The 72,089-nt window shown below is 45.2% G+C and overlaps 4 protein-coding genes across 4 annotated transcripts; 2 read left to right on the plus strand and 2 right to left on the minus strand.

The window, feature by feature from the left end:
* Positions 1-9,776: 9,776 nt before the first annotated feature.
* Positions 9,777-12,275, plus strand: LOC141164650 (E3 ubiquitin/ISG15 ligase TRIM25-like). The gene has a single exon (XM_073650131.1). The coding sequence runs from the start codon at positions 9,802-9,804 to the stop codon at positions 11,386-11,388; it is 1,587 nt and encodes a 528-aa protein (XP_073506232.1). The 5' UTR covers positions 9,777-9,801; the 3' UTR covers positions 11,389-12,275.
* A 198-nt stretch (positions 12,276-12,473) lies between these two features.
* Positions 12,474-35,150, minus strand: LOC141164645 (uncharacterized). Its single transcript, XM_073650127.1, has 12 exons — positions 35,058-35,150; positions 33,136-33,408; positions 26,642-26,968; positions 26,444-26,541; positions 24,746-24,911; positions 24,412-24,640; positions 20,555-21,027; positions 20,339-20,423; positions 18,078-18,244; positions 16,156-16,316; positions 14,412-14,661; positions 12,474-14,251 (listed from the first exon to the last, which is right to left on the minus strand). The coding sequence occupies exons 2-12, from the start codon at positions 33,334-33,336 to the stop codon at positions 14,027-14,029; spliced, it is 2,382 nt and encodes a 793-aa protein (XP_073506228.1). The 5' UTR covers positions 33,337-33,408; positions 35,058-35,150; the 3' UTR covers positions 12,474-14,026.
* Positions 35,151-35,493: 343 nt separating this feature from the next.
* On the plus strand, positions 35,494-41,448 carry NDUFB2 (NADH:ubiquinone oxidoreductase subunit B2). Its single transcript, XM_073650134.1, has 4 exons — positions 35,494-35,664; positions 36,925-37,069; positions 37,644-37,729; positions 41,380-41,448. Exons 1-3 carry the CDS (start codon positions 35,576-35,578, stop codon positions 37,716-37,718), a joined length of 309 nt encoding a protein of 102 aa, XP_073506235.1. The 5' UTR covers positions 35,494-35,575; the 3' UTR covers positions 37,719-37,729; positions 41,380-41,448.
* A 23,515-nt stretch (positions 41,449-64,963) lies between these two features.
* Positions 64,964-67,262, minus strand: LOC141164649 (E3 ubiquitin/ISG15 ligase TRIM25-like). The gene has a single exon (XM_073650130.1). It carries the CDS (start codon positions 67,110-67,112, stop codon positions 65,511-65,513), a length of 1,602 nt encoding a protein of 533 aa, XP_073506231.1. The 5' UTR covers positions 67,113-67,262; the 3' UTR covers positions 64,964-65,510.
* Positions 67,263-72,089: the final 4,827 nt, after the last annotated feature.

Consider the following 72,089-nt stretch of genomic DNA (forward strand, 5'->3'; position numbering starts at 1 on the left):
GGCACAAACCCGGCGACACGGAGGTCGCACGGGCAGAAACGGACTGGCCGTGTCAGCTTCGCACTTTTTTGGTTTTAAAAGAGCATGACGTGCCTATATCTGTGTCTCCCCCTCCTTTTACTCCTCCACCTCTTTTCTTTTCGCATGACTATATGTACTTGTCACTTTTCCATGTGTTAGTTGTGTCTTCTGAGCAGTTTGTCAGGTTTTGGACACCTTTGAAGGTGTTTTCTATGTGTTTCTATGTGTTTTTGTTTGCCTGCCATTGGTTTTAACGGTGTTCGACGAACAGTTTGGCGAACATACGGGTGTTCGACGAACCGAACCGAACTCGAACACTACGGGGGTGGCTCAACTCTAATCATGTCTCGCTCCATCCACCAACGTCACGTTGCACCACAGACTGTCCAGGAGTTGACGGATACTTTAGTCCAGGTCTGGGAGGAGATCCCGCAGGAGACCATCCGCGACCTCATCAGGAGCATGCCCAGGCATTGTAGGGAGGTCATACAGGCACGTGGAGGCCACACACAATACTCAGCCTCATCAGGAGCATGCCCAGGCGTTGTAGGGAGGTCATACAGGCACGTGGAGGCCACACACAATATTCAGCCTCATTTTGACTTGTTTTAAGGACATTACATCAAAGTTGGATCAGCCTGTAGTGTGTTTTTCCACTTTAATTTTGGGGGTGACTCCAAATCCAGGCCTCCATTGGTTAATAAATGTGATTTCCATTGATGATTTTTGTGTGATTTTCTTGTCAGCACATTCAACTTTGTACAGAACAAAGTATTCAATGAGAATATTTCATTCATTCAGATCTAGGATGTGTTATTTGAGTGTTCCCTTTATTTTTTTGATCAGTATATATATATATATATATATATATATATATATATATAGCGCCCCTGAGGGTTCAGTCGCCACAGAGGTACTGCACCTCAGATAGAGGTGTGGTATCTCCTCTTCCAGGTAAGGATGGAGCATCACACAGGACCCCACTTCACACTCAACACTACACCACTCCTGTCCTGTAGGGGGCCAGATAGCACCAGAGTGCTGCCCCGGGCCGGGATAGAGGAGATGGGGGGAATCAAAGAGAGGGGGAACCAAGTAGTGGGTGAGGGTGGAGGAAACACTTACAGGAAGCACTTGATGAATCATATATAATAGGTGGCCATCTTAAGTTCAAAGTCCTTTGATTGTGGTCTTCTGTCAGGGTCCAGCAACAGTCTGTAGCTGGCTGAAGATTCACGGTTCTCGCTCTCTGGCCTTGAGACGAGGAGCGGGTCAGAGTTAACCAGTGTCTCTGCCCGGTCAGGGTCCTGTTCAAAGAAGGCCGTTGGAGGGGAGCAGAGGAGATAGGCTCCACAGGCGAAAGGATCCCAGGAGGATACGGACGGAGCAGAGTCGCCACCTGTATTCTTCACTCTGGCCTAGCCAGAGGGACTCCTGCCGCAAGAGGGGTGACCGGCCCCCGATATCTGACTGTGTACTTCACGTCACTGTTGGAAAAGCCCGGCGGCTTAGTGGATCCCAGGGAGGAACACAAGCGGGAGGAGATAAGAAGGAGAGGAATACACCAACGGGGTCTTGACAGGTGCTCCTGATCTACCTGGGAAGTGCTGAACCCCTTCCTGGTGGCCGCAGTACGCCGTGTGTAGCAGAGAGAAGCTTTGCGGCTGAAAGTGCATCTAAAGTGAGTAAAGACCTGGATGACTTCATTTACTGCCTCCGCTTGTTTATTCCTGCGCGGCACTGCACCCACCATACCTCCACACAGTTCATCCAACACTGCCCTGAGGCCTACTCCGCCTGTGGGGAGTAGTACCAACCAAGCTGCCAGAGCATCAGCCTCAGGGAACTGTTGCAGCGCTGGTGGCCTTCACCGGGAACCACAGGTGGCGTAGTCGAACATTTCCACTCATCCAAAAGCCCATTTTTTCAATGTGACAGCCCTGGGCATGGAACAGGTCAAGGCCACGACTGCATCCCCACAACATCTGCAAGGCCCGGCTCCGAGTATTCCATCTCCCCCACCATCTGCTCAGGGAGGGCGTCACATATACAAATAATAGAAATAACTTTGCAGTATATTCACCACTGTGAACAAATCATCCAGACTGTGGTACAGGCTTGAGCAAGTGAAGGGGGTTACTGGGCCTGTTTGCTGTGGGCCGGAACTGAATTCTCTTTGCCCTGAAACCCTCTTTTAAACAGGAATTTGAGTGGAGTGTGTTGTGCTGTGGAGTGCTTTCTTTACTCACTTTTGATTCGGGAGTCCACGTTACCTCCCCATCCATGGGACCAGATCCGGCTACAAACAAGACAGGAGAACTTGGGTCCGGGTCCAGGTTCGGCTTTACTGTGCACTTCATTTACACACGGCTGCAGCATACAAATTAAGACAGTAACCTGGAACACATTTTCTATAAAAATTACACTAACCCCTCCCAAACTGTGGGCTAATCCTTACATTGTTAACTATTTACTGTGTACAGATTAAGACAGAGTCTCTTTTTAGTGATGTTCCCTTGGTTCTGTGTCCTAACAGTCCTTGTCCCCGTCCTGTCCTGAGACCCACCATCTTCCTCTTCCCCTGCGACCCAGCCGACATCTTCCTCATCAGGGAGACAGAGGTCTGCTTCTCAGTACCTCTTCCGGACCGTCTTCATCTCCCTTTCCACTCCACAAGCTTCCGACTTGCAGACAGATCCTGTGTGTGGGTGATCCCTGTGGAGACTTGCATTTCCATGGATTGAGCAGGAGAGCAGAGACACTGACTGACGATAATAAAAACACACCTGCGACGAAGTTTCGGGGGACCTCCCCCTTTCACAGGATAGGTGATAATTTGCTGATCGCTGGCGGTCCCACTGCTGGATATATGATAACTTGGATTTGAACTCCCAACCTACAAATTAGGAGGCAGCAGCAAAACTGATGAATCATAGGCTGCACTGACAAGTATTGGATAATTTTCTGTACTTGAATGTACATTGAATGCTACTTCAGTACAGGTTCAATGTGCTGCTACATAGAGACACATCTGTATAAACCAGTGCATTTCTATGTACCTGAATTCTAGGGGGTAAAATAAAAGTCAAGTTTTTTTATTCCTATAGCATTACTAAAAAATAATGAAAAGCAATTACAATAATGACATTTTAATTAAATAATCACAAATCAGCAAATGACAGACAGTTGGTGTCTCTGTAATCAATACAGTGAACAGATTAGTTACAGTGATAGATGGCGTAAAAAATGGAGTGATTGATTTTTTTTTAATATAAATGAGGCCGTGTTTACACGTACTGTAAATGCTGCATTTTCTCTGCTGCTTTTTATCTGCATATTTTCTGCACCATAAGACACAACAATAATCTTCTCTGAATAATATTATTTTTCTGCGTTATTTTTTAGAACTTTATTTCTTTATTTGATGACTTTTTGGTGCAGATAGATGTGAAGCAGCGTTTTTAATGTGTTTTTTTTACAGTACAGAAAAGCTTCCATTTTGCACTTAAAAATGCAGCTGTGTTTTTTTTCAGGTTCCATATAGAAGCTTATAGAGAAAAAATGCACCAAACCGCAGAGTTCAGACGCAAAGTGAGCAGAGTTTTAATGACATCACATCCACTTTGCTTGGACATTTAGACCGTGTTCACATGTAGCGCAAATCATAAATTTTTTCTCCTGCTTTTTGTTTTGCTCAAAAATTTACTGCATTTAACTGTCCAAGCAAAGTGGATGGGATTTTATGAAAACAACTACTCATTGTGCGTCTAAAGTCGCTGCTGAACTCTGCAGTTTTGGTGCTTTTTTTCTCTATAGGCTTCTATGTGGAGTCTGAAAAAAGCGCATGTAAAACACACGCAGCTGCTTTTCTAGGTGCAAAATCAACACTTTTCTGTACTATAAAAAAAACACATTAACCCATTTCTGGCCCAAGGCGTACTAATACGTATCTGTGCCCTAGGCCTTATGGCCCAGATACGTATTAGTATGCCTTGGCTATTTCTCCCGCACACAAGCGGTCCCGCACCGCTCCCTGCACATTAACCCCTGAAATGCTGCGATCGAAATCGATCGCAGCATTCTGGTGGCAAGAGGAGGTAAGTGCGATACTTACCTTCTCTGCCGGCTTCCAGCGGCGTCTGAGTCAGGTCCCGGATGTTGTCATGGTGACCCGATGTCATCAGGAGGCAGGAAGTTACTTTGGTCATGCGCAGTGCACGATCAAACTAACTTCTCCCTGTGCAGCGCTGACAGGCTGCATAGCACAGGGATGGTGCTGCATTCCTGTGCTATACAGACGATCAGGCTGCAAAAAGTGAAAGTCCCATAGTGGGATGTAGTGTAAAAGATCAAAAAGTGCCAGAAAGTGAAAAAAATATATATATATTGTAAAAATATTTTTGTAAAAATGAAAAAAATAATAAAAATATATTGTACCCATAAATAAATAATCTTATTAAAAAAATATATAAACCAATAAAAGTACACATATTTGGTATCACCGTGTCTGGAACGACCTGACCTATAAAACTGTCCCACTAGTTAACCCCTTTAGTGAACACGGTAAAAATAAAAAATAAAAAACTAAACAAAAAACGATGGTTTATCATCATACCGCCAAACAAAAAATGGAATAAAACGCGATCAAATAGACAAATGTAAATAAAAATGGTACCGCTGAAAACGTCATCTTGTCCCGCAAAAAAACAAGCCGCCATACAGCTCCATCAGCTGAAAAATAAAAAAGTTACAGCTCTCAAAATAAAACGATGCAAAAACAATTATTTTTTTTATAAAATAGTTTGTATTGTGTAAAAGCGCCAAAACATACAAAAATGATATAAATGTGGTACTGCTGTAAACATACTGACCCGAAGGATAACGCTGCCTTATCAATTTTACCACACAGAGAACAGCATAAAAAAAACAAAAAAAAAACTATTCCTGAATTGTTGGTTTTTACCTCCAAAAATTGGAATAGAAAGCAACCAAAAAATGTTAGGGTTAGGGTTGTGCTAGGGTTAGGGATGGGCTAGGGTTGTGCTAGGGTTAGGGTTGGGCTAGGATTGGGCTAAGGCTAGGGTTGGGCTAGAGTTAGGGTTGGGCTAGGGTTAGGGTTGAGCTAGGATAGGGTTAGGGTTGGGTTAGGGTTGGGGGTTGTATTAGGTTTGGGGTTAGGCTTGTGTTGGGATTTTTTCAAAAGTAAAGAAAAAAAAAATGACGATATGGTGACTAATCTTGAGTGCAAGTGCTCGCTACTTCAGTTTGTATCGGGTGCTCGGGTATGCACCGAGTATAGTGGGTGTTCGAGTGACATGCTCGAGTCTCCGCCCCATATGCTTTGCTCACGGGGATTGCCTGCCATGCATGAGCGATCCCCGCATGTTTTTTTTCTGGGGTATCTAATGACCATGAAACATGCGGGCGGGGACTCGAGCATGTTACTCGAGCACGAGCGATACATGGTACATACCCGAGTACTCGATGCAAACTCAAGTAGCGAGCACTTGCGCTCAAGACTAATGACAAAATATTCAATATGATGACCTAATGTTATCAAATTCTGTGTCGTACCTCTGGGTTCAAAATGTTCGCTACACCCCTTGATAAAATCCTTGAGGGGTGTAGTTTCCAAAATGGAGTCACTTTTTTTTGGGGGGGGGGGGGTTTCCACTGTTTAGGCACATCAGGGGCTCCCCAAACGCAACATGGCATCCCCTAATTATTCAAGCAAATTTTACATTCAAAAAGTCAAATGGAACTCCTTCCCTTCCGAACCCTGCCGTGCGCCCAAACAGTTGTTTTCCCCCACATATGGGGTATCAGCGTGCTCAAGAGGAATTGCACAACAAATTTTGGGGTTTATTTTTTAATGATACCCATGCGAAAATAAAAAATTAGGGTCTAAGGTAACATTTTTGTGAAAAAAAAGTAAATGTTAATTTTTTTCTTACACATTCCAAAAAATCCTGTGACGCACCTGAAGAGTTAATAAACTTCTTGAATGTGGTTTTGAGCACCTTGAGGGGTGCAGTTTTTAGAATGGTGTCACTTTTGGGTATTTTCTGTCATAAAGGCCCCTCAAAGTCACTTCAAATGTAATGTGGTCCCTAAAAAAATGGTTTTGTAAATTTTGTTGGAAAAATGAGAAATCGCTGGTCAACTTTTAACCCTTATAGCTCCCTAACAAAAAAAAATGTTGGTTCCAAAATTGTGCTGATGTAAAGTAGACATGTGGGAAATGTTATTTATTAACTATTTTGTGTGACATATCTCTCTGATTTAAGGGCATGGAAATTTAAATTTTGAAAATTGCGAAATGTTCAACATTTTCGCCAAATTTTTGTTTGTTTTTCACAAATAAACGCAAGTGATATCGAAGAAATTTTACCACAACCATGAAGTACAATATGTCACAAAAAATACAAACTCAGAATCAGGGGGATCCGTTGAAGCGTTCCAGAGTAATTACCTCATAAAGTGACAGTCGTCAGAATTGTAAAAATTGGCCCGGTCATTAACGTGCAAACCACCCTCGGGGGTAAAGAAGTTAAAAACGCTGCTTCAAATCTGTACCAAAAAGGCATCAAATAAAGGGGGAAAATACATTAAAAAGTGCAGCAACAGGCAATAAGCAGAGTAGATTATTACGTGGTTTGGAGCGGACCCTTCCAGAAAACGTGCTGAAAAATACACAATATTTACGCAACATGTGAACATGACCTTACAGACACAAAAAAAAGACCTCTTATAGTGAAGTTTACATAAAAATGAGAAAGTTCTGGCTGCTACAGCTGCAACTTAATGAGCAAAAAATAATCCTCAGGTCCCAACCATCCCAGATACAGCGGACAGTCCCGGATTTGGGTCTATGCACTGCTGTCCCGGGCGGTCTGCTGAATGTCGCCCAATGGCCCCTCTGACATCTCCTCCTGCCGGGGTAAAAAGAAATGGTAACTAACTGTGTCATGAATGTGCCTTGGCTCAGTATCCATGTACTGGTGTGTCCCAATAGTTTGTACATTGAACATGACCGTCACTGACTTACACACACACTAGGCCTAATTTTCACTAGGCCACAATGTCTATTGCCCATAGCAACCAATCAGAGCTCAGCTTTCATTTCTAAAACTGCTCAGGTAAACTGAAAGCTGCGCTGTGATTGGTTGCTATGGACAAGAGGGAGATTCACAGCACAAGGATCTCATATCAAATGTCAATCACAAATTACTGAGACGTAACTAAGATCCAAGAATGTCAGAAGTAGACGGTGCCCTCCCCGATGTGCGGTTCAGCTCGCTCTGTATAATGCCCGCATCCATTTTGTATACGGACAGCACACAGACCAATATATAGAAATGAAAATCTATACATGTATGGCGCATGGTAGGGGACTGATTGCAGAGAAAAGTAGTTTTATCATTTTGGTTTTCAACATGCTCGGCGTCCGGGGGACGCCAGGCAATTCCCGCCTATCTGATTATTATGCCCCTAAATCGTCGCCTATCAGCCTAGTTACCATTTTCCCTCCCTCCCCGCACATCACAGGGCGCTGTGACGTGCGCCTTCCTACCTCTCCTCCCGGCGCATTCGCAAAGTGCGGCTCTTATAGACCGCGCTTTGTTTCCTCCCGGCCGGGTTTGTACAGTGAGGAAAAATAGTATTTATTCAGCCATCAATTGTGCAAGTTCTCCCACTTATAAAGATGAGAGCGGCCTGTAATTGACATCATAGGTCGACCTCAACTATGAGAGACAAAATGAGAAAACAAATCCTGAAAATCACATCGTCTGATTGGGAAAGAATTTTCTTTCAAATTTTGGTAGGAAAATAATTATTTGGTCAATTACAAAAGTTCATCTCAATATATTATATATCCTTTGTTGGCAATGACAGAGGTCAAATGTTTTCTGTAAGTCTTCACAAGGTTGGCACACACTGTTGCTGGTATGTTGGCCCATTCCTCCATGCAGATCTCCTCTAGAGCAGTGATGTTTTGGGACTGTCGCTGGGCAGCACAGACTTTCAGCTCCCTCCAAAGGTTTTCTATAGGGTTTAGATCTGGAGACTGGCTAGGCCACTCCAGGACCTTGAAACTTGAAATGCTTCTTACGAAGCCACTCCTTCGTTGTCCTGGTGGTGTGCTTGGGATCACTGTCATGCTGAAAGACCCATCCATGTTTAATCTTCAATGCCCTTGCTGATGGAAGGAGGTTTGCACTCAAAATCTTACGATACATGGCCCAATTCATTCTTTCATGTACACGGATCAGTCGGTATGTAGGTGTGGTGTTCTTTGGATGCAAATCAGCATTATTTCTCCTCCAAACATGACGAGTTGTGTTTCTACCAAAAAGTTCTACTTTGGTTTCATCTGACCATATGACATTCTCCCAATACTCTTCTCGATCATCCAAATGCTCTCTAGCAAACTTCAGAAGGGCCCGGACATGTAATGGCTTAAGCAGGAGGACACGTCTGGCACAGCAGGATCTGAGTCCCTGGCGGCGTAGTGTGTTACTGATGGTAACCTGTGTAACTTTGGTCTCAGCTCTCTGCAGGTCATTCACTAGGTCACCCCGTGTGGTTCTGGGATTTTTGCTCACCGTTCTTGAGATCATTTTGACCCCACGGGGTGAGATCTTGTGTAGAGCCCCAGATCGAGGGATTTCTTCACACCAAGCTGCTTGCCTGTTGCAAATTCAGTCTTCCCAGCCTGGTGCAGGGCTACAATTTTGTTTCTGGTGTCCTTCGACAGCTCTTTGGTCTTCACTATAGTGGAGTTTGGAGTGTGACTGTTTGAGGTTGCGGACAGGTGTCTTTTATACTGCTAAGTTCAAACAGGTGCCAGCACTACGGATAATGAGTGGAGAACAGAGGAGCCTCTTAAAGAAGAAGTTACAGGTCTGTGAGAGCCAGAAATCTTGCTTGTTTGTAATTGACCAAATACTTAGTTTCCACTAAAATTTGAAAATAATTTCTTTCCAAATCAGACGATGTGATTTTCAGGATTTGTTTTCTCATTTTGTCTCTCATAGTTGAGGTCTACCTATGATGTCAATTACAGGCCTCTCTCATCTTTTTAAGTGGCAGAACTTGCACAATTCGTGGCTGACTAAATACTTTTTTTCTCCACTGTATGAGCACAGTGCCGCAAAAACCTTCTTGTTATACGCCGAGAATCATTGGAGCGGAAGTCACTGTGCAATAGAGCACTGCGGCACTGTGCTCATACAAACCCGGCCAGGAAGAAACAAAGCGCGCTCTGTAAGAGCCGCGCTTTGCGCATTCGTCGGGGGGTGAGGAAGGAAAGCGCACGTCATGGCGCCCTGTGATGTGCAGGGAGAGAGGGAAAATGGTAACTAGGCGGCGATTTAGGGGAATAATAATCAGATAGGCGGGCATTGCTTGGCATCCCCCGGACGCCGAGCCTGTTGAAAACCAAAATGATAAAACTACTTTTCTCTGCAATCAGACCTTTACCATGCGCCATACATGTATAGATTTACATTTCTATACCCTGTATGCCCATAGTAGCGGTTTGATAACTCCCAGGGGGGTGACAGATTCCCTTTAAGTCACTTTCTTGGGGTATTTGCTGATTTATTGTGTCAAATTCATGCAAATCGTTGATGAATTTTGTTCAAAGCCAAAAATGAGAAAATGCATCAAAAACGCTACATGTGCACTAAACCTTAAGGAGTAAAGTGAATGGGTGTAACTACAACATTGCTAAGTATTGAGTAATAGACACATTCAGTTTCATTTCTTCCATCAGCCATGGCGTCTGCTGATCTGAGAGACGAGCTGCTCTGCTCCATCTGTCTGAGCACTTATACAGATCCTGTAATGCTGAGATGTGGACACAACTTCTGCCGGATGTGTATAGATCAGGCGCTGGATACACAGGACGAGTCTGGAGTTTATTCCTGTCCTGAATGCAGAGAAGAGTTTCAGGAGCGGCCGGCACTGATGAGGAACATAGCTCTGCGTAATGTCGCAGAACGTTTCCTGATTACTCAGCAAGAACAAGAGGAGATCACCGGGATCTGCTGCACTTACTGTGTGGACTCTCCTGTACCTGCTGTTAGATCCTGTCTACACTGTGAGGCTTCTCTGTGTGATAAACACCTGAGGTCTCACAGCAAATCACCAGAACACGTCTTATCTGATCCCAGCACTTCTCTGGAGAAAAGGAAATGTTCTGTCCATAAGAAGATCCTGGAATATTACTGCGCTGAGGACGCGGCTTGTATCTGTGTCTATTGTTCAGCAGGAGAACATCGGGGACATCAGGTGGAGATGCTGGATGAGGCCTCTGAGAAGGAGAACTTGAGTAATATTCTGCAGAAACTGACGACAAAGAGAAAGGAGACTGAGGAAAGAGTCCGGAGTCTGGAGGAGAGCAGGAGAAAAGCTCCAGAAAAAGCAGCTGGAGAAGCCGAGAGAGTCACTGCCCTGTGTACAGACATCAGGAGACGGGTGGACGACCTGGAGAAGAAGGTCCTGAGTGAGATCTCCAGGCAGGAAAAGGAAGAGTCACTGTCACTGTCTGCTCGGATCCATCAGCTGGAGATAAAGAAGGACGAGCTGTCCAGGAAGATGAGACACATTGAGGAGCTGTGTAACATGACGGATCCACTGACTGTCTTACAGGAACCAGACACCGGTGACTTGTGTGATCCTGAGGAGGAGGGAGGTGATGAGGACACAGGGGGACATGATAAACAGCCCCATGATGGAGATGACCTGGATGTGGCTGTGATCTCACACACATTATGTGACGTAATATCAGGTATAAGGAGCGGGATCTATGTGGAGGGTCCTGCAGACATATTACTAGATGTAAACACAGCTGGTAATAATCTCCTTATATCAGACGACCTGAAAACTGCAACCGGAACACGAGAGAAGCAGAAACGTCCAGAAACAGCAGAGAGGTTCCAGAATAATCAGGTGATGAGCAGGAGGGGATTTACCTCAGGACGACATTACTGGGATGTGGAGAGCAGTAGATCAGGAGTGTGGAGGGTGGGGATGTGTTATCCCAGTATAGACAGGAGGGGGCAGCAGTCACTGATTGGAGATAATAACAAGTCCTGGGGTTTGTGGAGATGTAATAATCAGTATTCAGTGAAACATGACGGTAAAGAGATCCGGTTACCTGACAAGATCTCCAGTAATAGATTCAGGATATGTCTGGATTATGGGGCCGGGCAGCTGTCCTTTTATGAGCTGTGTGACCCCATCAGACACTTACACACCTTCACTGCCACCTTCACCGAGCCTCTTCATCCTGCAATGTGTATATTTTGGCTAAAGATTGATGAGTGCTACATACACACCTTATTGAAGATTAGATCTTAAAAGAAATCTATCATGAGAAAGTGAAGTTTTTATATTAAACATTTTTCTAATTTTTTACACATTGTCTAAATACAAAAAAACAGGGTTTACACTTTGGCCGTTGAACCTCGGTGAGGCTGACGCTTCCTGTTCTGCAGAAATCACATCTTAGCAGTCATTAAAATCCTCACAGATAGGACTATAATAAAGGTAACAGTCAATACAGGATTCATGTTTGAGAATAGGTGATGGACAGCTCTAGACTTCTCTGCACAATGACCTCTGCACAGGGCACAGAGCGCGATCACAATGCTCTCCTATAAAAGTCAATTCATCACCTCTAGACCACAATTTCCAGTATCCAATATGCATTAATATTGCGTTTTAATTAGCAGTAAATTATAGGCTAAAATGATACATTCCCTTTAAATAATAACACAACAATCAACTGATAAATACATCGAATTTCATTTAGAAAAGGGTTTTCTTGCAGGAGTATTTTCTATTATAATAACAACACTAATTTATATTAATTGGTTTAATTTTGGTGGTATTGATTTCGCTATATTAAAAAAAATGCCAAAAAATAAGAAACAGCTATTTAATTCACAATATACACATTGATGCTACAGGTGGAATTTCACTTAAAATTACTATATTGGGTTTTTTGCTTTTTTTTTTGCACATTTTCCACTTAAATACTTGGTTTTGGTTGACGACGGCTTTTACAGCTGCCGCAGGTGTTGTCGCACAGCTTTGCTGGTGATTTGAGAGTCTCCAATACCTGAGCACCAGGGTCCAGGACCCCAGAATGACTGTAACTTCCGCACCCCCTGCAGATACACCTCTGCTTATAATATCTAATGTAACAGTCTACAGTATGTGTAATAAACAGATATTTTCTTGTATATTGTTTTTTCTCGTGTGTGTCCAATCATATACTCTCTGATAATTACAAATTGAAAGAGCACTCGAGACTTATGATGTCAGTCATGCCACAAAGTCCAGCTATTTCTTGAAGCTACCCCACTCAGATGACGACTCAGGGTAGATAGCTTAAAGGGGTATTCCCATCTCCAAGATCCTATCCCAATATGTAGTAGGTGTAGTAATAATAATAATATTATCAAATCCTTCAAATTAGAAATTTAGTATAGTTCTCCTGATAAGCTATGTCGCTTACCTCATTACTTCAGTTTTGCAAAACCAGACATTTTTTTTTTCAAGACAAGCAGAACCCTTTTTCAAATGTTATACAACCCCTTTAAAGAAGACCTGTCACTTGCCATAAATGTGTGTTTTTCTTACCTGGTGTAAGGCTGTGTGCCCACGTAGCGTTTTTCAAGCGTATATGCTGCGGAATTTCCGCAGCGTAAATGCTTGAAAAACGCATGTATATCCGCACCCCATGGTCCCCAATGGCATTCCGCAATGTCAATGCCCATGCTGCGGATTTTTCCGCAGCGTATATGTTGCGGTCAAAAATCCGCAGCATGTTCATTAATTTTGCGGAAGCGCTGCGGAATCAATGTGCGGATGGTACCCAAGTCTGGATGAGAGGAGACTCTCATCCAGACCTGGGTACCAAAGAACCTGTTAAAAAAAGAATAAAATAAAGTTTATACTTATCTTCTGATGTTTTCCCTCCGTCGCGCTGTTGTCTGAAGGACTTGCCACGTCATTGAGTCATGTGACCCACCACATGACTCAATGACGTCACCGCAGGTCCTGCACACAACAGCGTGAGCCGCTCAAGCCTCCGGACGGGGCAGAGAATGCATCAGAAGGTGAGTATAAAGTTTATTTTTTTATTTTTTACCATTCTGAACAAGTTGTCAAGCACTTTTCCAAGTGATGCTTGGAGAAGTGCTTGATAACCCGCATGCGGAAATGCATGCAAAGACGCCTCACAAACGCTTCTACCTGGCGGGAAAACTGCATGTAATATCCGCATGCGATTTTCCCGCCAGGGAGAAGCGTAAAAAATATGCTTCAGGTCCGCAACGTGGGCACATAGCCTGAATGCCGCTGTTCTCCTGAATCCGGTGATGTTTTTCTTTTCTTTCTATGCCTCTCCCCTTCTTCTCTGTATATAAATCGAAGTTTTTTTTAGCCAAATGCTCGCAATCTTCAAGAATACACCCACACAGAAGAAAATGAAAGACCACACCCACTTGGATAAAAATATTAGATTTATATGCAGGCAAAAGGAGGCCATATCTCAGGAATGGAGAGGCGCAGGAACGTAAGAGAAACATCGCCGGATTCAGGAGAACAGCGGCATTTACGCCAGGTAAGAATTACACCTTTAGGGCCAATAACAACCTATTAGGGCTTGTCACGTTATCATACTAAGGGCTCTGCTCATGGCTGTCAGTAGCATTTTGTGTATTATTTATTATGCTAGTGCCATCATATTCCGCAGCACTTTACAGACATCGTCATCACTTATAATCTAAGTTCCCTATCAGTATGTCTTTGGAGTGTGGGAGGAAACCAGAGAACCTGGAGGAAACCCATGGAAACACGGGAGAACATACAAACCCCTTGCAGATGTTCTCCATGGTTGGATTTGAACCCAGGACCCCAGAGCTGCAAAGCAACAGTGCTAACCACTGAGCCAACTTGTTCCCCTTTAACAAAACACAAGCAAATGTTGTCAAAGAACCATGGCTGATCGAAGCGCCTGCAGATTCTGCTCCTTGAGATATTGCTGTAAATCCTTGTCCTTCTGGGACTCGCGCTCAGCCTGCTGGTAGAAGTCCTCCAGTCTCTTGGAGACTCTGCTCTTGGATCCTTCCTGCTTTTGCTGGTGTCTTCTCTGGTCCTGGAGAGCAGCTTCTTGTTGCCTTTGTTGTGTAATCACCTGTTTCTGGAGAAGATCCTGGAAGAAAAATTACATTGGGAAAATATATCAGAGAAATGTTTAAAACTGAAATTCCACAAATTATGAATAATTCAGGGGAAATTACAAATTCTTAGTAATGCATTAGATAGGCAATTATCTAATGACAACTAATCCCACACTCGTCATATATTCTCACCTTATACTTCTCATCTTTCTCCTGCTGCTTATTGACCATCTCCAGATCTAGACTCTCTCGCTGCTTCCGAAGGTCCCTCCAGAACTGGACTTTCTGATCCTCCCTCTTCCATTCCTTTCTCAAGTCTTCATCTTTCTTGCGGCTCCTCTCTTCAGCCGTGGCTCTGCGGGATTCTGCTTGCTGAACCTCCAATCCCTCCTGGTCTTGTCTCTTCTCCAAGTCAAGCAAGATTCTTTGCTGTGAACGAAGCCTGAAACAATAATGTGATCAGTTATCTTATACATAGCAGCAGTATTATAGGAGTTATATTCTTGTACATAGGGGGCAGTATTATAGTAGTTATATTCTTGTACATAGGGGGCAGCATTATAGTAGTTATATTCTTGTACATAGGGGGCAGTATTATAGTAGTTATATTCTTGTACATAGGGGCAGTATTATAGTAGTTATATTCTTGTACATACGGGCAGTATTATAGTAGTTATATTCTTGTACATAGGAGCAGTATTATAGGAGTTATATTCCTGTACATAGGGGCAGTATTATAGTAGTTATATTCTTGTACATAGGGGGCAGTATTATAGTAGTTATATTCTTGTACATAGGGGCAGTATTATAGCAGTCATATTCTTGTACATAGGAGCAGTATTATAGTAGTTATATTCTTGTACATAGGGAGCAGTATTATAGTAGTTATATTCTTGTACATAGGGGCAGTATTATAGTAGTTATATTCTTGTACATAGGAGCAGTATTATAGTAGTGATATTCTTGTATATAGGGGGCAGTATTATAGTAGTTATATTCTTGTACATAGGGGGCAGTATTATAGTAGTTATATTCTTGTACATAGGAGCAGTATTATAGTAGTTATATTCTTGTACATAGGAGCAGTATTATAGTAGTTATATTCTTGTACATAGGGGGCAGTATTATAGTAGTTATATTCTTGTACATAGGGGCAGTATTATAGCAGTTATATTCTTGTACATAGGGCACAGTATTATAGTAGTTATATTCTTGTACACAGGGGCAGTATTATAGTAGTTATATTCCTGTACATAGGGGCAGTATTATAGTAGTTGTATTCTTGTACATAGGGGACAGTATTATAGTAGTTATATTCCTGTACATAGGGACAGTATTATAGTAGTTATATTCTTGTACATAGGGGCAGTATTATAGTAGTTATATTCTTGTACATAGGGGGCAGTATTATAGTAGTTATATTCTTGTACATAGGGGCAGTATTATAGTAGTTATATTCTTGTACATAGGGGGCAGTATTATAGTAGTTATATTCTTGTACATAGGGGGCAGTATTATAGTAGTTATATTCTTGTACATAGGGGGCAGTATTATAGTAGTTATATTCTTGTACATAGGGGGCAGTATTATAGTAGTTATATTCTTGTACATAGGGGCAGTATTATAGTAGTTATATTCTTGTACATAGGGGGCAGAATTATAGCAGTTATATTCTTGTACATAGGGGCAGTATTATAGCAGTTATATTCTTGTACATAGGAGCAGTATTATAGTAGTTGTAATCTTGTACATGGGGGCAGTATTATAGTAGTTATATTCTTGTACATAGGAGCAGTATTATAGTAGTTATATTCTTGTACATAGGGGGCAGTATTATATAGATGTATTTTTGTATATGAAAGGCAGTATTACAGCAATTTGAGAATCCATAACATTGACAGAATTGATTGTAATCACTGATATACAAAGTCTATACCGTCTGTTATCCTGAAGCATGAGTTCTCTCTGTTCCAGTTCCCGCATCCTCTCGCCCTTCCTCCTCTGTCTTTCCTCCACTCGCGTCCTCTGTAGTTCTGCTGTTTCCTCTTCCTTTTGTTCTCTCAGCTCCTGATTTCTCCTGAATTTAGCTTCATAATTCTGGAGAAATAAAACACATTCAGTGTTGAGATTTAAAGGTTTGGGGGTGAACCCCAACCTAAAGCTCAACCCCCTATTTCTCACACAACAAAAGGGTCAAAGAATGCTTAGATTTGTGTTGTTTGCAGGTTTCTAGAATTTAAAAGGGTTGTCCACTAATAATAATAAATAATAATCTTTTTATTTATATAGCGCCAACATATTCCTCAGCGCTTTACAATTCAGACAATTTACAGACATTATGGGCACTGTCCCCATTGGGGCTCACGATCTAAGTTCCCTATCAGTACGTCTTTGGAGTGTTGGAGGAAACCGGAGAACCTGGAGGAAACCCCCGCAAACACAGGGAGAACATACAAACTCCTTGCAGATGTTGTCCTTGGTGGGATTTGAACCCAGGACCCCAGCGCTGCAAGGCAGCAGTGCCCACTACTTTTACATTGATGGCCTATCCATGGCATAGATCATCAATGTCTGATCGGTGGGGGTGCGGCACCCGGCACCCCAGCCGATCAGCTGTTCCCGGTGTCGGCAGTGGCTGTAAGTGCTCAGTGGCGGAGCTACACAGCGCAGCTCCATCAACTCTATAGTGGCCGCTGCGGGGTGTGGAACATCCAACCCTTATTTAAATCATTAGGGGGGATGGGATGTGCAGTACCCGGCCGCGGCCACTATTCCGTCGAGGGAGCTGTGCAGCACAATGTGCAGCAAAATTAAAGGTTTATGATGACAATATCTGACTACAGAGGGTTTGTTTGTAGTCTGTAACCGTGTTAAGTAGCAGTAAGGGTAGTTCTAAAACATAAGTTTTAATCAAACAATTATAAATGGAACACTTAATAAAAACATTTAGACCTGTGGGGTCAATAGAGCAGTACAATAGTGTTTAAAGAAGATGTGTAATCATCAATAACATCCACACTTGTACTGTTGTATACACAGCAGGATGAAGATGAAAGCTTGTGGAGATATATCCTTATCCCGAATATCACTGGTATGGACCACAAAACAAGAGCCAAAGGGCACTAATTATCAATCATCAATATGCATAAAATTATGAGAGGCAAAATGAGTCTATTAAGCACTCCATCAATACTCCAAAAATGACATATGCACATCAGATGATAGATAAATGTATAGAAAACATATATAGATAATGTGTTAGGTAAGGTACGCATAGGGAATCACCCCAATGGTGAATGAAAAACACAAAACAGAATGTCCTCACCCGTCGTTGAATTCTCAAGGAGTGACTTCAGGGAGGGAAACAATCATCAGTGGTGAAAACGGAGCACGGCGGCACGTCAGTGAAGGCATCTGGTTCTGCCCCTATTACATCCTAAAGAGGGGATACTGCACTGCCCTGTTGCCCCTTTGCTCCCGCCCTGACAAGGGCAGTCCACAGCTACCACTATGATAAACAGCCCCTCCACTTGCCCTTTAAAAATGCCTTTCATGCATCCCATCCGGCAGAACCAGATGCCTTCACTGATGGGCCGCCGTGCTCCGTTTGTATTGTGGTCTATACTAGTGATATTCGGGTCAAGGATACATTTACTAGGGGGTCTTGAGACTTTTGGGTATCCCTACCCTTTGCTGTATTTTAGTCTGTACCAGTGGCAACACATAGGGCTATATAGAGAAGAGTATAGTCATAAGTGGCTGTAAGTGAAGGTGATGGAGGAAAAAGCTGATGAAGGAACCCATGTTTATCGTCCTATAGGTGACTCTGTCTTCGGTAAACCTGTCACCTTAACTTACTAGTTTTAGAGGGTTAGAACGTGGTCTCCGATCAAGAATCACAGACTCCATAGTCCTGCGATCTTCTTTCATTGCCCTTTCAATACGCATCAAAGTTTCCTGGAGATGAGTCACGTTGCCGAGTCTTGATAATGAGGGTTTATATGATGAATCCATTGTACCACCATCTATGAGATTTAAAAAAAATTAAAACCCTTTATATAGTCGATATTTCATATTTAGGGTACTATTATAGCATAAAAAAAGATTTTCTCATTCAATGCCTCCATGACGTACCCTGGAGGACCTAGCACGTCCAAGCATTAGATGGACAACTCACTGATTTCAATAAGCAGTGTGTAATACTTTACTTCCCCAGTGGGGGTGCTGCAGGAAAACGGAACATTAGCTGTTGATTTCCTGCACAGATGATCAACAGCGCTCTTAGCAGTAGACACCCTGTCATCAACTTATTTTAAGAGAACCATTCTTAACAAAATGCAGAGAACCTGTTTTTAACCTTTTAACCTAAACAATTTTGGCCTTGAGGACGGAAATGAACTTTTTATTATTTTATCATTCGTTCCGGTGGTCATAATTGTTTTCCTTGTTAGATGTAGAAGTCTCCGTCTCAGGCTTTGTTTTTAATTTGAAGACATTGGAATAACAAAAAGTGTAATAGGGTTTTACCTGCGTACAAAAGGGGAGACCAAAGGCAATGGTACTCACCTGGTGTGGTTGTGTACCCACAACCACCAAAAGGCTCAAAGCTGTTGCAGACCCACAGTTTGGAGAGAAACTAAATGGAATAAAAGGGTTAATTCTGCGCTGCCGGTATAGAAGGATAAAGAGAAGAAAAATGTCCAGAAATGCGGTTTTAATAGTCAACGCATTTCGAAGTTTCAAACTTCTTCATCAGGACAAAACCACAGTCTGTTGGTTTGTCCTGATGAAGGAGTTTGAAACTTTGAAACGCGTTGACTATTAAAGCCGAATCCCTCGACATTTTGCTCCTCTTTATCGTTCCATACCGGCAGTGCAGAATTAACCCTTTTATTCCATTTAGGCTTTGTTTTTTTGCAAAAAAGTAAAAATTATTTTATTGCGTCATACATCGATGATGTTCTATATTTAGTGTACAGATTGCTACATAAAAGAGGAAGGGATATCAGCATATCCACTGGTAAAATATTTCATCTTTATTGCAAAAATATTAAAAAGGTGACCCCATAGGGAGAAAAAAAAATCTGACGCGTTTCTGGCATTGAGAACGTCCTTAGTCTTAAATTAATATTCAGTGCTCCCCACGCCCACTGTACTAATACCGGGATGGGGGATATTAGTACAGAATTGGAGGACATTACCCCTATAACAGTGTTAGCAGCAGACCCCCTCCCCCATAACAGGGCATCATGACCACATTTTTTGTTTAATTTTTTTTTCAAATATTCCTCCTCTAAAACCCAGGTGCGTTTTATGGTCCGGTGCGTCTTATAGTCCGAAAAATACGATAAACAGAAAATATAAGCATAAAGCCAATATACAGATCAACCTATCAGTTTTAGTAAAATGACACAAATTATTTTAAGTCTGTCTCATGATTGTGACTAACTAGGACTAAAAACGCATCAGTTTTTTCTCCCTATGGGATCACCTTTTGAATATTTTTGCAATAAAAATTGAATATTTTACCAGTGAAAAACACATCATTATAATCTCCCGTACCCCATGTACAGACTGTTACGAATAGTGAGGATACCAAATAAATGTATAATTTTTTTGTAATTTATTATAATTTTTTTAGTAATACTTTTTATTTTTTACAGTTATTTTACATATTGTTTTAAGTATCTCTCGTTGTATAGCACAATCAATGCTGATTGCGGTAAACAAAGGCCTGAATGTTGGAGATCAGAGTTTTCGCTGATCTTTGCTGGTGGGCCGTATTCTTCAGCTATAGGACCATTGACCAGTCAATCACTTACTACCTGCTGCTCAGGAAGAAAAACTACATCATTAAAGGGGTTTTCCCATGAACGAAAGTTCATTTTAATCAATAGATTTTGGAACATAATTTCCACAATTGGATGTGTTTAAATAAAATGTTCCTGTGCTGAGATAACCTTAGAAATGTGTCCCTGCTTCTCACCCAAAACAAGTTAAAGTTGGACAAACTTGACAAGTTTTGGCATCTAATGTGAATGGGGACCTTCTAACAGATGATGTTGGATAAAGTAGGGTTTGATCAGCTAGAATTCAGATGGTGTACGTCCCACAGTTACCTTCTCTTCTCCTATTATAAGACGTGTCCGTAGGGTTGATGTGGTTTTCCGTCTGAGTGTCTCTAGTACGGAGGAGAGGTTCCTTCTGAAATACAAAGGATCACCAAGGAAGAAACATCAGCCACCAATCAGCAACAATTCCTTGATTCCTAAAAACACCAATGTGATAGTACACCGATAGTTGGGTCATGTGGTCAACTGACGGCTTAAACATACATGTCTACTTATCTGGTGGCCTCCCTGGTCCCGTATGTTCTTCCTCTGGAGTTTGAGTTTTTGCTTGACAGGTTCTTCATCTTTTTTGGGAGCCTTGTCCTTTTGGGTAAATTTTTCTTTAGTTGTCGTGATCCGGTTGATGTGGTTAAGTGAATTCCTGAGGGCCACCCATAACTCGTTGGGTACATGACACTTTTGGCAAACACCAGTATCGGGACCACAATAGTGACATGTATGAGACCCCGGGACAACAGATTTCTCTTCTGCCTGACACTCTAGGTGATTATCAGTAGTGCCCATAAAGGGGAAACTGGTGCAGGTCTCTATCAGCTTCTTTCGAGTTTCTGGAGGAATATACAGCTCCAAGGTGATGCGGTCACCTAAAGTCTGAGGGATCCATATGGCCAAGCCAGGAGGAACTTGCTTAGTCTTTCCATTCCAGAAAGTCACTAGGACCCCAGTGCTGTCAAAAGCTAATAAAGAATAGATATCAACACATGGTATCCGAGAGGCATTAGATCAAATGTATGATTTTTTGGAGCTGCTCCTTTTTTTTTGCATCAACACATGGTATATCGACTTGTGGATAAGTAATATAATGTACATACACAGTGACCAGCAGAATAATGAGTGCAGCTCTGGAGTATAATACAGGAGGTAACTCAGGATCAGTACAGGATCAGTAATGTAATGTATGTACACAGTGACTGCACCAGCAGAATAGTGAGCGCAGCTCTGGAGTATAATACAGGATGTAACTCAGGATCAGTACAGGATCAGTAATGTAATGTATGTACATAGTGACTGCACCAGCAGAATAGTGAGCGCAGCTCTGGGGTATAATACAGGATGTAACTCGGGATCAGTAATGTAATGTATGTACACAGTGACTGCACCAGCAGAATAGTGAGTGCAGCTCTGGAGTATAATACAGGATATAACTCAGGATCAGTAATGTAATCTATGTACACAGTGACTGCACCAGCAGAATAGTGAGTGCAGCTCTGGAGTATAATACAGGATGTAACTCAGGATCAGTACAGGATCAGTAATGTAATGTATGTACACAGTGACTGCACCAGCAGAATAGTGAGTGCAGCTCTGGAGTATAATACAGGATGTAACTCAGGATCAGTACAAGATCAGTAATGTAATGTATGTACACAGTGACTGCACCAGCAGAATAGTGAGTGCAGCTCTGGGGTATAATACAGGATGTAACTCAGGATCAGTACAGGATCAGTAATGTAATGTATGTACACAGTGACTGCACCAGCAGAATAGTGAGTGCAGCTCTGGGGTATAATACAGGATATAACTCAGGATCAGTAATGTAATGTATGTACACAGTGACTGCACCAGCAGAATAGTGAGTGCAGCTCTGGGGTATAATACAGGATGTAACTCAGGATCAGAAATGTAATGTATGTACACAGTAACTGCACCAGAAGAATAGTGAGTGCAGCTCTGGAGTATAATACAGGATGTAACTCAGGATCAGTAATCTAATGTATGTACACAGTGACTGCACCAGCAGAATAGTGAGCGCAGCTCTGGAGTATAATACAGGATGTAACTCAGGATCAGTACAGGATCAGTAATGTAATGTATGTACATAGTGACTGCACCAGCAGAATAGTGAGCGCAGCTCTGGGGTATAATACAGGATGTAACTCGGGATCAGTAATGTAATGTATGTACACAGTGACTGCACCAGCAGAATAGTGAGTGCAGCTCTGGAGTATAATACATTACATTACTGATCCTGAGTTATATCCTGTATGTACACAGTGACTGCACCAGCAGAATAGTGAGAGCAGCTCTGGGGTATAATACAGGATGTAACTCAGGATCAGTACAGGATCAGTAATGTAATGTATGTACACAGTGACTGCACCAGCAGAATAGTGAGTGCAGCTCTGGGGTATAATACAGGATATAACTCAGGATCAGTAATGTAATGTATGTACACAGTGACTGCACCAGCAGAATAGTGAGTGCAGCTCTGGGGTATAATACAGGATGTAACTCAGGATCAGTAATGTAATGTATGTACACAGTGACTGCACCAGCAGAATAGTGAGCGCAGCTCTGGAGTATAATACAGGATGTAACTCAGGATCAGTACAGGATCAGTAATGTAATGTATGTACATAGTGACTGCACCAGCAGAATAGTGAGCGCAGCTCTGGGGTATAATACAGGATGTAACTCGAGATCAGTAATGTAATGTATGTACACAGTGACTGCACCAGCAGAATAGTGAGTGCAGCTCTGGAGTATAATACAGGATGTAACTCAGGATCAGTACAAGATCAGTAATGTAATGTATGTACACAGTGACTGCACCAGCAGAATAGTGAGTGCAGCTCTGGGGTATAATACAGGATGTAACTCAGGATCAGTACAGGATCAGTAATGTAATGTATGTACACAGTGACTGCACCAGCAGAATAGTGAGTGCAGCTCTGGGGTATAATACAGGATATAACTCAGGATCAGTAATGTAATGTATGTACACAGTGACTGCATAAGCAGAATAGTGAGTGCAGCTCTGGGGTATAATACAGGATGTAACTCAGGATCAGTAATGTAATGTATGTACACAGTAACTGCACCAGAAGAATAGTGAGTGCAGCTCTGGAGTATAATACAGGATGTAACTCAGGATCAGTAATGTAATGTATGTACACAGTGACTGCACCAGCAGAATAGTGAGCGCAGCTCTGGAGTATAATACAGGATGTAACTCAGGATCAGTACAGGATCAGTAATGTAATGTATGTACATAGTGACTGCACCAGCAGAATAGTGAGCGCAGCTCTGGGGTATAATACAGGATGTAACTCGGGATCAGTAATGTAATGTATGTACACAGTGACTGCACCAGCAGAATAGTGAGTGCAGCTCTGGAGTATAATACATTACATTTCTGATCCTGAGTTATATCCTGTATGTACACAGTGACTGCACCAGCAGAATAGTGAGTGCAGCTCTGGGGTATAATACAGGATGTAACTCAGGATCAGTACAGGATCAGTAATGTAATGTATGTACACAGTGACTGCACCAGCAGAATAGTGAGTGCAGCTCTGGAGTATAATACAGGATGTAACTCAGGATCAGTACAAGATCAGTAATGTAATGTATGTACACAGTGACTGCACCAGCAGAATAGTGAGTGCAGCTCTGGAGTATAATACAGGATATAACTCAGGATCAGTAATGTAATGTATGTACACAGTGACTGCACCAGCAGAATAGTGAGTGCAGCTCTGGGGTATAATACAGGATGTAACTCAGGATCAGTAATGTAATGTATGTACACAGTGACTGCACCAGCAGAATAGTGAGTGCAGCTCTGGGGTATAATACAGGATGTAACTCAGGATCAGTAATATAATGTATGTACACAGTGACTGCACCAGCAGAATAGTGAGTGCAGCTCTGGGGTATAATACAGGATGTAACTCTTCCAGATATTTTAGACAGGTTCATGAAATGCGCCTTTTTTAAAAGTCTCAAAAATATGAAACAACTTTACTACAGTCCTGCTGGATAGATTTTATGTACGCCAGTTATTTTTAGCTCAATTTTTGCGACATTTTGGGAAACATGTGCCTTTTTCCCCTAAGTAGATGCAAAACCAGTTAAAGACAGAAAAAAAAAACAATATTTGGCGCAAAAAAGACAGAAACCACAAGTCAAAAAACAAAAGTGACTTTAAATAAAACACAAATGATGACTCGGGGCTCTAGATGTTTAAATAGGCATTCAAATGTGAAAATTTCGTTTTTTAGAATGTTGAAGACTAAATTATTTCATTTTTAGATTGACATTCTGCCATACAATCATACCTAATCCACGAGCTCGGGTTTCTTTTCCTTGCAGAACAGTACCAGGTCCATAGTTCTCCATTTTAGCATCTACCGGTGCTAGGACATGGTCTCCTGGAGACAGTGGTCTCCACCTTGCATCTTCATAGTGGATGATGTCACAAACTGGTGTCTCCTGCATGCGGAACTGACTTTTACCCTTTAAGGAGCGACATTTCTCAAACTCCACAAGGAATCGATCACTGGAGCCCTGAAGTCGTGATGAAGTGAGACATAATCGTTGACTTAGTAGACAACCCAGAGGAGATTGGGAATTCTGCAACATGTTCACATATAAGGTGTAACTGCTACTCACCTCCACCTCGCGGGCAATGTGCCCTATGTAATATAGTCCATCAGTGTCCCTGCGGGCCAATACCCTGGCCCCTCTAAACAAACTCAGTACTTCCGGTGCTAATTGCACGGGGCTTACAGTCGATGGAAGTTCTTTAGGATGGACACAGCAGTTGATTGGTTCCAGCCTGAGAAACATTAAATCAAAGGGAAATATCGAACCCAAACCCAACATTGGTTCCTTCAGTTTTTGGAATTGTGATGCTAGATGATAACTAATGCTTTCCATGGATTGCATTGATTTACACAAGTTACTATCAATGGTGAAGTTTGACCTTTTTTACTTCCTCAGCATAACACGTAGATGCCATTTCACTGCCTGCAGACCCTATTAAGATACCTCAGTAACAAAAAAAAAATCAGTGTAAAGTCTTAGGCTATGTGCCCACGTAGCAGATTTGATGCAGAGCGTTTTTGCCTCTCTCTGGCAGAAAAAAACGTATGCAGATTTACATGCGTTTTTTCTGCTAGAGAGAAGTGTTTTTTCAGCGTTTTCGCAAGCGTTTTTTCAAGCAGTTTTCCAAGCGATTTTGAGCATCACTTGGAAAAGTGCTTGACAAGTTGGTCACACAATATAAATCCATGCAACCGGCATGGATTTATATTGTGTGACCAGCTTATTCTGCTTTAAATGCAGCATCTATAGTAAAAAAAAAAAGAGAATTAAAACGTTAAAAATAAAAAAAAAAACTGTATACTCACCTCTCCGGTCTCCTCCAGTCTCCTCCCGGCGGCGATCCTGCGATCCTCTCTCTTCGGCATCCCGCGGTGTACTGTCAGGAACTGTGGTGACTCCATTTAGTCAGCTGATGGTCACACGACCATCACCTGACCGCTGACTTCAGCGGTCGCGTGACCATCAGGTAACTAAATGATGTCACCTCAGGTCCTGACAGTACACCGCGGGATGCCAAGGAGAGAGGACGTGGGCAGGAGCAGACCGGGGGCCGCCGAGAGGTGAATATACAGGTTTTGTTTATTTTTAACTTTATTTCTTTTTTTCACCTCGTGGTAGCCGGGATGAAGAGAAGTTGTAGTCTCCTCTTCATCCTGGGTACCACACGCACAGCAATTACGCTGCAAATTCACGGCCATTGACTTTAATTGAAACGCAGCAAATCCACATATACCTGCGGGTTTGCTGGGTTTCAATGTTCCTCAATGGCCGCGAATTTGCAGAGTAATCGCGGTAGAAATGGTCATGCTGCGTTTTGCAACGCAATGCGAATTCGGCGCACAAATTAGAGCATCATGTGCACAGCACATCCGAATTCACATTGCTTTGCATGGAAGACTGTTTTACAAGCGTGTTCGCTGCGTTTTCGCAGCCATAAAAATGCTGCAAAAACGCTACGTGGGCACATGGCCTAAGACAGCATGCTGTGAGAGGGAGGGATGAGCCGATGTAGAGGGACATCACTGTATTATACACAACACTTAAAATGTACAAAAGCATGGAAGAAAAGGTACTACATTTATAGGGGTCAAGCAAAGGGCTCAATATGGCCAAATGTAGGATTTTGGAAATCATAGGCACAAACACTGCTCATCTTTATTCACTGTTACTACTCCTTGAGAAAGATATGTTATAAAATGCATATGAATCTAGAATACTACACGGGTATCAGCAGGGTATAAATGTCATGGGAGTGATACTTACTGAGGTTCAGAGGAAACAACTGTAGAGAAAGAGCAGGAAGACGAAGAAGATGATGACGGACAATAATGACTGGGTCTCTGATGACCATTAATTCTGATCTGAAAACATGGGATTTATATAATTTATAATAGAGAGTATAAAGGATCTGTCAGCTCCCCAGTCCAGCTCAGGTCACACTGGCCGTTCTTTATTACCTACCATATTTGAAGATCCCAGGGGCTTCAGATTAATCGATCGGAAGGCTCCTTCTCTCGTCCAGTCATTCGGCTCCTCCCGCAGGTACACCACATTTACAGAGCAGGCATTATCATCTCTGGCGAGAAGGTTGTACATGTTCTGCAGAACTCGGGGTGGTAGGGTGTCCATTACTAAGTACACCGTCTGACATGATGGGTCCTCGAAAGCTGCAGCCAAAGCTTCAGAAGGGTCAGCACCAGAATCACAGGTAAGAGTCCGGATCCATGAAATGGCCTGATTGGCGGTATCTGGGGTCCACGTCACCGTGCGGTCACACCACTTATGGACCTAACAGGAAGTAGTTTAGATATGTTTAAATACTTGCCTGTGCCCCAGTGGTGCCCGCGTTGGATCAATGACTATATTACACAGGTTGTCTCATAAATAGTGTTGAGCATTCCGATACTGTAATATCGGGTATCGGCTGATATTCGCGGTATCGGAATTCCGATACTTAATTCCGATACTTTTACAATATCGAATACCGGAATCGGAAGTTCCCATAATGCCTGCGCTCTGCAGTGTCTGTGAAGGATGACAAGTTGGATGGCAGCGCGATCCAGCCTGTCATCAGAATGCCATCCCAGCGGGGGAGAATTCTCCTGATTGTTTAAAAGCCGGCGCGCGGTAAAAAGCCGCCGGCTTTTAAACAATCACACAGCCCCATACTGCTTCCCCGCAGCCTCCCACCCCGATCCTCCGCTCCCCTCGCCACCTCACATCCCGATCGTAAATTAGGACCGGGCGGGGAGCGCAGCACCAAGGAGCGAAGGACCCGGGCGGGGAAGCCGGCAGTGAAAAGACTTCACCGCCGGCTTTCCCGTTCTGTGCTGCGCTTTCCCGCCGGTTATTTCAAATGAACAGCTGCGGTATCAGGTGATGTTGATCAGCTGTTCATTTGAAGTAGCCGCGGTACCCTCAGAGGGTTCATGTGAGTTCATGCTTGACTGCATGAACTCACATGAACTTTCCCACGGCCGCACAGGTCAGCCTCACCTCCCAGACCCGTCATGAATGGTGTGTGTGCGGGTGTGTGTGCGGGTGTGTGTGCGGGGTGTGTGTGCGGGGTGTGTGTGCGATGTTTGTGCGGGTGTGCGCGGTGTCTGTGCGTGCAGGCAGACATAGGCCGATGTGACACTACTACTCCCATCGGCCTATGTCTAGCCCCCGTCCACTCCTGCCAGCAGGATCAGCTTGATGGGAGCAGTAGTTCCCATCAGCCTGATCCTGCTATTTAAATTGCCCTACTGTGTCCCCAATAAATGTTAAATACATGTCATTGGTGGCCAGTGGTTACCTACAATAAATTAGTTCATACATTACCTGTCCCCGCCGATCGCCACCTAAAATAAAGTAAAAAATAAAAAACTACACCTATACTCACCTAGACACCTAATTCCCCGAAGCCATCGATCTCCTGTAATAAAATATAAAATAATAAACCACAACCTTATCCTTACCCCTCCGTAGCAGTCCACGAGTGTCCCACGAAGATCTCCAGTTCAGAGCAGCCACATAGAATGTGACCGCTCTAAACCGCTGCCGCCGCTAGAATGACGGGGCCGTAAGGGTTCACCGGAGTTCAGGCAGCGCTGCTCCGGTTAGCTCCTTTATGGCCCTGCTGTATCGTGAGAAATTCCCACGGTACAGCAGTGCCGTAAAGGAGGTCTCCGGAGCTGCGCTGACTGAATGCACTCCGGTGACCTCAGTCAGTGGCTCCCGCTGCTGGGAGCGGACGTGTTCCCGGCAGTGTGAGCTTACAGCAGCCATGCACAGCTGTCACCATCTCCAGATGTGACAGCTGTGCATGGGAGATCAGCGCAGGAACGTGGACAGGTAACTATTATTTTTAGTAAACTAAGAATTAAATAAAATGGTGTGTTTTATTTCAAATAAATTATTTTTTTCTGGGTGTAGTGTGTTTTTTCTTTTTAACACTTTGTAGGTTAGTAATGGGGGTGTCTTATAGACGCCCATCATTACTAACCTGGGCTTCATGGCAGCTGGCGCTGACATGAACCCCACCACTATTACCCCCTGCCACCGCACCAGGGCAGCGTGGAAGAGCGAGGCTAAGTGCCAGAATTGGCGCATCCTATGGATGCGCCATTTCTGGGGCGGCTGACGGCTGGTGTTTCTAGCCTGGGAGGGAGCCATTATTCATGGCACCCTTCCTGGGCTATTAATATCAGCCCCCAGCTGTCTGCCTAGCCTTTGCTAGCTATTAAAATAGGGGGGACCCCACGTCATTTTTTTTGGGGGGGTCCCCCATTTTAATAGCTAGTAAAGACTAGGTATTCAGCTGGGGGCTGATATTAGTAGCCTGGGAAGCTCCGTGGGTTTTACCCCCTTCCCAGGCTTCAAACATCTGCCCCAGCCGTCTGCTTAACCTCCGCTAGAGACTAAAATTATGGGGGATCCCACGCCATTTTTTTAAAAAATAAATCCTTTATTTTAACACTAAATGACATTTGAGGAGTTAATAAAGATGCAGTCCCTAAATTATTATTTATTTTTTAATTAATTTTTCCCAAAACTTTTGACGTGGGCTTCGCCATATTTTTGTATGCCAGCCAGGTACAGCATCCAGCTTCTATGAACGCGCCATTTTCCGGGGCGGCTGCGGACTGCAATTTTCAGCGGGGGGGGGGGGGGGCAGAAAGCTTGGGCCTCCCTGCGCTGCAGATTCCATCCCCCAGCTGCCTAGTTGTACCTGACTGGACACAAATATAGTGCGAAGCCCCACGTCAATTTTTTTTTAATTATTTCAGGAAATTCATGAAATAATTAAAAAAAAATTATGTGGGGCTTCGCCCTATATTTGTGTCCAGTCAGGTGCAGCAGGCAGGGACGGGCTGCCCCCAACCACCAGCTGCCTATTTGTACCTAGCCGGACACAACAATATAGGGAAGCCCTTTTTTTCTAAATTATTCCATGAATTTCATGAAATAATTAAAAAAAAAAATACGTGGGGCTTCGCCCTATTTTTGTGTCCAGCCAGGTACAACAAGGCAGCTGGGGGCTGGAATCCGCAGCGCAGGGAGGCCCAAGCTTTCTGGGCCCCACCCGCTGCAAATTGCAGTCCGCAGCCGCCCCGGAAAATGGCGCGTTCATAGAAGCGCCATCTTCTGGCGCTGTACCCAACTCATCCAGGGCCCTGGTGCGGTGGCTCACTGGGCAATAAAGGGGTTAAGGCCAGCTTGGCATTATCAGCTGGCCCTAAGCCCGAAATTCATGGGGTCACGCCAATATTAGACATGACCACCATGAATTTCTAGTAAAGTATTTAAAAAAACACAACACCCAGAATAAAGTCCTTTAATTGAAATAAACACACAATTCTTTATTGTTCTAAATTAAACCATACTTACCATCACGCCCATTCCAGCTGAAGCCAACGATCTCCTGCAATAAAAGTAAAATAATAAAGCAACCTCATCCTTACCTTTCCATGGCTCCCACGACAGCTTCAGCTCTGCTACATCGAGATGACAGGCTGGACCGCAGCAGAACGCTGCCATCCAGCCTGTCATCCCGCAGACACTGAGAAGCGCAGGCATACTTCCACTCCTCAGTGTCTGGCTGTGACGGCATAAAGATGAGCCGAGGTCATGTCCAATGAACTCAGCTCACCTCATGCACGTCACTGACAGCGTGGGAAAATTCTCCTGCACTCAGCACTTCAGTGTGAGAATTTTCCCACGCTGTCAGTGACGTGCATGAGGTGAGCTGAGTTCATTGGACATGACCTCACCTCATGTATGTCACTGACAGCGTGGGAGAATTCTCACGCTGAAGCGCTGAGTGCAGGAGAATTTTCCCACGCTGTCAGTGACGTGCATGAGGTGAGCTGAGTTCATTGGACATGAACTCGGCTCATCTGGATGACGTCACAGAGAGACACTGAGGAGCGCAAGCATGCCTGCGCTTCTCAGTGTCTGCGGGATGACAGGCTGGATGGCAGCGTTCTGCTGCGGTCCAGCCTGTCATCTGGATGTAGCAGAACTGAAGCTGTCATGGGAACCATGGAAAGGTAAGGATGAGGTTGCTTTATTATTTTTCTTTTATTGCAGGAGATCGTTGGCTTCAGCTGGAATGGGCGTGATGGTAAGTATGGTTTAATTTAGAACAATAAAGAATTGTGTGTTTATTTCAATTAAAGGACTTTATTCTGGGTGTTTGTGTTTTTCTTTAACTTTGACTATGGGGTTAGTAATGGGGGTGTCTTATAGACGCCTCTCCATTACTAACCTGGGCTTGATGTCAGCTGGCATTATAAGCTGACATCAACCCCAGCCCTATTACCCCACTGCCACCGCTACAGGGCAGTGGGAAGAGCGAGGCAGAGTGCCAGAATTGGCGCATCCTATGGATGCGCCAATTCTGGGGCGGCTGACGGCTGGTGTTTCTATCCTGGGAGGGGGCCAATATTCATGGCACCCTTCCTGGGCTATTAAAATCAGCCCCCAGCTGTCTGCCTAGCCTTTGCTAGCTATTAAATTAGGGGGGACCCCACGTTATTTTTTTTGGGGGGGTCCCCCATTTTAATAGCTAGTAAAGGCTAGGTATTCAGCTGGGGGCTGATATTAGTTGCATGGGAAGCTCCGTGGGTATTACCCCCTTCCCAGGCTTCAAACATCTGCCCCAGCCGTCTGCTTAACCTCCGCTAGAGCCTAAAATTAAGGGGAACCCCACGCCAATTTTTTTTTAAATAAATCCTTTATTTTAACACTAAATGACAAGTACAGTAATCAACACTGTCACTGTACTTCTTATATATGTGACTGAGATGTGTCTATCTATCTAATCTATGTGTGATTCTCTATTCTTTCTATTCTAAATTGTCGGGTACCGCTGCTGAATTGCCAGCCGGCTTTTTTAAAGAGACAGTGCACGAAAACACTATTATTTTTTTAAATAAATCCTTTACACTAAATGACAAGTACAGTAAGCAACACTGTCACTGTACTTCTTATATATGTGACTGACATGGTTCTATCTACCTAATCTATGTGTGAAGCTCTATTCTTTCTGTTGTAAATTGTCGGGTACCGGTGAATGCCGCTGATGAATTGCCGGCTTTTCATGTCATTCTACATTATTCTTAGTTGTTTTACTTCATGTAGAATTAACCTACAAGGAAAGAAAGGGTTTATTTTCATTCCGATATTTGTGTCCCATTGACTTGCATTGGTTTCCGGTATCGGAATTGGCGATATCCGATACTTTTTGGGTATCGGCCCGATCCAATCCGATACGATATTTCCTGATATCGGAAGGTATCGCTCAACACTACTCATAAACAATATTTATCACCTACCCCACAGGGTATATGATAAATGTACGATCGCTGGGGCTACGGCTGCTGAGACTCTCACTGATCCTGAGGACAAAAGTCCCCTATTTGAATGGAGCTGCAGTGATCATGTGCGACCACCACACCTGTAGACAGTGAATGGTGTAATGGTCACACATGGTCATTACCACTCCTTTCACACAGGGGACTTTGAATCCTCCGTTATCATGATTTGTTGGGGTCCTAACGGTCTGTCCCCCACAGATCACACAATAGTCAACCACTTTAAGATTTTACAAAGTTGCACATATGAGGTACACTCTTGATCATCCAATGGATCTGATTTAAGGATAAAGACGACTTGAAGGTGTTGTCCTGGACTTTCATACTGATGACTTATCTTTAGCATGGTTCTTTAATCTCAGATAGGTGGGGGTCCGAAACCTGTCTTCCTCATTAAACAGTTGTTTTCAGCTTCCGTATCGGAACTTGATGTAAACAAATAGAGAACAGGAACGCCACAGCTCCGTAAACTGTGTAAGGGCTGTTTTTGGCTACTCCATTCACTTTGAGGACCTGAACTTCAGTACCCAAAATGACTTCTATATAGTGTATGGAGTATCGAGCTGAGCTGTTCCAGCTCTGTACACTGCTTACATCCAGCCAGATGCTCATTACAGCTGATCGGTTGAGGTGTGGGGTCCATCCCCACCGATATGGTACTCATGACATATCCTAAGGATCGACCTTTGATATCAGAGTCCTGGACAATCAATTTAAAGGGGGTATTCTTAAGTTTGGGATAGGGGATAACTTCCCGATTGCACAGGGTTTGACTACTGAGCCCAGCACCGATCCCGAGAACCATGGCTCTTGTGAATGGAGCAATGGTCGATCATGCACTTTGCGGCTCAATTCCTTCTTAATGGGATCATCTGAGATAGTCAAAGCACTTGGCTGGTCTTCGGCACTCCCATTAAGTATGAATGGAGTGGAGGTGCAGATGTTCAATCACCGCTCTATTCACACGGGGCTCTTCAGAACCCCAATCCTAAGCATCGGTAAGGGTCCCAGCAGTCGGACCCCCAGCGATTGAGAAGTTATCCCCTGAGAATATCACTTTAAGGAATTATATCAGGGATGGGCATGGTCTCGTACCTCCTCAGAGAAGTAGATGACATTGAATGATGACGCTCTCCAGCCAGTGACCAAGTTATAGAGTGCCTTGGAGACATAATCCTTCAGAAGATTCAATTTCACGGGGTCTCCATCCAATGTACCCACCGCGAATGTCACAGCTCCAAGCAGGTTCTCAGGACACCGGGAGCAGAAGCAGCTGGGATGGTGGAGACTGGACATGTCTCATGTGTGTGTCTTCTGATGTGAGCACATAAGGTCACATCACATAACGCCGATGATCCAAGCCGGTCTCTAAGAACGTAAGGAAAACAGCAACGTACAAACCCTTGAGATAAGCAGCACTTAGTGAATAAAGCAGTGCTCCCATCCATGTTTTATTTGGACGCCGTCTCCTGGATACACGATACAGGATAAGCAAGTCTGCATAAGTCATAGGTCACCCTCCAGAGGTGGAAAAGAAACTGCAAGCCCTAGTCATTGTCCAACCATGGAGCATCATACATCACCCCAATATTAAATTATTTATTTTATGTACTTTTATGTGGCATGACACTTTTCTATTATTTGGACATCAAGAGTGCCATCAAGGGTGGCTCTGCACTCCATTATACCCCTCATTTAACCTCCTGTCAGAGGTCCCTCGAATTGGCTTCTCATCTCTTTGCCGTCATCCGGGCTGTCAAGTGTCATATACCCACAGAAGACCAATACGGGCCCTCTGCAACCAACCAGTCATCATATACAGGCCTCAGGGACCACACCTGGTGAAGGAGCAGCATCACAACCAGTGTGGCTCTCCAGACTCTGGTGGATCGCCATGATGAGTACTGTCCCTACCATATCACTGCCACCTACCGATACCACGTCATCCTCTCCCTGCCCGGTGACACATTCGTGTAATCCTGATAATTGAAAAGTACCCATCGAACACATAAGACCCTTTTCTATGGGCCATAACATTAAGCTCTATGTAAAAGTTCATGGCACGAGATCCAACATGGTCTACCGTTCATCTCAATAGCCAATGCGTAATGTTAGATTTCTTCTGTTCTGCAGGGGAAATGTGTGGCCAAACAGAAATTCCCATAACACTAATGGGGGTTCCATGACTGGGCCCACTGTAACAGCTTGTGTGTGTGTGTGTGTGTGGGGGGGGTTCCATTATTTGGGCACCACTCCTCTCAGGCTCCTCACAGTGGGACACACAGGTATAATTTCTAGGACTACTTAACCTGGGGGCAACCATCTCAGCTACCTACTGGAAGACGTGACCTCCTGGTTAGCCACCTGTGTTTGGTGGCTAACCAGGATAAGGTCTACCGGAACCATTTCAGCTACCCACTGGAAGAACTGACCTCCTGGTTAGTCACCTGTGTTTGGTGGCTAACCAAAATTAGGACTACCAGACCTGGGGCAACCATCTCAGCTGTCTACTGGAAGATGTGACCTCCTGGTCAGTCACCTGTGTTTGGTCCTCCGACTAGAGGATGTCTTACACTTCTAGGACACTGTTCATCAGGTAGGGGGGGACTGCAACCAATGCCGGCCATGTTGATCCTATGAAGACCCCTCCCCCGTAAGGTTCAGACCCGATGCCGGGGGTCTGAGGAGTTATGTGAGAAGCCCCGAGAGGAGCAACAATCCGAATAACGTAAAAGTACCATAAAAAAATACAAATCTCCCACCCAAAATGATCGATTCATCCATAAAACACGCAGACCTGCCTGGTCCTGTGGAGGGCGACCCTCTAGGGCTCTTGGGCGTCATATTTATCATATAGCTTAAAGTGACCCCTCTTTCTCTATTAAATCCCTCATGTCATGTGACACAATGGGCATCCAAAACTAGACCCTGTGGTCGCATCAAGACCCCAGAGACCCCAATACACAGCGCTTCGCACAGTATACCACAGTATACCAGTATGCAGCAGTCACACTAACCTGCTCAGAGCTCTGTCCTCCGGGCGCTAGGACCCCGGACCTGTGCTATGTGTACTACGCTCTGTTTACACAGAAACTATGACAACGGGATATACCACTCTTATTTATAGGGGAGCACTACCGTCTAAAAAGCACAGTCTAATATTCATTTTCGGCGCAGAATCCTTACATAAAATCCACAATATCCATCTACTAATCAGCCAGCACTAAGATTGTCAGTCATTAGATCAATACTTAATCAAGATAGGTCATTTTTGTTCTACCAATGTAACGCGCGCGGTGGGGTTAAAAGTGAATTCAAACGCAATTATCCAGGTAGGAAAAACTGTAGCTATAGAGAGGGATCATCGGAGAGCGATTTTAGACCAAGTATATTATAAACCCCCCCCCCCTTTTTTTTTTTAATGGTTGCGTCCGTGTGATGCGGGATTCTCGCGCGATTTCGTGAATTCCCCCAGCCAATCAGGGTCGGCGGAGCTGTCCTTCCGGAAGGTGACATTGTAGCTGCTCGCGGTGTTATGGCGTCGCTGGTGCGGCTCGGGGGAGCGCTGAGAGCTGGCAGCCGCCTCTTCTGCGGAGTCGTGAGGAAGAGAACCGGGGTCCGCAAGTGAGTGAGGCCGCGGGGCAGAGGCAGAGGGGAGCGGGGAGGAGGCGTATAACGGCGGGCGCGGAGAATTCTGGGTAAAGGAGGATTTAAAGGGGGTTTCTATGATTTTTTTAGGTAAAGTGTAATCCAACCTCCTGATGCATTTATGCCTCTGTGTAAGATCTCTGCTTGCTGTCAGTGATTGGAGCCCTCGATTTAATAACCTCACGATTTCTGTATTTTGGGTCATTTTTCTGTCAGAAACCTTGTTTTGAGTATTTCTAGGGAAGGAGGAAGGTGACGATTTTTGGAGAATATTCTGATACCCGTCATAGAAGGAGGAGGGGGTGTAAAACCATAAAATCGCTCATTTTGGGGTCGTCCATAGTTGTATCTTTGCCGTTTTGTGTATACAGCTCCTATGCAGACGTATGTGCTTCCATGGTTGCAGCATAGTCTGATCCTTCTAGCAGAAGCCGTGTTAGTGGTCTGTTACCATGGAGATGTGCATGGGGACTGAATACCCAAAACTGTAGAAGCTTTATAATCAAAAGTTGCTTTTTGATTTTTCAATGTAATAATAATAAAAGTTATGAATGTGGACTTTAATGTTGCTCAGCGGAGGGCGCTGTTGCTCTGTAGCAAGTGTTCCTGGGATCAAAGCTCCTGGAAGCGCTGGAGTCTCCTCCAGGTCTTGTAGATGTTCTCGCTGGGTACCCGAGCTATGGGGGAAGCTGCAGCCCCTGATTTTGGTAATGGCAGGGAAGGAGAGCTGCAGCAGTTGCTGGTGAGGAAAAGGGTTTGAAGACCTCCCAGGTCGTGCCGGCTCCGTAGGGCGCAGTCAGATGGCCGGATAAATCGGACAGAGATTGGAAACCAAATCCTCGAACTGGCTCTCCTGACCCAATGGTTACAGCTGTACATGAGGCTGTCACGCCCTGCTGGTCAGTCTGTGCACTGCTTTCCGAACTCCTTCCGATTTATATGACCGTCTGACTGCGCCCTATAGACGTATGATGAAGAGGAATGGGATATGGATAATCAGTCGCCAGAATGACTGTACACGTACTACAAGGTGAAAGCTTCCCAGGAGCTGCTTGTGTCCGTTTTCTGTGTCGGCACGGTTTCTTTTCTTTTTTTTTCACCCCCTTCTTTCCCTACTTTTTGTTGTTGTCTTTACCCTCCTTTTTTTTTGTTGTTGTTGTCTTTACCCTCCTACCCCACTTTTTTTCCTTTTTTTTTTTATTTTTCATGTGTTTTGTTTTTCCTCTTGTCTTCTAGTGCCGGGGGCGAGGTTCACATAGCGCCACGATACAGAGAGATGGTGGAACTGACCAAGACCCAGAACATTCACGCCGAGCTGATCGGGGGCTTCATGTGGTTCTGGATTCTCTGGCATTTTTGGCACGACCCCGATGCAGTTTTGGTGAGGATTTGCTGTTATTACTCCACAAGGATGTGTTTTTCTTTCCCTCTCCTGATCTCGATTTTAAAGCTGGCATAGTTGCATTTTTCCCTGATACAAAGCACCAGATCCTCAGCCTGGACATAAAGCTAGAGTGGGATCTGAAATAATTTCTAGCACCTTCCTATCCTCGCCCACATTAAAATCTTCCCTCCCCAGCCATCACTTGCTTTATTAGGCTGCTGTCTACCATCGTGTCTGCAGCCAGAAACTACATATCCCATGATGCCTTGCCATAGAGAGTATTCCAAACTGTGAGCGGGATGGTGGAGAGATCCAGATCCAGGTCTGAGGCCCAGGAGAGGCCGGAGACTGCGCTTTGTGCAGCAGCATGAACTCCTGCCCCAGTGCAGGGAGGGCAAAGATGATTGGCGACCTGCTGGGAGGAGATTTCCTGATGGCAGCAAAACATTCGGGGCAAAAAAAAAAAAACTTGGGGTCTTCAGCGAGTGCTGTAATATGCAGCTATTGAGAAGCGACATCGGACGTAATGATCACAGGTGGAGGTTACGGATTTTCTCTTTTTTTTTTTTAGGGTCACTTTCCATATCCGGACCCCTCACAGTGGACTGACGAGGAGCTGGGAATACTCCCCGAAGATGAAGAGTGAGACTTTCTACAGTAAGAACAAGGCGTAACCTCCTTAGACATCTGCGGTGACGACCCCCTAAACTGACGAATAACTCTGCACCGTGGGGCGACACTCTGGATTACACGACAGCAGGCTGGTTATATAATCCACACCCAGGCCGGGGAATCCAAGAGACGAGCCGCTCTGTGCCCTGTCTAAAGGGAACCGGGCAGCACGATTGTAGACAGTTATATTTTTTTTTTCTGGCATTTCAGAGAAAATATAGTCAGGAGATCCTTTTCTCCACCCCACACCAGGTGATCGACAGGTACCTCGCTAGGGGAGAGACCTGCTTTTCACCTGGAGCAGTGCTGGGAAGAGCCGGCCAGGGATGGAACCGGACTAATCTTCTCTCTGACTATGGTCCTTGGCCGAATCCTCCAACTATATTTTCTCTGAAACATCTCGGAGAAGAAGTATACCTTGCTGCCAGGCTGTGATTCCTGCTGTCCTAGGCTGACAGCGTTCCTTTAATAATCTCTATTACATCCATAGGGCTTGTGTAGGGTCCCTTTAACTCTCTCTAATGATCACTTGTTTTGGCCCCAAGTGATCATAGACTTCTTAACACTATTGCCCAGTTAGCAGAGAACCCATTGATACCCCACTATAGTTTTAAACCTCACAGTAGGAAGCCAGTCTGGAGGAAGACCACCAGTCAGCCTGACCCCGACTCTCAGTAACATATCGTGGAGAACCCCCTAATTCTTATTGATCGAGTTGTCAAAATTAAATTTTTGCAGCATTTGTTCCACTTTTAAATACATTTTTATAGAAATGTGTTTGTATCATATACAGTATGTTACAAAAGTGAGTACACCTCTCACTTCTTTTTTGTGAATATTTTATTATATCTTTTCATGGGACAACACTGAAGATCTGACAGTTTGATACAATGAACAGTAATCAGTGTACAGCTTGTATAAGTGAAAATCTGATGTGCCCTCTAACTAACTGAACACACAGCCATTAACGTCTAAACCGCCGGCAACTAAAGTGATTACACCCCTAAGTGAAAGTGGCTAAATTGTGCCAAAAGTGTATTTTGTGTGGCCACCATTTATTTTCAAGCACTGCCCTAACGCTCTTGGGCATGGAGGTCACTAGAGCTTCACAGCTCACCACTGGAATCCTCTTCCCTCCACTGAGCTGGTGGATGTTCGAGACCTTGCTCTCCTTCACCTTCCGTTTGAGTATGTCCCACAGATGCTCAATAGGGTTTATGTCTGGTAGACATGCTTGGCCAGTCCAGCACCTTTATCCTCCGTTTCTTTCGCAGTGATCGTCTTGGATGTGTTTGGGTTCGTTATCATGGAATACTGTCCTGCGGCCCAGTTTCCGTGGGAGGGGATCATGCTTGGCTTCAGTATATCACAGTACATGTTGGCATTCATGGTTCCCTCAAAGAACTGTAGCTCCCCACAGCCTACAGCACTCATGCAGCCCCAAACCATGACACTCCCACCACCATGCTTGACTGTAGGCAAGACACACTTGTCTTTGTACTCCTCACCTGGTTACCGCCACACATGGTTGACACCATCTGAACCAAATAAGTTTATCTTGGTCTCATCAGACCACAAGACATGGTTCCAGTAATCCATGTCCTTAGTCTGCTTGTCTTCAGTAAACTGTTTCCGGGCTTTTGTGTATCCTTAGAAGAAGCTTCCTCCTGGGACGACAGCCATGCAGACCAATTTGATGCAGTGTGTGGCGTATGGTCTGAGCACTGACAGGTCGACTCCCCACCCCTGTAACCTCTGACCGCACTCATATGTCTATTTTGAAAAGACTACCTCTGGATGTAATGCAGAGCGCATGCACTCAACTTCTTGGGTCAACCATGGCGAGTCCTCTTGTGAGTGGAACCTCTCGGTTGTTAAACCACTGTACGGTCTTGGCTATTGTGCTGCAGAGCAGTGTCAGGGTGTTGTTAATCTTCTTATAGCCTCGGCCATCTTTATGTGGAGCAATAATTTTTTTTTCAGATCCTCAGAGAGTTCTTTGCCACGAGGAACCATATTGAACTTCCAGTGAACAGTATGAGAGAGTGTGAGAGCGATAACCCCAAATGTAACACACCTGCTCCCCATTAACACCTGGGACCTTGTAACACTAATGAGTCACATGACACTGGGGAGGGAAAATGGCTGATTGGACAAAATTTGGCCATTTTCACTTAGGGATGTACTTACTTTTGTTGCGAGCGGTTTAGACATTACTGGCTGTACTTTGAGTTATTTAGAGGGCACATCAGATTTACACTTATACAAGCTGTACACTGACTACTTTACTTTGTCATATCTTAAGTGTTGTCCCATGAAAAGATACAATAAAATATTTACAAAAATCTGAGGGGTGTACTCACTTTTGTGACATACAGTATATATATTTTTTCAGTTCGCCACTGTATGTGGGACTTCTTTAGTTCATTAGACACTGGCAGAGCCGATCCGGTGAGACCCATCAACTCTGCCATGTCAAGTGGCACTATGATCGCAGGGTTGAACGTTCCTGCAATCGCTGTTTAGCCTGGCGATCATAACTTGACGTGGCAGAGTTGCTGGGTCTCACCAGATCGGTGCTGTAAATTTACATTGGAAATATACGACATGAGGTCATAAACGGCAGCATGGTTGCTCAGTGGTTAGCACTGCTGCCTCGCAGCGCTGGGGTCCTGGGTTCAAATCCCACCAAGGACGACATCTGCAAGGAGTTTGTATGTTCTCCCCGTGTTTGCGGGGGTTTCCTCCAGGTTCTCCAATTTCCTCCCACACTCCAAAGACATACTGATAGGGAATGTAGATTGTGAGCCCCAATGGGGACAGCGCCGATAATGTCTGTAAAGCGCTGGGGAATTAATGGCGCTATATAAGTGAGTAAAATAAATAAAAAATAGAAGGATTTCCATCACAACATGGGTCTTGTGACTCATGCAGACATCTGTGAAACTCGGTCCGAGCAAGAACCGTAAGGCAAGGTCTGTCTGCCGGTCTCCCGACCCGAACTGTGCAGCCTCTTATTGGGAGATCCGTCAATAGTCCACGCATTGAACGTCTGCATGAACCCTAATGATATAAGCTTGAAGTCCATTGTACAGTGGGGGATGCAGTGTTTTTCTATCCTCTAGATCTATTAGACATCATTAATAGCAACAGTCCAAACCATAGCCGACACTCACATCTTCTTAAAATAAATGCTTTATTAATCCAGTAGTATAAAAGGCACAAAAATTGTAGTTCAAGAAATATCCACTGCGCTCCCAGGCAACATGTTTCAGACCTGCATGGTCAAGGCTTGACAAAGGATCATGTAGGTCTGAAACATGTTGCCTGGGAGCGCAGAGGATATTTTTCTGCCTTTTTGCGGTTGTGTTCTATCATTTTGTTGTGCCTTTTATACTACTGGATCAATAAAGTAATTATTTTAAGAAGATGTTAGTGCCGGTTATTGTTTGGACTGTTATTACTGGAGTATTTTGCCGTGCACCTGGACAGCTGAACCGATTGCTCCTTTTTCACAGTAGACGTCATTGCTGTCCTCCGCTGCACTGACAATGGGGCGGAGCAGATGTGATAATACGGCAAATCTAGATTTACCTGCCTTCGTATTGTAACGCTTCTCTTTTTTTCTTTTACAGCGGTACCGGCTCTTCCCCGTGATCCGATCATCAAGATTCTTGTAAATAAACGTAAATTCTATTTATGGATCTCGTGGTTTTTTTTTTTGGGTTTAACTTTTAAAATTGCTCCAATTGTCATGAGACATTTAATATCTCGTCGTTTTAATAGACGGTCAGTGTCAGACAGCCATAACATCCATATTGTTAGGAGATGGAGGGTCCTTAAACTCCTGCCCCTTTTATTTTGTCTGTGCCTTTATCACACCACTGAGCCAGAAAGACCGCACTATCTGTGCCTCCATTATGCACAGGCATCACTGTCTGTTCATTGCTTTACAGGGATACAGTACTATCCTTGCCTACTTTATATGTAGGAGGCAGCAATGTCTGTGCCAACATCATTTAAAGGGAAAGACAGGCAAGCAACATTACCTGTGGCTACATAATGCACAGGGAGGGAAATACTATTTGTTCATCCAGTGTCTTGAAAAACATTTACACCCCGAGAACTTTTCCACATTTTTTACATTATACTCACAAATTTAGAGGTTGTCCACTACTTTAGCACTGATGATCTATCCTTAGGATAGGTCATCAATATCTGATCGACACCCGGCATCCCAGTTGATCAGCTATTATCGGCGGCCGCTAGCCTGAAGTACTCAATTGCGGAGCTGGCCGTCTTCTGATAGTGGCCGACGCTTGGTACTACACATGTGCCTCCTATTCAAATCAATATGGGGTGGATCAGTAGTACCCTGCGGCGGCCTCTACCAAAAGACGGCCAGCTCCGCAAGTGAGTACTCCCGGCAGCCGCCACTGATAACAGCTGATTGGTCCGGGTCCGACACCCAGCACCCTCGCCGATCAGACATTGCTGACCTATCCTTTTGTTAAAAGTAGTGGACAACCTCTTTAAATGTATTTTATTGGGATTTTATGTGATATACCATGTCGTAGAGAAACAATTATACAATCCATGAAAAAGTTTCCAGAGAGGGGACATATCACCCTCACACTGAGCATATGGGATTAATTATAACTGGGGAAGTGAAAAAGAGCTGACACTTCAACCTCCATTAAAATGGGACCTCCTGCTGTGAACAGGTAATTACGACAGGGAATCTGTTGAGAGGCAGCCACTAAAGGCCCCGTCACACTTAGCGACGCTGCAACGATCCCGACAACGATACGACCTGTCAGGGATCGTTGCTGCGTCGCTATGTGGTCGCTGGTGAGCTGTCAAACAGGCAGGCTCACCAAATATCAGGGGAGCAGCGACATCGTGGAAAGAATCTTTCCACGATGTCCTGCTCCTGGTTACCAGCCTGCTGAAGCAGGAGCAGGCTGGTAACTATGGTAAACATTGGGTTACTAGGGGCACACACGCACCTAGTAACCCGTTGTTTATCATGGTTACCACTCTGCTACAGTGAGCGGGAGGTTACCGCTCACTTTAGCAGGCTCGTAAGCATGATAAACAACGGGTTACTAGGTGCGCGTATGCCCCTAGTAACCCAATGTTTATCATGGTTACCAGCCTGATCGCTGGTCACACACAGCGATGTGTGCTGACCAGCGGGAGAGCAACGACCAAAAAATGGTCCAGGACACTTTGCAGCGATCTGCATCCTCACAGCAGGGGCCTGATCGCTGCAAAGTGTCACACATAGCGACATCGCTGGTGAGGTCGCTGTTGCGTCACCAAAACCGTGACACAGCAGCGATCTCGCTATGTGAGACGGGGGCTTTAGTCTAGGATTTGTATACTTAAAGGTGGAGAAGTACAGTTCCCAAGACAGGGGCTTCCTCTGTTCAAAGGAATTTTTCTCAGACTCTCTGGAGCCAGTGGTCAGTGATGAATATTGGGGTTGTCATTGATCCGATATTTATGGGTAAAATATTTTTGGCGTCGTAGCGAAAGGACAAATATAACGCATTCACTCACATCACCTTAAGCAGTCGAACCCCTCCAGCTTAATATCTGACAGATGGATTATGCTATCCCTGCCATGTTTCACCTCTATAGAAAGGTAAAATCGTGACAGGAAACATAATATCTCCTGCCTTGGACCTCCAGGGGCAAAGATAACCTGAAAGTTGTGGATCTCATAAACTTCTAAAAGACCTATCACATGCCACAACCAGCTCCCATATGAGCTCACCAAGGGGAGGTATGTGGCCGTAACCTTGATCTAATAAAAATCAGAGTTTGTAACTTCTGGAAGACACAATAATCTGTGGTTGTCTGTTGCTCTAAGGAATACTTCCCTCCGCTAAACTCTGAGCCATTTTCTTGACACAGGTCTATTACTTTTGATATTCCTTTTATTCGGTGTGATATGTATATATCATATTGTTTTTTTTTTCCCATTTTGTAACATTTGTATATTTTTTTTTTTATAAACACTGCCTATCTTTCTGGATTAAATATATAAAATGTAATAGCTCTGTTCCTCTTGCTCTGTAAACCACACCCCTGAAGTCATTTGCTACCTGTAATCGGTGTCCAATCAGCTAGTAGTTCTATGTGGTATTGTGGAGTTGGCAGTGACTGGGTATATACACTGCTCAAAAAAATGAAGGGAACACTAAAATACCACATCCTAGATATCACAGAATGAAATATTCCAGTTGCAAATCTTTATTCATTACATAGTGGAATGCATTGAGAACAATAAAACATAAAAATGATCAAAGTAAATCAAAATTAATATCCCATTGAGGTCTGGATTTGGAATGATACTCAAAATCAAAGTGGAAAATCAAATTACAGGCTGATCCAACTTCAGTGGAAATGCCTCAAGACAAGGAAATGACACTCAGTATTGTGTGTGACCTCCACGTGCCTGTATGACCTCCCTACAACGCCTGGGCATACTCCTGATGAGGTTGCGGATGGTCTCCTGTGGGATCTCCTAGACCCGGATTAAAGCATCCGCCAACTCCTGGACAGTCTGTGGTGCAACGTGATGTTGGTGGATGGAGCGAGACATGATATCTTGGATGTGCTCGATTGGATTCAGGTCTGGGGAACGGGCGGGCCTGGCCATAGCTTCAATGCCTTCATCTTGCAGGAACTGCTGACACACTCCAGCCACATGAGGCCTAGCATTGTCATGAATCAGAAGGAACCCAGGGCCAACCGCACCAGCATATGGTCTCACAATGAATCTGAGGATCTCATCCGGTACCTAATGGCAGTCAGGCTACCTCAGGCGAGCACATGAAGGGCTGTGCGGCCCTCCAAAGAAATGCCACCCCACACCATTACTGACCCACTGCCAAACCGGTCATGCTGGAGGATGTTGCAGGCAGCAGATCGCTCTCCACGGCGTCTCCAGACTCTGTCACATGTGCTCAGTGTGAACTGCTCTTATCAGTGAAGAGCACAGGGTGCCAATGTGGAATTTGACAATCTTGGTGTTCTCTGGCAAATGCCAATCGCCCTGCACGGTGTTGGGCTGTAAGCACAACACCCGCTTGTGGACGTCAGTCCCTCATACCACCCTTGTAGACTCTGTTTCTAACAGTTTGAGTAGACACACGGATGTTAGTGGCCTGCTGGAGTTCATTTTGCAGGGCTCTGGCACTGTTCCTCGCACAAAGGAGGATGCAGCAGTCCTGCTGCTGGGTTGTTGCCCTCCTACGGCCCCTTCCACGTCTCCTGTTTTACTGGCCTGTCACCTGGTAGCGCCTCCATGCTGTCTCCTGGTATCTGCTCCATGCTCTGTACACTGTGCTGACAGACACAGCTACCCTTCCTGCCACAGCTCGCATTGATGTGCCATCTTGGATGAGCTGCACTACCTGAGCAACTTCTGTGGGTTGTACCGTAGACACATCCTTATGCTACTATATCTCTAGGGATGAGAGCAGTGACAAAATTCAAAAGTGACCAAAACAACAGCCAAAAAGGATGAGAACCGAGAAATGGTCTGTGGTCACCACCTGCAGAACCACTACTTTATAGGGGGTATCTTGCTAATTGCTTATCATTCTACCTGTTGTCTGTTCCATTTGCACAACAGCAGGAGAAATTGATTCACAGAGTTGCTTCATATCTGGACAGGTTGTGTGAGTTACATTGTGTTGTTTAAGTGTTCTCTTTATTTTTTTGAGCAGTGTGTGTGTAAAATATATATATATATTCATTCATAGTCCATGCTGTGGAATCGGAGGTGTATATACCATACGCTTACTGTGAGTTCCCCAATAACCGGCCTAGTAGTGGAAACAGCCGCGTTCTCGCCCCTAACTCGTCAGTCAATTGAGTAATTGTCCTGACAATTAGAGGCAGCGGAGTTGCATTCCCCTGACAAACTAGTGACAGCGGTGGGATCTGTGTGATCTCTCCAGTGTTCTACCTGACATACTAACACAAAGTAGCAAGTATTTGTGAAGTGTAAAGGAAATGATCAAGGGTTTGCCAATTAGTTTAAAAATATATAAATCTGAAAATTGTGCCGTGCATTTGTATTTAGCCTCCTGAGTCAACACTTTGTAGGAAGTGCAATCACTGCTGCAAGTTTTTTTGGGGTCTGGCTCTACCAGCTTTGCACAGCTAGAGGTGACATTTTTGCCCAATCTTCTTTGCATACTCCTTCTGTACAGGAGGCAGTAGTATCTGTGCCTACATCATTTATATAGAAAGACAGGCAGGCGGCACTATCTGTGACTACATCATTTCCAGGGAGGCAGCGCTACCTGTACAGGAAGTAGGACTACTCTGCATACATCATTTAAAGTGAAAGACAAGCAAGCAGCACTATCTGTACCTACATAGTATCCAGGAGGCAACATTATTTGTGCCTGCATTAAATAGGAGCCAGTACTATCTGTTTCTACATTATTTACAGGGAGGTAGCACTGTCTGTACTCAGTACTGTATCTGCATCATATACAAAAGACAGTACTATCTGTGCCTACGTCAATTAATGTGAAAGATGGCAAGTCAGTACTGCCTATACCCACATAGCACTTAATACCATTTTGGGATAGATGTGACTTTTTGATCACTTGTTGCATGATTTTTTTTCTTGTACCAAAAATGTAATTTTCGTGTTCTTTAATTTTTTCAGTTTACAGTGTTTTCAATCAGATGATTTTAATATTTTAATAGATCTGACTTTTTTAATGGGGGGAAAAAAGAAGGATATTTTTTAACTTTTTTTTTTTTTTACTTTTCACTGTGCTCGTTGGTTCCCTTAGGGGATTCGAACCTGTGATCGTCTGATCTCTTCTGCTGTATACAGCAAAATCACAGCATTGCTGCATATAGTGAAAATCATAGTCTACTTTGATGCCCGGCCACAGGAAGGGTTTGAAGGGAGCTCTGTAATGACAAGCACGGGGGTCTTCAACAGGCCCCCTGCTGCCATAGCGGCCCGTGATCACGTCACGGGTGTGCTGATGGTCGTATTGAATGACACTCCAACCTGCCAGCGCGTTGTTGATTCCGCTGTCAGAGTTTTAACAACTGCATTTAACAGGATAAGCATCTGGGCCAGTCCTGGTAATATCACACAGCCATTATCTGCCTAGTATTGTGCGAGTGACATGCCAAAACAGCAGAACACTACCCCCCAAGTGACCCCATTTTGGAAACTAGACCCCTCAAGAAATTATTTTAGGGGTGTACTGAACATTTTTAACCTATAGGGGATTCACAAAATTTTATAACATTTAGATGTGAAGACAAAAAAATTTAATTTTTTCCACTAAAATACTGTTTCAGTACCAAATTTATCATTTCCATTATGGGTAATAGGAGAAAATAGACCCCATAATTTGTTATGCAATTTTTCCTGAATACAGTGATACCCCATATCAGCTCAAAAACTAATGTTTTGGCACATGACAAAACTCTGAAGCAAATACCGCTATTTAATTTTTAGAACACCTTGTTGCATTTGCAGAGTCCCGAAGGTGTCAAAAACAAAAACAAAGTGACCCCATTGTAAAAATTGCACCTCTCAATGAATTCATCTATAGCTGCAATGACTATTTTATAACATCCACAATAGGCTTTATTCCAGAGAATTGCAAATCTGCCAGTTTGGTGCCCCCATATATTGTGCCCCCATATATTGTGCCCAGCTTGTGCTTCTGGTGACACACACCCCGTAAATTAAGTGCTCTCTCCTCAATACAATAATGGCAAAAATGTGTCCGCTTACTGCGGTTTAGGCACAGTGGGGCACAGAAGAAGGGAGGCATTTGAATTTGCCAGATTTCACTGGATTTTATTTGCGGGGATGTTGGAGCTGTAGCTTTTCCATAGTCTCTGTTCTGCCAGTAACGTGGGAACCTCCTATAGTTCCAGTGACAGATGACGGACCAGAGTGGGGGCTGGTTTTGTGTGGGATAAATTAGGGGTTTTACTGGTAACACTTTGGGGTACATAAAATTTTTTGATCGCTTCCAGTTTAAGGCTGGGATCACATTCTTGTGTTTTCCGCTGAGCACTTAAATTGGGGTTTCTGTGTAAATCCCACAAAAATGTTATTCAGATGAAACTCCTGACAGAACCACTCACTATAATGAGGCAGATGGAGACACTTTGGAGTCCGTTTGGCATCTGTTCTGGTGGTGTCCATCTCTTTAGGCGTTCACAGAACTGTGGTCGTCCACACTTGTGCTAAAAAGACACCTAAAATGATGTGACACCACCGGAACAGAGATCAGAGTCCAAAGTGACTCCATCTGCCTCAAAGTCAGTGGTTCCATCGGTGTTTTGAATCTCGTTTTTTGGGATTTACACATAAACCGCAACGTAAGCGCTCAACGGAGAGCGCAGGATAAATGTGCCCCGAGCCTTATTTTGATTTTTGGGAGGCAGCATTTACAAATAAACAGCAGTTTAAAAATATTTTTATGCTGTATTTAGTGTGGTATAAGTGATAAGACTGCTTTATTCTTCGGGTCGGTGTGATTACAGCGATACCAGATTTATCATTTTTTTTATTTTGCTGCTATTACACCGTAAAAACGCTTTTTTTTTTTTTAAATGAAAAAATAGAGTTTTTTTGCACCATATTTTGAGAGCAGTAAGTTTTTTTCATTTTTGGCGAACAGCTGTATGAGGGCTTATTTTTTATGCAACAAGTTGATTTTGGACCGGACAAAAATGTAAACATTTTTTGTGGTGTTTTTGAGCATTTCTTTAGCTTTTTTTTTTTTACTTTTGGGAGAAAACGTTTTGCAGAAAATGTTAGTGAGTTGTTGTTATTTTGTGGAAATACTTACAACGCAGAATTTTGGGACATGGTGATATCAAATATTTAAATTTTTTATCCTTAACCCCTTTATAATATGGTCAGTAATAGTACGTCCCTGTGCCCTAGGCCTTATGGACCAGGTATGTACTATAACTGACCGGCTATTGCGCCCGCACACGATTCTGACAGCTGACACCCGGCATAAAAGTACACATATTTGGTATCGCCGTGTCTGGAACGACCTGCCCTATAAAACTGTCCCACTAGTTAACCCCTTTAGTGAACACGGTAAAAACAATAAATAAAAAACGAAGTAAAAAGCGGTGCTTTATCTTACCACCGAATAAAAAGTGGAATAAAACGCAATCAAAAAGACGAATATAAATAAAAATTGTACTGCTGAAAACGTCTTCTTATCCCGCAAAAAACAAGCCGTCAGCTGAAAAATAAAAAAGTTATAGCTTTCAGAATAAAGCGATGCAAAAAAAATTTTTTTTTTCTATAAAATAGTTTTTATTGTGTAAAAGCGCCAAAACATAAAAAAATATAAATGTAGTACCGCTATAAATGTACTGACCCAAAGAATAACGCTACCGTATCAATTTTACCACACCTTGAAAGGCATAAAAAAAACAATTTTGTTTTTTTGTTTATTCTGCCTCCCAAAAATCGGAATAGAGAGCGATCAAAAAAGTCACGTTTTCGAAAATGGTACCAATAAAAACGTCAACTTGTCCCGCAAAAAACAAGCCCTTACGTGACTTTGTCGGCCAAAATATGGAAAAATTATAGCTCTCAAAATATGGCGATACAAAAACTAGTCTTTGCAAAAAAAAAAAATTTTTTTTACTGTGTGACAGCTGTCAATCATAAAAACCTGATATAAATCTGGTATCACTGTAATCGCACCGACCCGAAGAATAAAGTCGTCTAATCACTTATACCGCACGAGGAAAGGCGTAAAAAATAAAACCAATTCTTCACCTGCTGCTGATTTGTTCATTCTGCTTCCCAAAGATCGCAGTGAGGCTCCGCTCACATTTATCCTGCGCTGAGCGCTTACATCGGGGTTTCCATGTAAATCTCTGAAATATGTGATTCAGATGGCAGCACCGTGGACGCCGTCTGGCCTTTGATCCCACGGTGTCCGTCTTTCTATTAGGCGTGTATAAAAGTGCCGTCGGCCCCAGTTTTGTGAACCTCTGAAAAAAAGGACAACGCTAAACAGAGGCCAGACGGAGTCCAGAGTAACTCTGCTGCCTTATTATAGTGAATGGATCCCTCGGGATAGGGTTAGGGCTGTGTTGGGGTTAGGATTAGGGTTGTGATTTTTTTCAAAAGTAAAGAAAAAAAATGACGATATGGCGACTAGTGTTGAGTGCAAATGTTCGCTACTTGAGTTTGCATCGGGTGCTTGGGTATGCACTGAGTATCACGGGTGGTTGAGTGACACGCTCGAGTCCGCGCCCCGCAGGCTTTGGAGCTGTTATACAGCCAAAAAACACGCGGGTATTGCCTGCCATATCCAAGCAATCCCCACGTGTTTTTTTGAGTGTCTAACAACCATGAAACATGCGGGGCGGGGACTCGAGCATGTCACTCGAGCACCCACGATACTTGGTGGATACCCGAGTACCCGATGCAAACTCAAGTAACAAGCACTTGCGCTCAAGACTAATGACAACTTATTCAATATGATAACATTAGGTCATCAAATTCTGTGTCATACCTGTGGGTTCAAAATGTTCACTATACCTCTTGATAAAATCCTTGAGGGGTGTAGTTCCAAAATGGTATCACTTATGGGGGGTTTCCACTGTTTAGGCACATCAGGGGCTCTCCAAATGCGACATGGCGTCCGCTCTCGATTCCAGTCGATTTTGCGTTCAAAAGGTCACACAGTGCTCCTTCCCTTCTGAACCCTGCCGTGCGCCCAAACAGTGTTTTTTCCCCACATATGAGGTATCTGCGTAATCAGGAGAAATTGCACAAGAACTTGTGGGGTCCATTTCCTCCTCTTACCCTTGTGAAAATAAAAAATTTGGGCTAAAAGATTATTTTTGTGGAAAAAGTTTGATTTTATTTTCACGGCTACATTATAAACTTCTGTGAAGCATCTGGGGGTTCAGGGTGCTCACCACACATCTAGATAAGTTCCTTGAGGGGTCTAGTTTCCAAAATGGTGTCACTTGTGGGGGGTTTCCCCTGTTTAGGAACATCAGGGGCTCCCCAAACGCAACATGGCGTCCGCTAATCATTCAAGCAAATTTTACATTCAAAAAGTCAAATGGCACTCCTTCCCTTCCGAGCCCTGCCTTGTGCCCAACAGTGGTTTTCCCCACACATGGGGTATCGGTGTGCTCAGGAGAAATTGCAGAACAAATTTTCGGGTCCATTTTTTCCTGTTACTCTTGCGAAAATTAAATAATTTGGGTCTAAAGTAACATTTTTGTGAAAAGAAGTTAAATGTTCATTGTTTTCTTCCACATTCCAAAAATTCCTGTGAAGCAGGTTAATAAACTTCTTGAATGTGGTTTTGAGCACCTTGAGGGGTGCAGTTTTTAGAATGGTGTCACTTTTGGGTATTTTCTGTCATATAGACCCCTCAGTCACTTCAAATGTGATGTAGTCCCTAAAAAAATGGTTTTGTACATTTTGTTGGAAATCGCTGGTGAACTTTTAACCCTTATAACTTCCTAACAAAAAAAAAATTTTGGTTCCAAAATTGTGCTGATGTAAAGTAGACATGTGGGAAATGTTATTTATTAACTACTTTGTGTGACATATCTCTCTGATTTAAGGGCTTGAAAATTCAAAGTTTGAAAATTGCTAAATTTTTGCCAAATTTCCAATTTTTTCACAAAGTAACGCAAGTCATATCGAAGAAATGTTACCACTATCATGAAGTACAATATGTCACGAAAAAACAATCTCAGAATCAGTGGGATCTGTTGAAGCGTTCCAGAGTTATTTTACCTCATAAAGTGACAGTGGTCAAAATCGTAAAAATTGGCCTGGTCATTAACGTGCAAACTACCTTCGGGGGTCAAAGGGTTAATGGAGGAAGAAAAGGGGTGATTTGATTTTTTTAAATATTTTATTTATACTTTATTTTTAAGTCCCTTTGGGGCCTTCAACTTGCGTTTGCTTGATTGCATATACTATATACTGCAATACCATGATATTGCGTATATAGTGAAATTGCGGTTCTCTAATGGAGCTCAACCTGTTGCTGAGCTTCATTGGAGGACCAAAATGGCAGTCATGACAACCCATTGGTTGGGGAGCTGATGTACAGTGTGTTGCAAAACTATTCACCCTCCTTGGCTTTTTACCAATTTTGTTACATTACAACCTGTGGTTAAATACTTTTATATGTATTCACCCTTTTGCTATAAAGCCCCTAAAAATTTCTCGCGCAAGCAATTCCCTTTATAAGTCCCATGCTAAGTGAGAGGATGTCAACCTGTGTGCAATCTAAGTGGCACATGGTCTGTCAGTATGTACACTTTATCTTTTCTTAAAGGCCACAGAGGCTGCAACACCATAAAGCAGGAGGCACCACTAACCAAACAACACTATGAAGACCAAGGAGATCTCCAAACAAGTCAGGGACAAAGTTCTTGAGAAGTACAAGTCATGGTTGGGTTATAAAATAAATAAATAAATATCCCAATCTCTGATGATTCCCCAGAGCACCATCAAATCCATTATCATCAAAGGGAAAGAACATGTTAACACAACAAACCTGCCAAGAGAGGGCGCTCACCAAAACTCTCAGCCCGGGCAAGGAGGGCATTAATCAGAGAGGCAGCCCAGATACCAAAGGTAACTACTGTATAAAGAAGCTGCAGAGTTCTCAAGCAGAGACTGGAGTATCTGCCCATACAACTACAATAAGCCGTACAGTCCATAGTAGTGGCCTTTATGGAAGAGTGGGCAGAAAAAAAAACCTTCACTTACACACAAAAATTGTAAGGCTCGTTTTGAGTTTTCCAAAAGACACGTGGGAGACTCCCCAGTTGTATGGAGGAAGGTGCTGTGGTGAGATGAGACAAAAATTGGGAACATTTTGACTTCCAAGGTGAACGCTATGTCTAGCGCCAAACCAACACAGCTCATCACCCCAAGAACACCATCCCCACAGTGAAACGTGGTGGCAGCTTCATGCTGTTTGGATATTTTTCGGCCGCAGTCACAGGAAAAATGGTCTGAGCCGAGGGGAAGATGGATGGTGCGAAATACAGAGATATTCTTGAGCAAAACCTTTTTCAGTCTGTCAGTGATTTGAGACTGAAAAGTAGAAACACTGGAAAGCAAATAGAGCACAAAATAGGGCTTTAACTAATTAAACTCAAGAGAATTAGAAGCGATTTTCCGCTCACCTGATAAGTTGCAAACTGCAACAATATGAAAGCATATATCAGCTGCAGCAGAACCGTGGATCAGTAGATCAAATCAGGATGCAAAATGGAGTTCAAACGTTTTTTCTCTGTGCTGCTGGTCAATCCAAGTGGAAATCTGTTATTCCACGTGGAATAACAGACTTGTTATACCATATCCCGATGAAGTTGGAGAAACTTTGAAACGTGTTGATTTTATAACTTGTGAAAATAAATAAAAAATCTTTTATTGGAATTTCGGGATTCAAGACATTCTTTCCACGTGGATTGACCAGCAGCGCAGAGAAAAGCTGTTTGAACTCCACAATGATTTGTGACTGGGACAGAGGTTCACCTTCCAACAAGACAATGACCAAAGGATACTAGAAAAATAACACTTGAGGTGTAAATGTTTTGGAGTGGCCTAGTCAAAGCACAGACCTTAATCCAATTGAGAATCAGTGGTCAGACTTTAAGATTGCTGTTCAACAGAGGAAACCATCTAACTTGAAGGAGCTGGAGCAGTTTTTCCTTGAGGAATGGACAATACTCCCAGAGGCAAGAAGTGTACAGCTCAGAGACTTTTTCAAAGCGAATTGCAGCTGTAATAGCTGCGAAAGGAGGCTCTCCGAAGCACTGACTTTAGGGGGGAGGTGAATAATTGTGCACACTGAAGTTTTCAGTTATTTTCTGTAATTTGATGCTTGCATCACAATAAAAGAAAAAACAAATGTTCACAGTTGTAGGCATGTTCTTTATATGAACTCATACAAACCTTCAAAAACAGTGAAATTCCAGGTGAGGTAGCAAAACACCTAAAATGCCAAGGGTCGTGAATACTTTTGCAAGACTCTGTAAGTCAGCAACTGCTAGGAGCCAGGTCATTTAAATACTGCTCTCAGAGATTAACAGCAGCATGTAAGTGGTTAAACCTAAAGCAATTGGAGTGTGCTCTGGCTGCTGTAGTTAAGAGGCCTGAGTAGTCTCGAAAGCTTGCAACTTGTTACCATCTTTTCAGTTAGCCATCTGTTATGTTCTGCAACTAAGAACTATGGAATCGGAGGGAAAAGCTGTCCCTGCACTGAGACTCTGCTTAAACACTACGCTGGGGTGGGTGCTCTATTCCTAGTGAATAGCCCCACAGACGATCCTGCACTGAACTCAAACAAAGACCTGGAGGAAGGGGAAAGGGTGTCCCTAAAAGATCTAAAGACTGGGAGCAAAAACAGGAGAACTCCTAAAAGAAAAGTTAGTTGCAGAAGCAAAGATTAAAGGAAACAAAACTGGTGGAAGAAGAAGTCCCAGGATATCAATTGTCCTAAGCACAAAGAACTAACAAGGCAACTTAGCCAGCGCACAAGCGTAACAATACTGATGTCCAGCGAGGAATGGGAGACAGCTGCTGAGTAATAAAGAGTGAGAAGATCACGTCACCAAGACAACTAGCAACAGAGGAAAAGACTAGAAGCCAGCAAGCCACAAAAAGATGGTCGAAAAGTAAAACAACATAGATTCAAAGGCTGCGTGCCCACTTTGCGTATTACAAGCGTATATGCTGCGGAATTTCCGCAGCGTAAACGCTTGTAAAACGCATGTATATCCGCACCCCATGGTCCCCAATGGCATTCCGCAATGTCAATGCCCATGCTGCGGATTTTTCCGCAGCGTACAGTACAGACCAAAAGTTTGGACACACCTTCTCATTTAAAGATTTTTCTGTATTTTCATGACTTTGAAAATTGTACATTCACACTGAAGGCATCAAAACTATGAATTAACACATGTGGAATTATATACTTAACAAAAAAGTGTGAAACAACTGAAAATATGTCTTATATTCTAGGTTCTTCAAAGTAGCCACCTTTTTCTTTGATGACTGCTTTGCACACTCTTGGCATTCTCTTGATGAGCTTCAAGAGGTAGTCACCGGAAATGGTTTTCACTTCACAGGTGTGCCCTGTCAGGTTTAATAAGTGGGATTTCTTGCCTTATAAGTGGGGTTGGGACCATCAGTTGTGTTGTGCAGAAGTCAGGTGGATAAACAGCTGATAGTCCTACTGAATAGACTGTTAGAATTTGTATTATGGCAAGAAAAAAGAAGCTAAGTAAAGAAAAACGAGGGGCCATCATTACTTTAAGAAATGAAGGTCAGTCAGTCCGAAAAATTGGGAAAACTTTGAATGTGTCCCCAAGTGCAGTTGCAAAAACCATTAAGCGCTACAAAGAAACTGGCTCACATGAGGACCGCCCCTGGAAAGGAAGACCAAGAGTCACCTCTGCTTCTGAGGATAAGATTATCCGAGTCACCAGCCTCAGAAATCGCAGGTTAACAGCAGCTCAGATTAGAGACCACGTCAATGCCACACAGAGTTCTAGCAGCAGACACATCTCTACAACAACTGTTAAGAGGAGACTTTGTGCAGCAGGCCTTCATGGTAAAATAGCTGCTAGGAAACCACTGCTAAGGACAGGCAACAAGCAGAAGAGACTTGTTTGGGCTAAAGAACACAAGGAATGGACATTAGACCAGTGGAAATCTGTGCTTTGGTCTGATGAATCCAAATTTGAGAACTTTGGTTCCAACCACCGTGTCTTTGTGCGACACAGAAAAAGTGAACGGATGGACTCTACATGCCTGGTTCCCACCGTGAAGCATGGAGAAGGAGGTGTGATGGTGTGGGGGTACTTTGCTGGTGACACTGTTGGGGATTTATTCAAAATTGAAGGCATACTGAACCAGCATGGCTACCACAGCATCTTGCAGCGTCATGCTGTTTGCGTTTAGTTGGACCATCATTTATTTTTCAACAGGACAATGAGCCCAAACACACCTCCTGGCTGTGTAAGGGCTATTTGACCAAGAAGGAGAGTGATGGGGTGCTACGCCAGATGACCTGGCCTCCACAGTCACCAGACCTGAACCCAATCGAGATGGTTTGGGGTGAGCTGGACCGCAGAGTGAAGGCAAAAGGGCCAACAAGTGCTAAGCATCTCTGGGAATTCCTTCAAGATTGTTGGAAGACCATTTCCGGTGACTACCTCTTGAAGCTCATCAAGAAAATGCCAAGAGTGTCCAAAGCAGTCATCAAAGCAAAAGGTGGCTACTTTGAAGAACCTAGAATATAAGACATATTTTCAGTTGTTTCACACTTTTTTGTTAAGTATATAATTCCACATGTGTTAATTCATAGTTTTGATGCCTTCAGTGTGAATGTACAATTTTCAAAGTCATGAAAATACAGAAAAATCTTTAAATGAAAAGGTGTGTCCAAACTTTTGGTCTGTACTGTATATGCTGCGGTCAAAAATCCGCAGCATGTTCATTAATTTTGCGTTTCCTCCAGACCTGGGTACCAAAGAACCTGTAAAAAAAAGAATAAAATAAAGTTTATACTTATCTTCTGATGTTTTCCCTCCGTCGCGCAGTTGTGTGAAGGACCTGCCACATCATTGAGTCATGTGACCCATCACATGACTCAATGACGTCATCGCAGGTCCTGCACACAACAGCGTGAGCCGCTCAAGACTCCGGACGGGGCAGAGAATGCATCGGAAAGTGAGTATAAACTTTATTTTTTTATTTTTTACCATTCTGATTCTTTTTTTTTAACTATTACTTGGTCACACTATATAAATCCATGCCGGTTGCATGGATTTATATACTGTGAACAAGTTGTCAAGCACTTTTCCAAGTGATGCTTAAATCACTTGGAGAAGTGCTTGATAACCCGCATGCGGAAATGCATGCAAAGACGCTGCAAAGACGCCTCACAAACTCTTCTACCTGGCGGGAAAACCACATGTAAAATCCGCATGCGATTTTCCCGCCAGGGAGAAGCGTAAAAAATATGCTTCAGTTCCGCAACGTGGGCACTTAGCCTAACAGTATCAACCACTGAGGACTCTCAAATCTAAATATTTAGGTAAATACTGGAAATGTAACACAGCCGGTGTCTAACTGGTATGAAGCTCAGCTCCTACATACATTCCTCATGGACATAATGACGTAAATGTACATCATAGGTTGCTAACAAGTTAAATGGTAAAAACAAAGCAAAACTCTGCTAATTGCAGCACTCAACCAGTCCACAAATTCACATTCAACTGCTACAACCCCCATTTTTTTTCACAAACCATGTAGGTCAGACGAAGATGTCTGTCTCTTAGGGCAGGTGCATGTAATAGTGGGGAAGGACGTAGCCTTCCTTTGGCACTGAAGTAGTTAAAGAAAGGTGTTCCTGTAGTTAAACCTCTCTGGACTGTCGGAAGGCCAAGCTAAGGGGATAGCTTCAGTGATCCAGTCAGTAGAGTAGAGGGGGGACTTAGTGCCCTGATCAAGCCTTGAGTGTTTATAGAGTTTGTTCCTGGCATAATTACTTGTGGGCTGCAGTACTTGTAACCAGCCACAAGATGCCACTGTCCCGGGTGCAGATGTCAGGTTGAGTCTGCCAGCAGTGTTACAGACAGTGATGGGGTTAATGCTGTGTGATGACAGCCCACAGGAGGTGGGCACATTAGGAAAATCTCTGCTTCGTTTCCAGAAGCAGGAAGTGATGGGTCAGTAAGAGTTAGGACAGTGAACCATACGGGCAGCCTGAGGATATGGTGGCTGCTAGGGTAGATGGGAGCTCCATACCCTCAGATAGTGGGATCATCAGTGTAAAGATCTCTCTGCGCAAGAGTCCTGATAGCCGGCCGGAGAAGCTCAACGGAGGTATTGAGAACCCGGGGCACTTCTAGTCTGCAGGTAGCAGAGGAAGATAAATAGGACTTCAGGCTAAGATGTGGGGGAGATATTGGATCCGGAACACTGCTGGTATTGTAGAAGAGTCTCTTGGGCTAGAGATTTGAGTCACAGAGATGCTTCACCTAAAGAGGGAACCAGGGCTGAAGATGTTGCCAGCGCCTGTGAGGGAGATAATAACCTGTCGGGCCTTATCCATTATATCTGCCTGTAAATATCTATATATATAATCGTCTTATCCCGTCTGTCTGTCTATCTTTCTGTCTGTCTGTCTGTCTGTCCAGGAAATCCCGCGTCGCTCATTGGTCCGGCAGCGGCCAATCAGCGCCGCGGGATTTCTGAAAAAAGATGGCGGCCATTAGCGGCTCATCTGCGGGACGGAGCTCAGCGGCGATGCAGCCGGGAGATGAGCGCCGCGAGGGGCTCATCTCCCGGCAGGTAGCAGCGTAAGGACCGCCAGCGTCGCTGACCTCCATGCGGAAGGGAGGACAGGGGAGCGGCACTGCGGGTCGGGATACTTCTGCTGCGAGCGCCCGCTCATGTCCCGGGTTCTCGCTGCGGAAGTACCCGCACAGGCAGCGCCGCTCCCCGGTCCTCACCAAGACGATTCGATGATTGGTCGCGCTCTTCGGACCCGACCAATCACTGATCTTGCCGCAAAAGTTAAACACTACTGTGCTGATTGGTCGCGGACACTGCCCGCGACCAATCGCCGATTTGGGCGCCAAATTTAAATATCGGCCGCGACCAATCACCGATCTTGGCTCCACATTTAAACACCGCTGTGCTGATTGGTCGCCGACGCTGGGCGCGACCAATCACCGATTTTAGCGCCACATTTAAATAGCGTCTGCGACCAATCACCACAGCGGTGTTTAAATGTGGAGCCAAGATCGGTGATTGGTCGCAGCCGATATTTAAATTTGGCACCCAAATCGGTGATTGGTCGCGGGCAGCGTCCGCGACCAATCAGCACAGTAGTGTTTAACTTTTGCGGCAAGATCAGTGATTGGTCGCGGGCCAAGACCGCGACCAATCACCGATTTGTGCGGCACATTTAAATAGTGGCCGTGACCCATTGGATGTCAGCGCCGCTCCCCGGTCCTCCCTTCACACCCTAGCCGCATGGATGTCAGCGCCGCTCCCCGGTCCTCCCTTGACACCCTAGCCGCTGATGTCCCCACAGTATCCGCATGGTTTTACAAAGGTCCGGACATTTGTGTTAAAAATCGCTGATTGGTCGCCGACGCTATTTAAATGTGGGGACATCAGCGGCTAGGGTGTGAAGGGAGGATCGGGGAGCGGCGCTGACATCCAATTGGTCGCGGCCGCTATTTAAATGTGCCGCACAAATCGGTGATTGGTCGCGGTCTTGGCCCGCGACCAATCACTGATCTTGCCGCAAAAGTTAAACACTACTGTGACTGTGCTGATTGGTCGCGGACGCTGCCCGCGACCAATCACCGATTTGGGCGCCAAATTTAAATATCGGCCGCGACCAATCACCGATCTTGGCTCCACATTTAAACACCGCTGTACTGATTGGTCGCGGACGCTATTTAAATGTGGCGCCAAAATCGATGATTGGTCGCGCCCAGCGTCGGCGACCAATCAGCACAGCGGTGTTTAAATGTGGAGCCAAGATCGGTGATTGGTCGCGGTCGATATTTAAATTTGGCGCCCAAATCGGTGATTGGTCGCGGGCAGCGCCGGCGACCAATCAGCGATTTTTAACACAAATGTCCGGACCTTAGTAACACCATGCGGATACTGTGGGGACATCAGCGGCTAGGGTGTCAAGGGAGGACCGGGGAGCGGCGCTGCGGGTCGGGATACTTCTGCTGCGAGCAGTCGCTCATCTCCCGGCTTCTCGCAGCAGAAGTAGCCGCACAGGCAGCGGCGCTCCCCGGTCCTCACTAATACGATTCCGCTCCCCACCAATACGATTCGCTGATTGGTCGCGCTCTCCGCACGCGACCAATCAGTGATCTTGGCGCTAAAGTTAAACACCGCTCTGCTGATTGGTCGTGGCCGCTGCCCGCGACCAATCACCGATTTGGGCGCCACATTTAAATAGCGGCCGCGACCAATCACCGATCTTGCCGCCACATTTAAACACTACTGTGATGATTGGTCGTGGACGCCAGCCGCGACCAATCAGCGAGTTTGGCGCCAAATTTAAACAACGCTCTGCTGATTGGTCGCAGATGCTAGACGCGTCCAATCAGCGAGATTGGCGCCAAATTTAAACAACGCTCTGCTGATTGGTCGAGGCCGCGACCAATCAGCGATTTTGGCGCCAAATTTAAACCCCGCTCTGCTAATTGGTCGCGGATGCCGGCCGCAACTAATCAGCATTATTGGCGCCAAATTTAAACACCGCTCTGCTGATTGGTCGCGGTTGCCGGCCGAGATCGATCAGCAGTATTGGCGCCAAATTTAAACACTGCTCTGCTGATTAGTCGCGGTCGCCGTCTGCAACCAATCAGCAGTATTGGCGCCAAATTTAAACCCCGCTCTGCTGATTGGTCACGGCCAGCAACCGCGACCAATCAGCAGTATTGGCGCCAAATTTAAACCCCGCTCTGCTGATTGGTCGCGGCCGACGATTGCGACCAATCAGCATTATTGGCGCCAAATTTAAACCTCGCTCTGCTGATTGGTCGCGACCGCCGGCCGCCACCAATCAGCGATTTTGGTGCCAAATTTAAACCCCGCTCTGCTGATTGGTCGCGGTTGCCGGCCGCGACTAATCAGCATTGTTGGCGCCAAATTGCCGGCCGCAACTAATCAGCATTATTGCCGCAGAATTTAAACAGCGCTCTGCTGAATGGTCGCGGCCGTGACCAATCACCATTATTGCCGCAAAATTTAAACCCCCTTCCGCTGATTGGTCACGTTCGCTGGCCGCGACCAATCAGCATTATTGGCGCAAAATTTAAACCCCGCTCTGCTGATTAGTCGCGACCGCCGTCCGTGACCAATCGGCGATATAGTCGCCAAATTTCAACATCGTTTTGCTGATTGGTCGCAGTTGCCGGCCGCGACCAATCAGCGATTTTGGCGCCAAATTTAAACACCGCTCTGCTGATTGGTCGCGACCGCCGGCCGTGACCAATCTGCCATATAGGCGCCAAATTTAAACCCTGCTCTGCTGATGGGTCGCGTTCGCTGGCCGTGACCAATCAGCATTATTGGCGCCAAATTTAAGCCCCGCTCTGCTGATTAGTCGCGACCGCCGGCCGTGACCAATCTGCGATATAGGCGCCAAATTTTAACACCGCTTTGCTGATTGGTCGCGGTTGCCGGCCTCGAGCAATCAGCGATTTTGACGCCAAATGTAAACACCGCTCTGCTGCTTGCGCCCGGTCGGCCGCATACCTATTCTAGAATACCCGATGCATTAGAATCGGGCCACCATCTAGTTGTACATATTCCTCTTCCCCAAGTAAAGTCCAAGTTCTGGTTAAGAACCTCGTGTCCTCTGAATTTATTGCTGCCCTGGTCCCAGAAGAGAAATGCCTGGAGACAGCCGCGATCGGATGGTTGGAAGTAAGTGGAGAGCACCACATACACAGCCACACATCAGAGGGAGGACACGTATTGTCTGTAGGGTGCTAGAGCGAGCAGGGACTGCAGCTCGCCCACAACTACCTCGCTGAGGCACTTTACATTCAGATGACCGTTTTCTCTCCATCCGAGAAAATCGGTCTGATAATGCTAATCAGAGTTTCATCAGAGTGGTATCCAATTTTCTCAAAGAGAAAAAAAAAAAAAAGTTTCTCCACCTTCTCCATTATGTCAGTCTGTGAAAATCAAACAGCACTCGGATGTCATTTTTTTCACAGACACATATACATGAACGGGCGATTGCCTTCTGAGGCAAATTGTTCATGCTGTGATTATTTTCCTTGGATCACTCGATCAGAGGAAAAAAAATCGAACATGTGCACCGCCCCATAGAATTACATGGGTACAAGTGCTATCTGTCAAAACCACGGATAGCACTCGTCTGATTAAAACGATTGTCTCCACAAGCCCCAACTTTTTGACCTAAAAATCATGGACAGATGGATTGAGCTCTAGGACAGGGGTGGGGAACCTCAAGCCTGCGGGCCATTTACGGCCCTCTATAACCTTTTCTCTGGCCCCCTGGGACCACAGTGTTTGGTCTGGCAGCTGTGTTTGACGGACGTCAGTACTTTAATTTCTTCTTGCTCTGTGAGCATGCGCATGCAGCGTTCAGTACTGAGCACTGAGGCATGTGCAGTGAAAGAGTATGTCCTGACACCAGTGCCAGCGGCAGGATGTACCTCATGGGCAGAGTTAGCACGGGATTTGTACAGCCCCCGAGGATGGTATAAATATCCAAAAGGCCCTTGGTAGAAAAAAGATTCCCCACCCCTGCTTTAGGACAAAAACCTGAATCAAAGCAATAAGGACACTTCTAAACGGCTCAAAAGAAACAAAATACAGGTTTGAGAATGGACAATTCGAAGTATTGACTCCACTTGGGTCACAGTCATTTGACAATAAATGGCTTCACCCAACCAAGAACCATGAGTGGAGAAAAAGTTTTTTCGTTATCATTCATATTCTCTGAAACAAGGCCAAGAAAGGAAAAATTCTGCCGGGGTATGTAAACTTTTGAGCACAACTGTATGTAATGGATTTTTGATGTTATTTTTTTCATTTACAAAATGCATAAAACACATGAAAATATGCAAGTAAATTTTGTATTTACATTTTTTTTATGTACAACATTTATATTCCTGCTGGTTTGTTGCTTCTTGCTCCTGTGATATCACATTCCCTTCCTCTAGAAAGCGACACTTTTATATTTTTTTTTTATTCAGAAAATAAGCTCTACGTTGATTTCTGTTGGCAAAAAAAATGCAGCAAAACGCAGAAATAATTGACATGCGATAAATTTTAAACATTTGCACTGCAGTTCAAGTTACAGGTGGAAAAATGATGCATCGAGTACATAAAATTTCAAAGATCTCATTTGCTTTCTGGTACTGTATTCTGTATTCGTCACTGGTTTTTTTTTGTCAGTTCGAAAAAGTGAGCAGAAAAAAAAACACATCATGTGCAATGACCCTTGAGATATTGTAACAAGACCTGAATCGGGAAGTTCATGCTAGAAAACCCTCCAGTATAATCTAATTAAAACAATTATGCAATTACTAGATGGTGGCCCGATTCTAATGCATCGGGTATTCTAGAATAGGTATGCGGCCGACCGGGCGCAAGCAGCAGAGCGGTGTTTACATTTGGCGCCAAAATCGCTGATTGCTCGAGGCCGGCAACCGCGACCAATGTAGCAAAGCGGTGTTAAAATTTGGCGCCTATATCGCAGATTGGTCACGGCCGGCGGTCGCGACTAATCAGCAGAGCGGGGTTTAAAATTGGCGCCAATAATGTTGATTAGTCGCGGTTGCCAACCGCGACCAATCAGCAGAGCGGGGTTTAAATTTGGCGCCACTACTGCTGATTGGTCGCGGACGGCGACCGCGACTAATCAGCAGAGCGGTGTTTAAATTTGGCGCCAATACTGCTGATTGATCTCGGCCGGCAACCGCGACCAATCAGCAGAGCGGGGTTTAAATTTGGCGCCAATACTGCTGATTGGTCACGGTTGCCGGCCGCGACCAATCAGCAGAGCGTTGTTTAAATTTGGCGCCAATCTCGCTGATTGGTCGCGGATGGCGGCCGCGACCAGTCAGCAGAGCGCTGTTTAAATTTGGTGCCAAAATCGCTGATTGGTCGCGGGCGGCGGCCGCGACCAATCAGCTAACCGTGTTAGTGAGGAATGGAGAGCGTGTTTAAATTTGGCACCAAAATCGCTGATTAGTTGCGACCGCGACCAATCAGCAAAGAGGTGTTTAAATTTGGCGACAATACTGCTGATTGGTCGCGGCCGGCGACCGCGACCAATCAGCAGAGCGGTGTTTAAATTTGGCGCCAATTTCGCTGATTGTTCGCGGCTGGCGGCCGCGACCAATCAGCAGAGTGGGGTTTAAATTTTGCGCCAATACTGCTGATTGATCTCGGCCAGCGACCGCGATCAATCAGCAGAGCGTTGTTTAAATTTGGCGCCAATCTCGCTGATTGGACGCGTCTGGCGTCCGCGACCAATGAGCAGAGCGTTGTTTAAATTTGGCGCCAAGCTCGCTGATTGGTTGCGGCTGGTGTCCGCGACCAATTAGCACAGCAGTGTTTAAATGTCGCGGCAAGATCGGTGATTGGTCGCGGCCGCTATTTAAATGTGGCGCCCAAATCGGTGATTGGCGGCGGGCAGCGGCCGCGACCAATCAGCAGAGCGGTGTTTAACTTTAGCGCCAAGATCACTGATTGGTCTCGTGCGGAGAGCGCGACCAATCAGCGAATCGTATTGGTGAGGAGCGGGGAGCTGAATCGTATTAGTGAGGACCGGGGAGTGACGCTGCCTGTGCGGGTACTTCCACTCCGAGAAGCCGGGAGATGAGCGACTGCTCACAGCAGAAGTATCCCGACCCGCAGCGCCGCTCCCCGGTCCTCCCTTCACACCCTAGCCGCTGATGTCCCCACAGTATCCGCATAGTGTTACAAAGGTCCGGACATTTGTGTTAACAATCGCTGATTGGTCGCTGGCGCTGCCCGCTGCGGGTCCGGATACTTCTTCTCCGAGCGCCCGCTCATGTCCCGGGTTCTCGCAGCGGAAGTACCCGCACAGGCAGCGCCGCTGACATCCATGCGGCTAGGGTGTGAAGGGAGGACCGGGGAGCGGCGCTGCGGGTCCAATTGGTCGCGGCCGCTATTTAAATGTGCCGCACAAATCGGACTTGGCCCGCGACCAATCACTGATCTTGCGGCCAAAGTTAAACACTACTGTGCTGATTGGTCACGGACGCTGCCCGCGACCAATCACCGATTTGGGCGCCAAATTTAAATTTTCGGCCGCGACCAATCACTGATCTTGGCTCCACATTTAAACACCGCTGTGCTGATTGGTCGCGGCCGATATTTAAATTTGGCGCCCAAATCCGTGATTGGTCGCGGGCAGCGTCGGCGACCAATCAGCACAGCGGTGTTTAAGTTTTGCGCTAAGATCAGTGATTGGTCGCGGTCTTCGGACCCGACCAATCATCGAATCGTCTTGGTGAGGACCGGGGAGCGGCGCTGCCTGTGCGGGTACTTACGCTGCGAGAACCCGGAACATAGCGGGCGCTCGCAGCAGAAGTATCCCGACCCGCAGCGCCGCTCCCCGGTCCTCCCTTCCGCATGGAGGTCAGCGGCGCCGGCGGTCCTTCCGCTGATACCGGCCGGGAGATGAGCGCCTCGCGCCGGTCATCTCCCGGCTGCATCTCCGTCCCGCAGATGGGTCCGGCGGTCGGGTTCCTTCTGCTGTTGCCGGCCGGGAGATGAGCGCCTCGCGGCGCTCATCTCCCGGCTGCATCGCCGCTCAGCTCCGTCCCGCAGATGAGCCGCTAACGGCCGCCATCTTTTTTCAGAAATCCCGCGGCGCTGATTGGCCGCTGCCGGACCAATGAGCGACGCAGGATTTCCTGGACAGACAGACAGACACACAGACAGACAGACAGACTGGATAAGACGATTATATATATAGATGATGTGAAAGAATCATTGCATGTTTGATTGCAGTTATACAGTTATTAGTTTTAAGGTGCAAACCCTTGGATTTTAAACACATTTTGACCTTTAGGTGGTCTTTATCATATATTAAAATTAGTTGAATGATCTAAAACATCTAAAAGCAACAAATTTGACATTCTTTATCGTATCCATGGATGCATCAGGTTATGATGGTTTCTCCCAGTTGCTTCTCCTTGATATCTTTATAAAGCCTTCCCATATGCATAATGCAGCATGAAGGGGCTCGGAGAAGGTGGCAGTGAAGGTGTGTAAGTGTCTGATGGGGTTACACAGCTCATAAAAGGACATCTGCCCGGCCTCATAATCCAGACATATCCTGACTCTATCACTGGAGATCTTGTCAGGTAACCGGATCACTTTACTGTCATGTCTCACTCTATATTGATTATTGTATCTCCTCAAACTCCAGGACTTGTCATCATATCCAATGAGTGACTGACGCCCCCTCCTGCCTATACTGGGATAACACATCCCCACCATCCACCTCCCTGAACTACTGCTGTCCACATCCCAGTAATGTCGTCCTGAGGTAAATCCCCTCCTGCTCATCACCTGATTATACTGGAATCTCTCTGCAGTTTCTGGACGTTTCTGCTTCTCTTCTCTCCAGGTTGCAGTTTTCAGGTCGTCTGATATAAGGAGATTATTAGCAGCTGTGTTTATATCCAGTAATATGTCTGCAGGACCCTCCACATAGATCCCGCTCCTTATACCTGATATTACCTCACATAATGTGTGTAATGTGTGTGAGATCACAGCCACATCCAGGTCATCTCCATCATGGGGCTGTTTATCATGTCCCCCTGTGTCCTCATCACCTCCCTCCTCCTCAGGATCACACAAGTCACCGGTGTCTGGTTCCTGTAAGACAGTCAGTGGATCCGTCATGTTACACAGCTCCGCAATGTGTCTCATCTTCCTGGACAGCTCGTCCTTCTTTATCTCCAGCTGATGGATCAGATCAGACAGTGACAGGGACTCTTCCTTTTCCTGCCTGGAGATCTCACTCAGGACCTTCTTCTCCAGGTCGTCCACCCGTCTCCTGATGTCTGTACACAGGGCAGTGACTCTCTCGGCTTCTCCAGATGCTTTTTCTTGAGCTTTTCTCCTGCGCTCCTCCATATTCCGGACTCTTTCCTCAGTCTCCTCTCTCTTTGTGGTCAGTTTCTGGAGAACGTTTCTCAGTTTTTTCTTCTTCTTCTCAGAGGCCTCATCCAGCATCTCCACACAATGTCCCCGATGTTCTCCGGCCAAACTGCAGGACACACAGATACAAGCCGCGTCCTCAGTGCAGTAATATTCCAGGATCTTCTTATGGACAGAACATTTCCTTTTCTCCAGAGAAGTGCTGGGATCAGATAAGACGTGTTCTGGTGATTTGCTGTGAGACCTCAGGTGTTTATCACACAGAGAAGCCTCACAGTGTAGACAGGATCTAACAGCAGGTACAGGAGAGTCCACACAGTAAGTGCAGCAGATCCCGGTGATCTCCTCTTGTTCTTGCTGAGTAATCAGGAAACGTTCTGCGACATTATGAAGATTTATGTTCCTCATCAGCGCCGGCAGCTCCTGAAACTCTTCTCTACATTCAGGACAGGAATAAACTCCAGACTCGTCCTGTGTATCCAGCACACGATCAATACAGACCCGGCAGAAGTTGTGTCCACATCTCAGCATTACAGGATCCTTAAAAGTAGATAAACAGATGGAGCAGAGCAGCTCGTCTCTCAGAATGGCAGACGCCATGGCTGACGGAAGAAGGAAGAAACGAAACTTTGAAAGCAAAGGGCGGGTTCAACTATGTAGACACAGGGTGCGGCAGAATTGTAACAGATGTTCAGTCCTCTAAACATCTATATATATAATCGTCTTATCCCTTCTGTCTGTCTTTCTGTCTGTCTGTCCAGGAAATCCCGCGTCGCTCATTGGTCCGGCAGCGGCCAATCAGCGCCGCAGGATTTCTGAAAAAAGATGGCGGCCGTTAGCGGCTCATCTGCGAGACGGAGCTCAGCGGCGATGCAGCCGGGAGATGAGCGCAGCGGAAGGACCGCCAGCGGGTCGGGATACTTCTGCTGCGAGCGCCCGCTCATGTCCCGGGTTCTCGCTGCGGAAGTACCTGCACAGGCAGCGCCGCTCCCCGGTCCTCACCAAGACGATTCGATGATTGGTCGCCCTCTTCGGACCCGACCAATCACTGATCTTGCCGCAAAAGTTAAACACTACTGTGCTGATTGGTCGCGGCCGATATTTAAATTTGGCGCCCAAATCGGTGATTGGTCGCGGGCAGCGTCCGCGACCAATCGGCACAGTAGTGTTTAACTTTTGCGGCAAGATCAGTGATTGGTCGCAGGCCAAGACCGCGACCAATCACCGATTTGTGCGGCACATTTAAATAGCTTCCGCGACCCATTGGATGTCAGCGCCGCTCCCTGGTCCTCCCTTCACACCCTAGCCGCATGGATGTCAGCGCCGCTCCCCGGTCCTCCCTTGACACCCTAGCCGCTGATGTCCCCACAGTATCCGAATGATGTTACAAAGGTCCGGACATTTGTGTTAAAAATCGCTGATTGGTCGCCGACGCTATTTAAATGTGGCGCAAAAATCGGTGATTGGTCGCGCCCAGCGTCTGCGACCAATCAGCGATTTTTAACACAAATGTCCGGACCTTTGTAACACCATGCGGATACTGTGGGGACATCAGCGGCTAGGGTGTCAAGGGAGGACCGGGGAGCGGCGCTGACATCCAATTGGTCGCGGCCGCTATTTAAATGTGCCGCACAAATCGGTGATTGGTCGCGGTCTTGGCCCGCGACCAATCACTGATCTTGCCGCAAAAGTTAAACACTACTGTGACTGTGCTGATTGGTCGCGGACGCTGCCCGCGACCAATCACCGATTTGGGCGCCAAATTTAAATATCGGCCGCGACCAATCACCGATCTTGGCTCCACATTTAAACACCGCTGTACTGATTGGTCGCGGACGCTATATAAATGTGGCGCCAAAATCGATGATTGGTCGCGCCCAGCGTCGGCGACCCATCAGCACAGCGGTGTTTAAATGTGGAGCCAAGATCGGTGATTGGTCGCGGTCAATATTTAAATTTGGCGCCCAAATCGGTGATTGGTCGCGGGCAGCGCCGGCGACCAATCAGCGATTTTTAACACAAATGTCCGGACCTTAGTAACACCATGCGGACACTGTGGGGACATCAGCGGCTAGGGTGTCAAGGGAGGACCGGGGAGCGGCGCTGCGGGTCGGGATACTTCTGCTGCGAGCAGTCGCTCATCTCCCGGCTTCTCGCAGCAGAAGTAGCCGCACAGGCAGCTGCGCTCCCCGGTCCTCACTAATACGAATCCGCTCCCCGGTCCTCACCAATACGATTCGCTGATTGGTCGCTCTCTCCGCACGCGACCAATTAGTGATCTTGGCACTAAAGTTAAACACCGCTCTGCTGATTGGTCGCGGCCGCTGCCCGCGACCAATCACCGATTTGGGCGCCACATTTAAATTGCGGCCGCGACCAATCACCGATCTTGCCGCCACATTTAAACACTACTGTGATGATTGGTCGCGGACGCCAGCCGCGACCAATCAGCGAGCTTGGCGCCAAATTTAAACAACGCTCTGCTGATTGGTCACGGCTGGAGTCCACGACCAATCAGCGATTTTGGCGCCAAATTTAAACCCCGCTCTGCTAATTGGTCGCGGATGCTGACCGCGACTAATCAGCATTATTGACGCCAAATTTAAACCCCGCTCTGCTAATTGGTCGCGGATGCCGACCGCGACTAATCAACATTATTGGCGCCAAATTTAAACCCCGCTCTGCTGATTAGTCGCGGTTGCCGGCCGACATCAATCAGAAGTATTGGCGCCAAATTTAAACACCGCTCTGCTGATTAGTCGCGGTCGCCGTCCGCGACCAATCAGCAGTATTGGCGCCAAATTTAAACCCCGCTCTTCTGATTGATCGCGGTTGCCAGCCGCGACCAATCAGCGATTTTGGCGCCAAATTTAAACCCCGCTCTGCTGATTGGTCGCGACCGCAGCCGCCACCAATTAGCGATTTTGGCACCAAATTTAAACCCCGCTCTGCTGATTGGTCGCGGTTGCCGGCCGCGACTAATCAGCATTGTTGGCGCCAAATTGCCGGCCGCGACAAATCAGCATTATTGCCGCCAAATTTAAACACCGCTCTGCTGAATGCTCCCGGCCGTGACCAATCACCATTATTAGCGCCAAATTTAAACACCGCTCTGCTGATTGGTCGCGACCGCCGGTCGCCACCAATCAGCGATTTTGGCGCCAAATTTATACCTCGCTCTGCTGATTGGTTGCGGTTGCCGGCCGCGACTAATCAGCATTGTTGGCGCCAAATTGCCGGCCGCGACTAATCAGCATTATTGCTGCCAAATTTAAACACCGCTCTGCTGAATGCTCCCGGCCGTGACCAATCACCATTATTAGCGCCAAATTTAAACACCGCTCTGCTGATTGGTCGCGACCGCCGGCCGCAACCAATCAGCATTATTGGCGCCAAATTTAAACCTCGCTCTCCTGATTGGTCACGTTCGCTGGCCGCGACCAATCAGCATTATTAAATTTAAACCTCGCTCTCCTGATTGGTCACGTTCGCTGGCCGCGACCAATCAGCATTATTGGCGCCAAATTTAAACCCCGCTCTGCTGATTAGTCGCGACTGCCGGCCGTGACCAATCAGCGATATAGTCGCCAAATTTAAACACCGCTTTGCTAATTGGTCGCGGTCGCCGGCCGCGACCAATCAGCGATTTTGGCGCCAAATTTAAACACGCTCTCCAGTCCTCACTAACACGGTTTGCTGATTGGTCGCGGCCGGCAACCGCAACCAATCAGCGATTTTGGCGCCAAATTTAAACACCGCTCTGCTGATTGCGCCGGTCTGCCGCATACATATTCTAGAATACCCGATGCGTTAGAATCGGGCCACCATCTAGTGATGTATAAATATGTATATATTACTTAATAAATATGTGTGTATATACTGTTATGGTGGAAAGTGTTTCAACAATTTTGGCTCTCAAGTCCTCACAGTTCTCTTCTCTCTCTGTTCTCCATACTTGGTGTAGCACACACAGACACACAATGCAAAGATTAAATCAACTTCTCCCCTTTTTATCTGGTTTCAGGTGGGATTTTCATATTGCCCATTCCTGGTACTTGCCACAGGCGAGTTTGAATGAGCATCTCATGAATTTTGTCAGGCCCTTTTTTTGAGGTTTTCTGTGAAATTATATCAAATTTGCCTCTTTTTCTTAGTTTTTTTTGTGTTGTTCCAATACACACAAAGGAAATAAATATGTGTATAACAAAACATGTGTAATTGCAATAATTTTCTGGGAGAAATACTTCATCTTCTGGAGCAATTTCAAGGATGCTAACTAGTGATGAGCGAGCGTGTTCTGTTAACCCTTTCGGCGAGCATGCTCGAGTGCTCGCCGAGTATCTTCAGCTTGCTCGGAAGTTAAGTTTGAGTCACTGTGTGTACATGATTTGCAACTGTTTGACAGCTTTAATACATGTGAGGAATGCCTAACAAGCAGGCATTCCTCACATGTATTGAAGCTGTAAAACAGTCGCAAATCATGCACAAGGAGTGACTCTAACATAACCTCCGAGCACACTGAAGATACTCGGAAAACACATGAGCATGCTAGTAAATCTCGAGTAACGAGCATGCTCGCTCATCACTAGTGCTAACACTTTTGGCCATAACTGTGTATGTATATAAAAGTGACCCCATTGTGGAAATTGCACCTCTCCATGAAATCATCCATGGCTGTAGCGACTATTTTGTAACATCCACGCCGTGCTTTATTCAGGAGAATTGCAGATATGCCAGTTTAATGCCCATACATTGTGCCCCCATACAGTGTAATGCCCCATACAATGTAGCACCCCATACATTGTTCCCAGCTTGTGCTTCTGGCAATATGCACCCCGTAAATTGTTAATTGATTCTCTCCCCACTACAATAATGGCAAACATGTTGCTGCTTACTGTGGTTTAGGCACAGTGGGACTCAGAAAGAGGTGGATTTGGATTTGGGAGCGCAGATTTCACTGTATTTTATTTGGGTGTTGGGAGCTGTGTTGCTTTTCCAGACTCTTTTATTCTACTAGTAACGTGGGAACCGCTATGTTTCCAGTGACCGATGACAGAACTGAGTGGGGGGTGGTTTTGTGTGGGATAAATTAGGGGTTTTATTTGTAGCATTTTGGGGTACATAACATTTTTTGATCGCTGCCAGTATACGGCTGGATCACATTCTTGTGTTCCATATTGAGCACTCAAGTCGGGGTTTCCGTGTAAATCCCACAAAAATGCGATTCATACAAAATCTTCTGCAGAACCACCCACCGTAATGAGGCAGATGGAGACACTTTGGACTCCGTTTGGCGGCTGTTCCGATGATGTCCATCTTTTTAGGCGTTCACAGTTCTGTGGTCATCCACACTCGTGTGCTAAAAAGATGCCTAAAATGATGGAACACCACCGGAACACAGACCAGACTGAGTACTAAGTGACTCAATCTGCTTCATAAAGTGAGTGGTTCCGTCTGGGTTTTGTCTGAATTGTGTTTTTGGGGCTTTACATGGAAACTCCGGCATAAGCTCTCAGTGAAGAGCACCGGATAAATGTAAACCGAACCGTATGCCGATTTTTTGGGAGGCAGCATGAA

This window comes from Phyllobates terribilis, unplaced genomic scaffold (genome assembly GCF_046119375.1).
Source record: "Phyllobates terribilis strain yellow unplaced genomic scaffold, ASM4611937v1 Scaffold_10__3_contigs__length_209671492, whole genome shotgun sequence".
NCBI lineage: Eukaryota > Metazoa > Chordata > Amphibia > Anura > Dendrobatidae > Phyllobates > Phyllobates terribilis.

Coding starts and splice junctions, on each gene's coding strand:
- LOC141164650 (XM_073650131.1), top strand. CDS start 9,802: ATGGCGTCTGCTGATCTGAGAGACGAGCTGCTCTGCTCCATCTGTCTG.
- LOC141164645 (XM_073650127.1), bottom strand. CDS start 33,336: ATGTCCAGTCTCCACCATCCCAGCTGCTTCTGCTCCCGGTGTCCTGAG. Junction 24,912..26,443: donor GTTGTTTCCTCTGAACCTCA/GTAAGTATCACT, acceptor AATGTTTCTCAG/GCTGGAACCAATCAACTGCT. Junction 14,662..16,155: donor ATGCTTCAGGATAACAGACG/GTATAGACTTTG, acceptor TTATTGTTTCAG/GCTTCGTTCACAGCAAAGAA.
- NDUFB2 (XM_073650134.1), top strand. CDS start 35,576: ATGGCGTCGCTGGTGCGGCTCGGGGGAGCGCTGAGAGCTGGCAGCCGC. Junction 35,665..36,924: donor AAGAGAACCGGGGTCCGCAA/GTGAGTGAGGCC, acceptor CTTGTCTTCTAG/TGCCGGGGGCGAGGTTCACA. Junction 37,070..37,643: donor ACGACCCCGATGCAGTTTTG/GTGAGGATTTGC, acceptor TTTTTTTTTTAG/GGTCACTTTCCATATCCGGA.
- LOC141164649 (XM_073650130.1), bottom strand. CDS start 67,112: ATGGCGTCTGCCATTCTGAGAGACGAGCTGCTCTGCTCCATCTGTTTA.